The 70,327-nt window shown below is 44.6% G+C and overlaps 4 protein-coding genes and 1 pseudogene across 17 annotated transcripts in view; 3 read left to right on the top strand and 2 right to left on the bottom strand.

Annotated features, from left to right (window-relative positions):
• The window catches only part of LOC120680301, a 4,513-nt gene extending 305 nt beyond the window's left edge, over nucleotides 1–4,208 (top strand). The window contains exons 1-2 of the mRNA XM_039961913.1: nucleotides 1–29; nucleotides 1,787–4,208. The exon at nucleotides 1–29 is cut by the window's left edge and continues 305 nt beyond it. Of these exons, the coding sequence (XP_039817847.1) occupies nucleotides 2,032–4,149 (2,118 nt within the window). The 5' untranslated portion in view covers nucleotides 1–29; nucleotides 1,787–2,031 and the 3' untranslated portion in view covers nucleotides 4,150–4,208. The remainder of the gene's footprint in view (nucleotides 30–1,786) is intronic.
• A 16,679-nt stretch (nucleotides 4,209–20,887) lies between these two features.
• LOC120679943 (uncharacterized protein YciO-like) lies at nucleotides 20,888–24,067 on the bottom strand. Its single transcript, XM_039961602.1, has 9 exons — nucleotides 23,805–24,067; nucleotides 23,569–23,690; nucleotides 23,161–23,214; nucleotides 23,012–23,036; nucleotides 22,764–22,886; nucleotides 22,516–22,679; nucleotides 21,989–22,058; nucleotides 21,387–21,485; nucleotides 20,888–21,187 (listed from the first exon to the last, which is right to left on the bottom strand). The coding sequence occupies exons 1-9, from the start codon at nucleotides 23,997–23,999 to the stop codon at nucleotides 21,110–21,112; spliced, it is 930 nt and encodes a 309-aa protein (XP_039817536.1). The 5' UTR covers nucleotides 24,000–24,067; the 3' UTR covers nucleotides 20,888–21,109.
• Nucleotides 24,068–39,551: 15,484 nt separating this feature from the next.
• LOC120680228 lies at nucleotides 39,552–46,407 on the top strand (annotated as a pseudogene). Its single transcript, XR_005677544.1, has 8 exons — nucleotides 39,552–41,653; nucleotides 42,061–42,599; nucleotides 43,318–44,040; nucleotides 44,862–44,941; nucleotides 45,031–45,121; nucleotides 45,199–45,308; nucleotides 45,437–45,511; nucleotides 45,711–46,407. The product of XR_005677544.1 is annotated as a serine/threonine-protein kinase rio1-like (transcript).
• Nucleotides 46,408–47,460: 1,053 nt separating this feature from the next.
• LOC120680226 lies at nucleotides 47,461–67,066 on the top strand. Of its 13 annotated transcripts, none has more exons than XR_005677542.1 (25): nucleotides 47,509–47,944; nucleotides 48,428–48,676; nucleotides 48,791–48,896; nucleotides 48,969–49,098; nucleotides 49,175–49,464; nucleotides 50,131–50,352; nucleotides 50,469–50,596; nucleotides 51,765–51,839; nucleotides 52,059–52,130; nucleotides 57,666–57,731; nucleotides 57,820–57,931; nucleotides 58,451–58,547; nucleotides 59,428–59,587; nucleotides 59,662–59,710; nucleotides 59,797–59,879; nucleotides 60,075–60,283; nucleotides 61,517–61,603; nucleotides 61,699–61,774; nucleotides 61,861–61,917; nucleotides 62,326–62,438; nucleotides 62,828–62,961; nucleotides 63,453–63,497; nucleotides 64,051–64,115; nucleotides 64,408–64,503; nucleotides 65,965–67,054. XR_005677542.1 is itself a non-coding variant. In XM_039961836.1 (21 exons), the coding sequence occupies exons 1-20, from the start codon at nucleotides 47,585–47,587 to the stop codon at nucleotides 62,398–62,400; spliced, it is 2,703 nt and encodes a 900-aa protein (XP_039817770.1). In that variant the 5' UTR covers nucleotides 47,509–47,584; the 3' UTR covers nucleotides 62,401–62,438; nucleotides 62,828–63,418. The 13 variants fall into 13 exon arrangements, 2 of the variants coding, with proteins under 2 accessions (XP_039817771.1, XP_039817770.1); XR_005677539.1 differs by having other exon boundaries at nucleotides 64,253–64,503; XR_005677537.1 differs by having other exon boundaries at nucleotides 64,182–64,503.
• Nucleotides 62,495–67,677, bottom strand: LOC120680227 (65-kDa microtubule-associated protein 8-like). The gene is made up of 11 exons (XM_039961838.1): nucleotides 67,398–67,677; nucleotides 67,110–67,313; nucleotides 66,778–67,023; nucleotides 66,474–66,692; nucleotides 65,984–66,139; nucleotides 65,716–65,875; nucleotides 65,486–65,637; nucleotides 65,311–65,398; nucleotides 65,167–65,240; nucleotides 63,220–63,294; nucleotides 62,495–63,008 (listed from the first exon to the last, which is right to left on the bottom strand). The coding sequence occupies exons 1-11, from the start codon at nucleotides 67,479–67,481 to the stop codon at nucleotides 62,691–62,693; spliced, it is 1,776 nt and encodes a 591-aa protein (XP_039817772.1). The 5' UTR covers nucleotides 67,482–67,677; the 3' UTR covers nucleotides 62,495–62,690.
• Between the last annotated feature and the right edge of the window lie 2,650 nt (nucleotides 67,678–70,327).

Raw genomic sequence — 70,327 nt, 5'->3', positions numbered from 1 at the left:
GGCAGCGAAAGTCTGGTGAACAGCCAAAGGTAATGATGTATACTAGCTTATTGTGTTCACTTTTATTATTACAGAAAAGAATGATGTATACTCATGAGCGCCGCTTTCAACCGGTGTAATTCGATACCTTTTCTAGTTTAGATAGGCATTTCTCTAGAAAATATAAGACCGTTTAGAACAGTGGTTGTCATTTTGACTACTAAGAGTTTGTGTGAAATATTTTTTTAGATAATGAAAACGAGTTCCGGCCTCTACAAAGTGTACACAGCCCAAAGATTATTACAAAATATAGTCGTCTATTGGCTAGCTTGGGGAATGAGCAAAGGGAAAATCATCTAAACCAATTCTAAGGTTATGCTTCCACCCATAATTGGCTATCTCCAAGGCGACGACCTCCAATGCAAGACTTGCCTTTCGGAACATCATCTTTATCATATCTTTATGTTGCAGTTGCGCCCATAAGTGCAACCAGTAGGTTCCCTTGAAAACAACCTGCATAAATGATGAATACTTGGTTTTGTTAAAAATAATATCATTACGGCACCTCCAAATAGCCCAACACAATGCAGCTGCCCCCACCAAAACGACACGCCTCTCGTTGTTATCAAAATTTGAGAGCCAATTTCCTAGCATATGGGAAATCGATCTTGGCGGGGTTAACCCTGTAGCTAAATAGACTATCTTCCAAATCTCCTTTGCATGGTGACAGTCAAAGAGGAGATGTGTAATTGATTCATTACAATTACAGAAGCAACACTTCAAACTCCCCTTCCAATTCTTTCTCGCTAGATTATCTTTTGTTAGGATAACTCCTTTTTGGAAAAACCAAAGGAAAATCTTTATCTTAAGAGGAATTTTTAGTTTCCAAATCAATTTGTGGCGAAAGGGAGCATTTTGGTTCATCTTGTGGAGGTACATAGATCTAACTGTAAAGACCCCGAATTTATGTAAATTCCATCTAAAGTGATCACTCCCTTCAACTAAATTGATGTTGGTTATCTTAGCTACCAAATCAAGCCATTCTAAGAGTTTTTCATCAACCAATGCCCTTCTAAATGAAATGTTTAGGGGTTCTGAACTTAACACACTCGCTACTGATGTATGTGGTTGGCGAGCTATGTTGTAAATTGATAGATACTGTTCTCTAAATGGCTTTTGGCCCACCCAAGTATCCTCCCAAAATCTCGACTGTATTAGTAGCGAAATATGGTGTATCGAACTAAAAAAATATAAAAGCATTTTACATGATGAATCTAATAAAAACATCAGTCTAAGATTGTCAATCTATGTTATTATTTACATATTTATTATTAGGGAAAAATCCGGTTTACACCCTCCAAATATCGCAAAAGTCCGATTTTCAACCTTTAACTTACGAAACCGGACAACATAGGCCATCCAACTGTCAAAACCGGGCAAATTTGGCCCCTGTGGTGGTTTTGCAAATTTGGTACTGTGTAAAATTCCGTTGAATTTTATGATTTTGCATATGTTTGTCTCCAATGTAGCAGGGTGTTATTCTACCGCAACGTGAAGTATTATGAAACATACGAGAGCAATAATGCTAGCATTTGTAACATGAGAAAATCTGTCATATATATTTCGTCCACTAAAATCATGAAATGATTAGAAGCATCAAAGAATAATGTTTGCAACATCAAACAATTAGATGGTTTTTTTCTCAGAAAAGAATCTGTGCACAGATAAACAGCAAACTGGAATGAAATCTGAAAAATATATGAATCATGGCTTTGTTGCTTATATATATATTATATAATATTATCAGTGCACTCAAGAGTCTGGCGTCTGTGGAACAACTGTGGGACGAATGGGAGATCCACTGCCTGGTCCTCCTAAGCTTGGCCTTGCAAGTCTTCCTCTTCCTCGCAGCGGGCATCCGGAGCGCGCAGCGCGTCGCGCGTACTCCACTCGCTCCTGTGGCTTGCCTACGTGTCGGCCGACCTTGTGGCCGTCTTCGTGCTCGGCCATCTAGCGGTGTCCGGCTGCACGAGCAGGCCGCGGCACGAGCTGATGCCGTTCTGGGCTCCGTTCGTGCTGGTCCACCTGGGCGGGCAGAGCAGCATCACGGCCTTCTCCATGCAGGACAACGAGCTGTGGGGGCGCCACCTGCTGGGCCTCGTCACCCAGGTGGCGCTGGCCGGCTACGTCGTCTCCAAGTCGTCCTTGTCGGACGGGCGGCTGCTTGCAGCCATGGTGCTCATGTTCCTCAGCGGCTGCGTCAAGTACGCCGAGCGCACCCTCTGCCTCTACCTTGCGAGCCCGGCGAAGCGCAGGGACCACTCCCTCGGCAGCATGTCGTTCGTGCTACAGCAGCACCGTAGCAGCAGAGTTGAGCGGCGTAGTAGTAGTAGAAACCCAGGCGCAGCAGGCGTCGATCGCCGCGGCTATAGCTCGGACTTAACAGAACTTGCAGGGGAGCGGCTGAGAAGAAGGTTCGATCGCATGCTCAATGCCCACTCTGGGTCCGGTCCGGAGGAAAAGGGCAGCCTGCTGGACATCGGCTCCGATGTCCACCCCGTCATGTCCGTGGACGCTCCACTCAACGACCTGTCAACTGTGGTATGCGCGGAGTCGGACATCATCCCACAGTTGCACGAGCAGTACAGGCGCAGGGAAGGCCGCAGCTCCAAGGCCTACGGCTACGTCGCCGAACGCTTGGTACCCTTCTACCAAGACCTCTACACCAAAAAGCCTCTCAGCCACCTCCGCCAGCGGTTTCTGCTCGACTACGCATGCTCGTGCAGTCCTGACGCTGAAGACCATGGGTGTATGCTCAACAATGTCCGGTGTCTTGTCACCCTGACACTAGTAGCGCTCCTCGTACCCGTCCTGTATTTCTCAACCTTGCCCACTCCGATCGCTCTGGCGCTCTTCGTGGCCACCGACAAGGGCGGCGGGCTGCGAGCCTACAGCAGAGCTGATGTCGTGGTGTCCTACATCCTGCTGGCAGGAGCCGTCGCCCTGGATGTGTCGTCTGCCTTCATCTCGTTTTCTGACTGTATGAGAGAAACCACGGATGGTGATGTAAATTTGCATTTGGCTAGCAGGGCCGAGTGGTCCGAGAAGCTAGCTCAGTATAACATGTTCGGGCAACATGCTGCCGCGGAAGACGATGCTTCTGCTGCTCAAGGAACGGCGGGGTCCGTGCTACGAAGATGGATAGAGAAGCCCCTCAAAGCCTGTGGTGTCCAGGCACTCGATGTGACGCGCATCGCCCTCCCCGGGGATCTCAAGGAGTTGGTTCTAGACAAGCTGTTAGACTTGGGAGCAGGCGGGCAGCAAGATTGGAACTTTGCCAGCACCGGTGGTCTGCTGGCCCTCCAGAAGTGGGCGGGCAACCATAGAGACTCGGCCTCTGCTCGTCCAGGGACGGCGGCGCTACACCGGAGCATCGACGCCGCCATGGATTTCCAGACGAGCGTGCTCATCTGGCACATGGCAACAGATATCTGCTACTATGAAGGATGCACCCAGTCCAGCAGCAGTCCTGATATGAAGGGGAAGAAGAGGATGTGCAGAGAGGTGTCGAATTATATCATGTACCTCGTCTTCAAGTGCGGGGTGATGCTCAAGACCAATTCACAGCTCTTACATCGCAAAGCTCACGGCGAACTGGAGGAAGCAAAAAAGGTCCGTAACCTATCAGGTGTGGCCCATGAGGGGAACCCTGCCCGGATGGTATTCCAGGTCTGGAAACAGACAGGCAGTGGAATGGACCCGTTGCTCGCCTTTAATCATCTTATGGATGGACTTGGGGGAAGAGTGGTAATGGAGAACGAGGAACTCCTCAAAGCAGGGAAAAATGTCCATGGCGGTGGACCAGCCGAAGCGGTGGCTCTTCCCCAGGGCAGCAGCGGCCAACAACCGACAGCTCATATGCAACTTCTGCAAAGCACATACGAGGATCTGGATTCTGCAGTGACCAATCGCGCGTGTGAGGTAGCCCAAGAGCTCATCGCTATCCAGGAAGATGAATGCTGGGAGCTCATCACCGCTGTGTGGCTGGAGATGCTTTTCTTCGTCGCGCCTCGCTGCGGTGGTGCTTTCCACAGCCAGCATCTCAGCACTGGCGGTGAATTCATCACCCATGTCCTGCTGCTAATGTATGTTGGGATCTTTGCTTTGTAGATGCCCAAACAGGGAGCATGAACAATAAGAAAGGTGGCAATGAAAGTAAATACCGAGCTCTCTAATAATAGTCAGAAAATTGAACCCCTCACACTGTGGAGAGAGGGGGCTATTTATACCCCTAGCCCTCGGCCAGGTTTTACTAAATTGCTCCCTCCCAACTCATTTACAGCTCACTCTTGGCCGGTTCCGGGGTAAAATTACAAGATGAGAGGTTTACAAATCCGACCTCCTCACGCATTTGGAGGGTGCACAACTCCGACCCTCTTACATACTCACGTTTTACTCACGCGTCTTCAGTCGACGAAGGTCACCAAAACCTTCGGGTACCTCCGGGAGCTTGGGTCTTGAAGGTCCCATCAACCATTCAGTTGTCACCGTTCCCGGTCGCGGGCTCTTCTCCCGAAGGTCTCAAACTTCGAGTTTACGCTTCCGGGTGGACGTTCGTCACCTTCGGCGCGGTGGAGACTAAATCCTTCGGACCGAAGGTCTTGGAGCTTGTGCTTTCGCTTCAGGGTAGCTATCCGTTACCTTTGGACTTCGGAAGGTGATATCCTTCGGACCGAAGGTTATGGTCTTCAAGCTTGCGCCTCTCAGCGTTCATCCGATACTTTCGGGTGCGCTTAGCTCTATTTCGTTATAGCCCTACAAACAGGTTAGGGAGCATTTCCGAGGGTGAGGGCTTCACCCGAAGGTCCAATCCCCAACAGTAGCCCCTCGAGGGCGAGGTCCGAAGCCGACGGTCTGAACCCTTGTTAATGAAGAAGATTGCGTGTAACCTTCGGGAAGCTCCCGAGGAAAAACGTCTCCCGAACCGTCGGCTGCAACCGTTGGTTTTTGTTGTGTACGTGTCGTTGCCTGATTGCGCCGTTTGGGCTGGGGTCTCCTCGTTTTTACCGCTGGAACTGTTCCTTTTCACCATCTATATAAGCGGAGGAGAGGGGGGGTAGAACCTGTGCCCTTTCGAGCTTTGCTATCCTTCGTCGCTTTTTGCTATAAAGCGTTTTGTCCGAAGGTTCTTGTGCGTGGTGAATCTGCTTGTTTTCCTCGGTGTAAGTAACTACAGCTCATGGCTCGTACTAAACAGACAGCGAGGCTGATCGAAGGTTCGCTTTTTTGTTTGTGATTTGACTGTTTTTTTTTTGTTTACTTTTGTAGTTATGGCATTTATTAAGAGGGCAGTTCTCCGTACAGACTCTGGTGCAGCTTCCGAAGGAGAGGCGGGTGGTTCGCAGCCTTCTCAGCAGCAGCGGTCCAGCGAAAGCCTCTCGGCTGTTTCTGCGAACGTGTCGGATGTAAGCATCTAGGCCCTCAAGGTATGTTTCGGTGATTAATGACAACCATTATTGTGACTAATGAGTTTGTGTAGCTTAATAGATCATTATCGCTCATTTGGTCATATGTCAAAAGAGGCCCCTCAATTTCGGTTATTCTAAAAGGCGATCTCGGTTTTCAACTTATATATATGTCAAGGCTAAGGATCTTTCTAGTCCTAAGTGTCACAAGGTTGAGAAGGACACTTAGGTTAGTATAGGTTTTATAGTTTTGTAGTGATCGCACTATTAAGAGGGGTTAAGGCTTAGTAACTTGAGCATGGACATGGTCATTTGAAAATGGATGCACACTATGGTCACTCAGGTTTCTAGAAGTTCAAATAAGTGGTTCTCAAACTATATCTCAAGAATATTTGGATTTCACTCAAGACTCAAATCAGAAAAGACAAAATCAGAAAAAGTCTATACACCGGTTTAACCGACGCTCTCAATTTTCTATACGTTGGTTAAACGAAGTCAGCAGAGTCTGGACAAATTCAATACACCGGTTAAACCGACGTGTTTGAATTTAACGTCGGTGCATTGGTCCAGAGTTGGTTTTTCCAGGGAAATTCAAGTTCTATTCACCGGATTAACCGACGCTGTTTGAATCAAGACGTCGGTGCAATTGACCAGTGAGATGGTTTTTCAGAGGAATTTAAAAGTTGTACTCACCGGTTAAACCGACGATAGGTTTGAGTTAACGTCGGTGCAGTTGTCCAGAGACTTGGTTTTTCAATGGTTCAGTGGACAACTACACTCACCGGTTAAACCGATGGAACGTCGGTTAATCTGCCCCAGTTGTAACGGCTAGTTTTCAGAAGAGGCAGTTTACATTCACCGGTTAAACCGACGATGACAATGGGGGGAACGTCGGATTAACCGGCGATACGCAGTTTTCTGGCAGCTTTTCTCCAACGGCTCTATTTGTGTGAGCTGCCTATATATACCCCTCCAATGGGTCATTTCGCCCACTCTTGACACCAGGCAACATCCAAACACTCATACCATAGTCAAGAGCCACCTTGAGCTTCATCATTCACATACTTGTGCATTCAATCAATCAAGAAGCAAGATTAAGGACTTGAGTAGAGAGAAGCTAGTGTGCATCCGTTCTTGGTGATCGGTTCTTGCTCAAGTGAAGGCCTTAGCTTGTTACTCTTGGTGATTGGCATCACCTAGGCGATCTTGGTGATCGAGGTGTTTTCTCGCGGAGCTTGCCAAGGATTGTGGGAGCCCGGAGAAGAAGATTGTACGTGGCTTGATCTCCACCACGCCGGGATGGTGAACGGAGACTCTTAGTGAGCGCCCTCGTCTCGGTGACTTGGGAGGTGACAAGACTCTTTGAGAGTGTCACAACGTGGATTAGGGGTGTGTGCCAACACATCGATACCACGGAAAAAATCCGGTTGTCTCTTGTCCACTCTTTATATTCAAGCATTTTCTTTCATGCAATTTATTCATGAGCTTGACTTAGAGATCATAACTTAGCTCTACCTTGCTAGGCTTTACTTTGTTTTTATCTCTCTTAGCTTGTGTAGGTAGCTTAGTTATCCGGTTGGTGAATTGGTGCCCTACTAGCTTTGCATAGGTTAAGGTTGCCTTACTTTGTTTTAGAAATTGAAAAAGGCCCAATTCACCCCCCCCTCTTGGTCCATCGATCCTTACAATTGGTATCAGAGCCTCGTTGCTCATTTGGATCATTAGGCTTCACCGCCTAGAGCTATGGCCAAGATGGGTGGTTCGCCGCCCCACTTCGAGGGCAAGAACTTTGCTTATTGGAAAGTTCGCATGGCCGCATATCTTGATGCGATTGCCCCCGAAGTGTGGTTGGCCACTAAGACCGGATTCACCGGAACTCCCACCGCCGAACAATTAAAATGGAATGCCAAGGCTAGAAATGCAATTTTCGAAGCCATTAGTGAGGAAGTCTTTGCTAGAGTTAATGGCATGGACTTAGCAAGTGATATTTGGAAGGAGCTCATTGAAATTCATGAAGGCTCCACTAAAGTTCGTGAGCAAAAATATCACTTGTTTAGAGCTAAGTATGATTCTTTTAAAATGCTAGCTCATGAAAATTGCAATGATATGTACTCTCGCTTGAATGTCATTGTCAAGGACATTAATGCACTTGAAATATCCAAAATTGACAGTGCCTCCATCAATCGCAAGATTCTCATGCTCCTCCCGAAGCCCAAGTATAACATTATCAATGCTATGCTTCAAAAGGAGAATCTTGACACAATGGAAGTAGGAGAACTTGTGGGCGAAATTCGTGCTCATGAGATAAGTATCCTTGGTATGTCCGAAGAGCCAACTTCAAGCAAATCAATTGCTCTAAAGACCAAGGCAAACAAAGCCCGCAAGCTCAAGATGATCAAGCAAGATTCAAGCTCAAGCAATGAAGAAGATGATCATCATGAAAGCTCATCCGATGTTGAAGATGATGGAGAGCTCGCTCTTATGATGAGAAAGTTCACCCGCTTGAATGACAAGATCAACAAGAAGGGGTTCAACTTTGACTCTAAAAAGGGAATGTTCCGGCCAATGGATGTCAAGAACAAAATTTGCTACAATTGTGGAGAAAAAGGTCACATCCGTCCAAATTGCCCCAAGCCGGACAAAAGAAACAAGGATCACAAGAGCAAGCATCGCCATGATTCAAGCGATGATGAAGAAGAAGAAAGGAAGAACAAAAACAAGAGACTTGGGAAGAAAAAGAGCCATGACAAGAAGACCAAGCTCTTCCCAAAGAAGAAAGGGCACACCAAGAGAAGCTTCTTGGTGGAAAAACAAGAGTGGGTGACGGATGTCTCATCAAGCGAAGATTCAAGTGATAAAGAAGACATAGTCACCATCGCCCTCACAAATGAAGAACCATCACTACCTCCACCTCCAATGTGCCTCATGGCCAAAGGTAACTCTAAGGTATGTGAGAGTGAAGATGATAGTGATGATGAGCTTGACCCTAATGAGTTTGCTAATCTTATTAATGAGTATACATCCGTCATCAAGAGGGAAAAGGGCAAAGTCAAGGTTCTTGAGAGCACTCGTGCCAAGTTAGAGCTTGCCCACTCCGATTTGCTTGGCAAGTACAATGACTTGCTCAAAAAGCACAATGAGTCACTTGTACTTGCTAAGCAAGTTGAAGAGAGCCACAAAAAGCTTAAACAAGAGCATAGGGAGTTGGCTCACAAGTATCAAGAACTTGAATTTGCCTATGAAGCAATTGACCCAAGTCTTGAGAACTTTGCTCATGAAACTATTGAGAAGGTCAATGCTTCTACTTCATGTGATGACCTACTCATTAATGCAAATGCTACTAATGCTTTGTCCGAGCTTGCACCTTCTAGGGAAAAGGAATTGATGGATCAAGTTGCAAGCCTCAAGAGTAGTGTGGAGAAGCTCTCAAGAGGAGAATACATCCACAAGGAGATTCTCTTCAACAATGCCCGTGACTATGGCAAGAGAGGTCTTGGTTCATTTCCGGAGCCAAACATAGCTACTACTCCTTCTCCGGAGATCAAGATTAGCTTCATCAAGGAAGTTGGATCATATTGCCAACATTGCCAAGTCACCGGGCACCACACTAGGGAGTGCACTTTACCATCATGTCCTCTTCCTAAATTACCCAAGAATTACTCTTCAATGTTTGAAAATAACCATTTTCTCTTGAGTAAAGTGAAGGGCAAGGTGAAGGCCAAATTCATTGGCAAACTCACTAAGGAGTCAAAGAAGAAGCTCCCCAAGCAACTTTGGGTCCCAAAAGCTCTTGTCACACATGTGCAAGGCCCAAAGCTTGTTTGGGTTCCTAAAACTCAAAAGTGAATTCTCATGTGTGTAGGTGAACTACAAAGCCGGTGGAAAACATTGGGTACTTGATAGCGGTTGCTCTCAACATATGACCGGCAATGATAGCATGTTCACCTCCCTTGAAGACCCCGGCGATCATGAACATGTCACCTATGGTGATAACTCAAGGGGAAAGGTTTTAGGTTTGGGTAGAATAGCTATCTCTAAAGATTTATCTATTTCTAATGTTTTGTTTGTAGAAGCACTTAGTTTTAATCTCATTTCTATTGCTCAATTGTGTGATCTTGGACTAACGTGTACCTTTGACAAGAATGGTGTTGTAGTAACTCATGAAAAAGACAAGTCTTTGGTGTTCACGGGGTTTAGGCATGGCAACATCTATTTAGTGGACTTCTCTTCAAAGCAAACAAGCACCATGACATGCCTCTTCACCAAGTCTTCTCTTGGATGGCTTTGGCATAGAAGAATTGCTCATATTGGCATGAGCAACCTCAAGAAAGCCCACAAGAGAGGGATGATCACCGGCTTGAAGGACGTCACCTTTGACAAGAACAAGCTATGTAAAGCATGTCAAGCCGGGAAGCAAGTTGCAACACATCATCCCATCAAGACGATGTTGTCTACCTCCAAGCCGCTCGAGCTACTACACATGGATCTCTTTGGTCCAACTACATACAAAAGCATTGGTGGTAACCTCTATTGCCTAGTAATCGTTGATGATTTTTCACGTTACACTTGGGTTATGTTTCTAGGCGATAAGGGAGAAACTCCGGAACTCTTCAAGACATTTGCAAGAAGAGCTCAAAGGGAGTACAACTCCCCAATTGTGAAGATCCGGAGTGACAACGGCACCGAGTTCAAGAACATGAAAATTGAAGAATGGTGCGATGAAGAGGGCATCAAGCATGAGTTTTCCGCCACCTACACGCCTCAACAAAATGGAGTGGTGGAAAGAAAGAACAAGACACTCATCACCCTAGCTAGAGCAATGTTGGATGATTATGGCACGTCCGAGAAGTTTTGGGCGGAAGCAATCAACACGGCGTGTCATGCATCCAACCGAGTGTATCCCCACCGACTCCTCAAGAAAACTCCATATGAGCTCATCACCGGGAAGAAACCAAATATATCCTACTTTCGAGTCTTTGGTTGCAAATGCTTCATCTATAAGAAGAAAAGGCTCGGTAAGTTTGAAAGTAGATGTGATGAAGGTTTCTTTCTTGGTTATGCATCAAACTCCAAAGCATATAGAGTATTCAATCAAACCTCCGGGTTAGTTGAAGAAACATGTGATGTGGAGTTTGATGAATCTAATGGCTCCCAAGAGGAGGTTGTTGGCTATGAAAATGTAGGTAATGAAGAGATTGATGAAGCCTTGAAGAATATGTCCATTGGGGATATCAAGCCGGAAGAGGTGCATGAAGACAATGATCAAGGGGGAGGACCTTCCTCATCTACTCCAAGCACCTCCACGGCGCCCCAAGTGGATGAAGATCAAGAGAAAGATGATACACAACCTCAAGAAGGTGTGCCAACGCCAACACCCCAAGTTCAAGAACAAGAAGAGCAAAGTGTACCACCACAAGCACAAGTCACCCATGATCCACCCCAACAAGCATCCACGCAAGTACCGCTAGTGAAGCATGGTCGCATCTCCAAGGATCATCCAATTGGTCAAATCATTGGTAGTCCATCAAAGGGAGTAAGAACTCGCTCTAAACATGCTTCATTTTGCGAATATCACTCGTTTGTTTCTTGTATTGAACCCACTAGCGTAGAGGAAGCGCTTGAGGACTCGGATTGGGTGATGGCCATGCAAGATGAGTTGAACAACTTCACCCGCAATGAAGTTTGGGTCCTCGAAGCTCCTCCGAAAGACAAGAACATCATCGGCACCAAGTGGGTCTTTCGAAACAAGCAAGATGAACATGGGGTGGTGATACGCAACAAAGCAAGACTTGTGGCAAAAGGGTTCTCTCAAGTCGAAGGTTTGGATTTTGGTGAAACTTTTGCTCCGGTCGCAAGACTTGAAGCTATCCGTATCCTTCTTGCTTACTCTTCACATCATAACATTAAGTTGTATCAAATGGATGTGAAAAGTGCATTCTTAAATGGCGTTATTAACGAACTTGTTTAGGTTGAGCAACCTCCCGGGTTTGAAGATCCGAGGAATCCTAACCATGTTTATAGGTTGCACAAGGCACTCTATGGGCTCAAACAAGCTCCAAGGGCTTGGTATGAGAGGCTTCGTGACTTCCTAATCATGCAAGGCTTCAAGATCGGGAGGGTGGACACCACGTTGTTCACAAAAGACGTCAACGGGGATCTTTTCATTTGTCAAATTTATGTTGACGATATTATCTTTGGCTCAACTAATGATTTACTAAGCCATGAGTTTGCTACCATGATGTCTAGGGAATTCGAGATGTCCATGATTGGCGAATTGACCTTCTTCCTTGGTTTTCAAGTCAAACAAATGAAGGAAGGGACATTCATCCATCAAGAAAAATATACTAAAGATATCTTGAAAAAGTTCAAGATGGATGAGTGCAAGCCAATCAAGACACCCATGGCAACCAATGGGCATCTCGACTTGGATGTGGACGGTAAACCAATTGATCAATCCCTCTATCGTTCTATGATAGGGTCTTTGCTTTACCTTACCGCATCTAGGCCCGATATAATGTTTAGTGTGTGCTTATGTGCCCGCTTTCAAGCTAACCCAAAGGAGTCACACCTTTCGGCTGTGAATAGGATCCTTCGGTATCTCAAGCACACTCCTAGCATAGGCTTGTGGTACCCCAAAGGCGCTAGTTTAGATCTCTTGGGATACTCGGATTCGGATTTTGCCGGAAGCCGTGTGGATCGCAAGAGTACCTCCGGGGGTTGCCACTTGCTTGGGTGTTCTCTAGTTTCTTGGTCAAGTAAGAAGCAAAATTCCGTGGCTTTGTCCACCGCGGAAGCGGAATATATAGCGGCCGGTGCATGTTGTGCCCAAATCCTATATATGAAGCAAACCCTTTTGGACTTTGGTGTGAAACTAGATAGGATCCCACTCCTTTGTGACAATGAAAGTGCCGTAAAAATTGCCAAGAATCCGGTTCAACACTCTCGCACTAAGCACATTGATATTCGCCATCACTTCTTACGTGATCACGAAGCCAAGGGGGACATTTCCCTTCAAGGTGTGAGATCCGAGGAGCAATTGGCGGATATATTCACAAAACCATTAGACGAGAGTACCTTTGTTAGGCTAAGGAATGAGCTTAATGTGTTAGATGCGGCAAATGTCATGTAAATTGCCATGTCATATAGAAAAATGCATACATATAGGACACTTGTCTAACCATGGTAAGATAGTGATGAGCAAGGGTTTAGCTAGAGGTGGTGGTCCACTTGTTTTCCTCTAGGCTTGTAGAAAGGCTCATCATGAAGAAGCTTCCCGTGGGTTCAAACTTGACAAGTAGATCTTAATTTCTTGTTATGCATTTCTTGTCATATAGATGTGCACTTCATGTTTACTTTACTTTCGCATGTGGTTGTAGTTTGCATCATCATTGCATGCGTAAGGGTCACAAAGGAGATCACTTGATGAAAATGAGACTTGTTTCATATACAAGATCTTAATTCATGAAAAGTGAAAAGAGCAAAGTGTTAGGTGCGTTATTGCCTAGTGAGCAATGTCATGATGAGTTTGAAGCTTTCTATCTTCAATATTCCTATGACATGGCTCATACATTTTATTTGGCGCTTTGTCTCTCTTGCGGCCTTTCCTTTTTGTTTGAAAAGAAAATTATTTAAGCAAGTGTGCTATCCTATTTATTTTGAGGGGTAAAGTCGCCTATGCAAGTCCATTAACTTGAGTTTATTTGAATCTTATAAGTTTATTGGACTTAGCATAGAAGAGTGAGCTGAGTGAGGGGTTTTTGGCTTCACCGGTTAAACCGACGTTCAAAGGATTTATACCCATCGGATTAACCGGCGTTACTAAAGTTTGTCTCAGCTCAGTCAAGTTTCAGGCGTTCAACCGGCGTATACAAAAGTCAAAGCATCGGATCAACCGGTGATCATAAATGCAAATCAGACCTAGCAATCAACCGGTGTTTTGATCAATCAACCGACGAGTTCATTTTTGACAGCATCGGTTCAACCGGCGTTCAAAAACGGATCTGGTAGAGTCTCGAGTGAACTACACCGACGCAATCAACCGGCGTTCAAACCCTACGCGTCGGATCAACCGGTGTTGAAGAAAATCGCGGGCCCACCTGTCATATATGTGTCTTGCCCGCTCAGCCGGTCTCTGCTTCTTTTTCTCCCTTCACGCCGCCGCCGCCCGACTCAAGCCTCCACGCGCCGCCGCTCGCGCCGCTGCCGCCGTCCCACTGCGCCGCCACCTGCGCATCGCCTCAACCGCCACATCTCGCCACCGCGCAGCAGCCCTTCTCCTCTGCGCCGCCCACGCAACAGCTCTGCGCCGCCCGCACAACAGCTCTGCGCCGCCGCCTGCACGCGTAGCCGCCGCCGCCGCCGCACCACGCCCTCACCGCCGCACGAGTCTCCCTCGCCAAGCGCCGCCGTACTCCACGCCATCCTCGTGCTCAGAGCCGCAGCCCCGCGCCGCAGCCACATCCGCAGCACCTTTTCACCCAGTGCTCGCCAGGTGCTCGACGTTTTGCCTGAGCCGTTGCTTTCGCGCCGCGTTCGTGTTCCGCACACCGTCAGTCAAGATGGGTCGCGAAAAGAGAAAGGGGAAGGAAGTCGTGGTCGAGAAGCCCGCTCGCAAGCGGACTCGCGCAGAAAAGGAGGCCGAGAGGGCCGAGATGGTGGCCAAGGCCGCCGAGGAGCAGGCATCAGGCCGTGCTCGTCCGTTCCAGATCAGGGAGGACCCCAGAGGCAGAGGCAGAAGCAGAGGCAGGGGTATGGGTAGAGTGAGAGGTGCCAGGGCCACCAGAGCCGCGACAGCAGCAGCAGCAGAGTCAGATCAGTCAGATACAGCTGCAGATTCAGATTCAGAGGCAGAGCAGTCTGAGCAGTCTCAGGGGCAGAGCACACAGGGGTCACCGACTCTACGACGGTCTGGCCGCACTCGGCAGACATCCCCAGCAGCAGAGACTTCACCAGCGACCGAGCGTCGCACTGGACCGAGGACGCGAGGAGGTCACCAGCCACAGGAGCCTCGCAGGTCCACAGCTGCAGCAGCAGCAGCTCGTAGAGCCGAGGCCCTAGAGGCCGAGCGCGCAGTGTTCCGTATGGACACTGTTGTGCGTCTGGAGCCAGGTGTGCTGCTCCAGAACTTGACCAAGGCCAATGTGGCGAAGGTCAAGAGGCTCAGGTGGAGTGTTCAGGAGGAGGACTGGTTCCCCGTGACCCGTGACAGCCGAGTTGACCGTAGGTTCTGGACGCTTCTTCAGGCCAGTTTCTACGAGACCTACCAGAGGCGGGGTCACAGGATCTTCAAGCACAGAGTGCTTGACTGGGTGTCTCTGAGGACAGCCGCAGGGGGAGCAGATGTCAGAGAGCACTTCGCTCACTTCAGGGGCCTGCCCAGGTTACTCCAGATTGAGCAGAACAGATATATTGAGGACTGGGTCAGAGTCTTCTATGCCACGGCCTGGATTGCTCCCGAGCGTCGAGCAGTACACTTTGTTTATGGAGGTCAGGTCTTTGGTTTGTCGAGAGCGACGATAGCAGGGATTCTCGGAGTTGACTTAGTTGACGTCTCCCTGCACGAGATGGTTTACGGAGATGCAGATCCACCGCGCAGAGCGATGATTGGCGGGATTGCACCCTCTCATGAGGCGATCTCTCAGTGTTTCCGCCAGCCGTTCCCTGCCTCCTATGCCAGAGTTCCCAGCCTGCTGACCCCAGAGGCATACGCAGTACACATGGCACTCCGGAGGACTTTGCTACCGAGGAGTGGCTACCCAGAGGGGTTTACAGGACTGCAGCAGCTCCTGCTTCTACACATCCTCACTCACGAGCCGTTTGACATAGTTGACTTTATTCTGGCTGAGATAGAGGATGTGATCACAGACGGGATGGGTGTGGTGCGACAGTTTCCCTTTGCACACTGGATCAGCTATATATGTTCTATGATTGTGCCAGCAGAGTCACCCATCAGCGCTCCCTACCGTCACGACGAGGCTCCCCGGTTCCCAGTTTACCGACCGACAGCTCCACAGGACCGGAGGAGGGGCAGACAGGCAGAGAGAGCTGCCATGGCACAGTTGTCACCAGAGGCACAGGCCCGTGTAGCACAGGAGGACGAGGCACTGCTTGCCGCCGAGGCACAGCTTCCCGGTGGAGAGGATGAGATACACTGGTCTGAGCTTGAGTCAGACTCCTCCGAGGACGTAGAGTACTTCCCTGCAGCAGCCCCAGCTAGTCACGACCACGAGGCAGGGGGGTCTAGAGAGCCAGCTCCAGAGTCACCAGCAGCTGCTACAGTCTCTGAGTCTCAGGTGACTCAGCCGTCCGAGCTCACTTCACTTCTACAGCAGCTCGTGACCCAGCAGAGGGAGGACAGACTTGCTCAGGAGGAGGCCAGGAGAGCCCATGAGGCTCAGATTGCTGCTATTCAGAGAGAGGCAGCCCGAGAGCGTGCAGCGACAGAGGAGCGTTTTGTCGGCCTCATTGACAGAGTTTCACAGAGGACAGACGCTCAGTTCCAGCAGATGCAGCAGGGCATGATGGCGATGTTCGGGATGATCTCACAGCTTTACTCTCACACCGGACTCGCCCCGCAGCAGCCAGGACAGCCAGGCCTTCAGGGTGTTGGAGCACCTCAGCTTGCCGTTACACCAGCTCCAGCCCCTACTGCAGCTCCAGCTACCTCAGCGACACCGGAGACCACGTTCTCGATGTCCGCATTACTTGGGTCTGCTGGTCGTCCACTGTTCTCTCCACTGCCAGCGACCACACTCTTTCAGGACTCACCGTCAGCGGTTCAGTCGGTCGCCCTCCCTTCCTCACTTCAGGCAGCACCTTCAGGGGGAGGAGCAGTAGAGGAGTCCCTGCTTCCACAGTCGACGCAGCCGGCAGCTTCAGCAGTCACTTCTTCGGATATTGATACTTCTTCCGCTGGCCCGGTTACGACTTCAACGGACCCTCTACCAGGCAGTGCCAGCACGAGAGCCTCCACGACAGTCACCCCCCCCCCCCCCCAGTGAGCTCAGACCCAGACCAGCAGCTTCCGTCTGTCACCGAGGGTGAGAGTTCTCCGTCCGACGACGACGACCCGGACCGCTTCGTCGCCATACCACGACAGCACGACCCGTAGCTCGCCTTTTGGTGCTTTGATGCCAAAGGGGGAGAGGTGTTAGGGGGAGCACCAGAGTTAGGGGGAGGGCAGAGCTAGAGAGAGCTCGTAGTTATCAGGACTTTGATTCTTTGTATCTCATTTGGTGTTAATTCATGGATATGTACATTTGTCGCTTGAGTATGCCGTTCTTTGAGACATATCTATGGATTTCGTTTGAGCCGTTGAGCTCTTTGGTCCTGCTTTCGAGTTTGCTTGTGTTTATCCTGCTTTATCTTTCTCGCTCTCTCGTTATTTATGTTTGTGTTGTCATCAATCACCAAAAAGGGGGAGATTGTAAGCATCTAGGCCCTCAAGGTATGTTTCGGTGATTAATGACAACCATTATTGTGACTAATGAGTTTGTGTAGCTTAATAGATCATTATCGCTCATTTGGTCATATGTCAAAAGAGGCCCCTCAATTTCGGTTATTCTAAAAGGCGATCTCGGTTTTCAACTTATATATATGTCAAGGCTAAGGATCTTTCTAGTCCTAAGTGTCACAAGGTTGAGAAGGACACTTAGGTTAGTATAGGTTTTATAGTTTTGTAGTGATCGCACTATTAAGAGGGGTTAAGGCTTAGTAACTTGAGCATGGACATGGTCATTTGAAAATGGATGCACACTATGGTCACTCAGGTTTCTAGAAGTTCAAATAAGTGGTTCTCAAACTATATCTCAAGAATATTTGGATTTCACTCAAGACTCAAATCAGAAAAGACAAAATCAGAAAAAGTCTATACACCGGTTTAACCGACGCTCTCAATTTTCTATACGTCGGTTAAACGAAGTCAGCAGAGTCTGGACAAATTCAATACACCGGTTAAACCGACGTGTTTGAATTTAACGTCGGTGCATTGGTCCAGAGTTGGTTTTTCCAGGGAAATTCAAGTTCTATTCACCGGATTAACCGACGCTGTTTGAATCAAGACGTCGGTGCAATTGACCAGTGAGATGGTTTTTCAGAGGAATTTAAAAGTTGTACTCACCGGTTAAACCGACGATAGGTTTGAGTTAACGTCGGTGCAGTTGTCCAGAGACTTGGTTTTTCAATGGTTCAGTGGACAACTACACTCACCGGTTAAACCGATGGAACGTCGGTTAATCTGCCCCAGTTGGAACGGCTAGTTTTCAGAAGAGGCAGTTTACATTCACCGGTTAAACCGACGATGACAATGGGGGGAACGTCGGATTAACCGGCGATACGCAGTTTTCTGGCAGCTTTTCTCCAACGGCTCTATTTGTGTGAGCTGCCTATATATACCCCTCCAATGGGTCATTTCGCCCACTCTTGACACCAGGCAACATCCAAACACTCATACCATAGTCAAGAGCCACCTTGAGCTTCATCATTCACATACTTGTGCATTCAATCAATCAAGAAGCAAGATTAAGGACTTGAGTAGAGAGAAGCTAGTGTGCATCCGTTCTTGGTGATCGGTTCTTGCTCAAGTGAAGGCCTTAGCTTGTTACTCTTGGTGATTGGCATCACCTAGGCGATCTTGGTGATCGAGGTGTTTTCTCGCGGAGCTTGCCAAGGATTGTGGGAGCCCGGAGAAGAAGATTGTACGTGGCTTGATCTCCACCACGCCGGGATGGTGAACGGAGACTCTTAGTGAGCGCCCTCGTCTCGGTGACTTGGGAGGTGACAAGACTCTTTGAGAGTGTCACAACGTGGATTAGGGGTGTGTGCCAACACATCGATACCACGGAAAAAATCCGGTTGTCTCTTGTCCACTCTTTATATTCAAGCATTTTCTTTCATGCAATTTATTCATGAGCTTGACTTAGAGATCATAACTTAGCTCTACCTTGCTAGGCTTTACTTTGTTTTTATCTCTCTTAGCTTGTGTAGGTAGCTTAGTTATCCGGTTGGTGAATTGGTGCCCTACTAGCTTTGCATAGGTTAAGGTTGCCTTACTTTGTTTTAGAAATTGAAAAAGGCCCAATTCACCCCCCCTCTTGGTCCATCGATCCTTACATCGGATCTGATGGCTCCAGAGAAACGTAAGACTCTGCTTTTCGAGCCATCTGTCGTATCACAGAGCATGATAGACTTCTACGTTATGAAGGGCTACTTCGCCGAGGGGGTTTGCCGCCCTCCGGGGGCAGAATTGATTCCTGTACCGGAGACCGGCGAGGTTGTAGTATTTAAGGATTTTTTTACAGCGGGACTTAGGCTTCCGATGGATCCAATTGTGCCGAAGCTTTTGGAGCCATTCAACGCGAAGTTGCACCATTTCACTCCGAACGGGATTGTTATACTGTCCAAGTTTCTGTGGGTAGTGCGTAGTTTCGGAGGGGAGGTGTCTGTGGATGCGTTTTGCAGGCTCTTTCAGCTACACTGCCCGCCTCGGAAGGTCTATGTAGATGACGATGATGAGCTTAGCGAGGTTCAGAACGGCTGCTGCACCTTCGTTCCTCGCAAACCGAATAAAAGGACTGGCCTGTTGAAGGTTATGCTCTCGACAGCTTACAAGAACAAGTGGGAAGGGAACTGGTTGGAATACTGGTTTTACGCGAAGATTGGCTTCCCCGATCCCGAAGGTTCTAACGAGGAGAAGTACCTTCTTGCTTCGGACATTGAGATGTTCGATCACGTTTATCAGCCTGCCTTTAACAAACGAGGGCCAGGTTTCAAGTCGTGTCTGGAAGCTTTCATGACAGCTTGCCAAGTTTGTGGTGGTCGGGATGCTGTCGAGGAGTTTCTGGCTGCGAAGGTTTGGCCACTGGCTGCTGGCTGGTCTCCGGTGAGGTTCGAGCGCAAGAGTTTTGTTGGTTTGAAGTACGAAGTGACTTCTCCGTTTTTTGGGCTTCGAAGACCCGAAGGTGCCAGTGATGAAGTTATTGTTGACGAGCTAGAGCGTCGGGCTGCGGAGATTTTGGGGCCATGGAACAAAAAGGAGTACCGCTCTTTGGTTGAGGTGTGCGGAGGGAACCTTCGGTTGAACCGTTGCTTAGCTGAGATGGGCGTCGCTTACGAGCCTCGGCCGGTCCCGGCTAACGCCATTGCAAGGATGACACCGCCGGGGAACGTAGGCTCGGAGGTTCCTGAGGCGAAGTCCAAAGGAAAAGCTAAGGCGGAGGTGGCGGGGAGCTCCGGGTCTGCCGATGCGCGGGGGCGCGGTCGCGGTCGGAAACCTTCGGGCTCGAAGGTTTCAGTTGCGCGGGCAGAGAGTGCCAAGAGAAAGGCGCAAGATGAGGAGGTTTCTTCGGGCGACAGCGGTACGCCCTCATTTATGGAAGAGCTCATGGGGACGGTGGGCAGGGAGATTGTAGTTCCCGAAGGGAGGCTTTTTAGATCCCATTATGAACTTAGCGATGAGTATGGGACCATGCTTTTTGATTCCGGCCGTCGGGTTGAGGTGGCGAAAGCATTGATTAATCCCTTAAATGTATGCTCAATTACCCATCACATTAAGTATTAATTAATACAGTGGTAAATAACTCAAATACATATAATTATTAGCACTAAAAACAACTTGTTGCACTGCTACAGAAAATTTTTGGGAACTAAACAGGACCTAAACACCCTCTTATAAGCGATCTGATGGTTGCTTGTGACGTTGTAGCAGAACTGTCAGCCAGACACGGTTTTCCGTCTGAACTTTGCCATGTGTTTCCCACGGTTTCCGATGCTTGGAAGCTTCTGACAGCACTGCGGTTCATGCCGAATTCAATCAAGCCAGACACTCACATCGAGTAATTCCATAATACCGAGCCTCTGTTTAGTTCGCGAAATTCCATAATACTGCGGCCGCATGAATCTCTTCCGAGTTCAGATGATCGGATCAATTCTCTATTCTGTTCCGGCGTCTGCGCGGCGGCTCCCATGGATATACAATCCGTCACCGGCGTTAGTGATGACTGACGATGAGAACTTGGATAAGAGGCGCTCTAGCCCATGGCGTGATCGTTTCGTGGCCGCTGCAACGAAGCAACCACCTCCGCGTCAGCCAAGGTTGTCAGGGATGGTCGGATCGGATGGATGCGTGGGTTGACACAACGACAACTGCGACGGGATCCTTTCAGTTTAGGTTTAAACTGGTTCTTGATTAACTCATACGAAGAATGATAAATTTAAGGGTGCATTCCTGCAGCAAAAGTACATCTATGGATATAGATATGCAAAGTTTTAAATATTTTCCGGAACTTGTTTCACTGGTTTCCAGTCGTCTGCCCATTTTCATCGTTCCTTCACGAGTGAAGCTATGCCTCCCAAATTTGCGCGTTTTAGCAAGGACGAAGGATGGATTAGCATGTTTAAGCAAAGATCAAACCCCTTCTAGGATGGAAACATCGCTAGGCGCACATGGCATCAAGTTAAAGAGAATCAGCACCCAACTCTCCAATTCTGCAGCAAAGGTAGCTGCTGGGTAAATTCTGCCATCTCGCAGTTACATCGCCTTCATATTTACAGCACACTGTCCGTTCCGTACGAGTTCATACTAACTACTCACATCCTATGAAGTCAAAAGATGTTGCCTCGGTTGGGGCATTTGCGAACCCATACACTAGGTGAGGCGAAGCAAATTTTCAAACCGCTTTAAAAGCAAACTTTGATTGTGCATCCTCTTCTTCATCTTCTGCTACCATCCAATCCAGCTTTGGACCCTAAATCATGAGGGAAATGCGTCAAACAAATGTATGCACAGAAATGAGTTCACAGGATCACACTGATTGGCATGATCTCTGCGGTAGAATCAAATACAGAACAGAACGACACACATTATGGATGATATGGTTCAATATGCTAGATAAGTAGAGGGGTTAAACAATGCACAGTCAAAAGGCGAAGGTATAAAATGTCTACCTTTCCCTGACGAATTACAGTAGGGTTTGTTCCTGTCATATCTACCACAGTAGAAGGATCAGCAATTCTAGGACCACCATCAACAATGAAATCAAGGCCCTGAAAATTTGAAACATTGAAGCATATAATGCTTGCCAAGGCATCTTCCGGACCTGCTTTTGTCCATGCACGATTTGGGATACAACTGGACATCAAACCGTTCAACAATGGTTTAACTAGCCGCTTGCAGTGATCTGTTACCATTTTATGCATGTTTTAAAGAAAACTACTTCAATACACATTTATTTGCAGCTACAGTTACTGGAAATAGAATTTTTTTCTAGAATACACTCATATGACTGAGTGGCTGGTATCTCCAGGCAAGCAATTGTTTATAAATATAATTCATGGTATGGAAACTGATGGAAAGAGGAGACAGATGGAAACTTTTTTCAGCAATAATCTCTAACCAATCACCAATTCTTGTACATCATATAAGAGAATTGTAGATAACAACGATTCAGATACAAGCTAACTTGCCCTAAGAGAAGCGAAACTATGATGGTGGTACCAACAATTAGAATACAGAGTTTCATGTATAACGTTAAGACTGAAGAAGATACCAGTGGCTCATAGAGATCGGCAATGATTACTGGATCAAGTATCCATTCATCCTCTGATAGATATTTGACACTATAAATGAAGGAAATGAAGAATGATTATAGAACTTGGGAACAACAAGATGGCACCATGATACCAATTATTTTATATATAATAACCACTTCCTCACAAATACTAAGGGAACATATGATTATTATAAATACTAACAAAATCAATGATGAACAGCACGGAAATTGTTCTATAATTTCAAGTAAAATACTTTCTTCTTTTCTTAATGTAGTTAACCACAATATGGAGAGACAGAGAGCCATGTGGCATACATAGTGAAGTAAGAAGTATTGAGAATGCTCATACAAGCAAGCAAAGCATAAATTACTTCCTTCTAACGGGACATCCAGCAATATGGCAGACATACTACTTTGTTGCATTTTCAGTTCCAGATCCTATGATCTTATACACCATAATCCCACTAGACCACAGGTGGGAACAGGAAGCAAAAGTAAGAGAAGACTTGAGTTATAATACAAACCTTGTGCAGATCAAAGGTTCATCCAAATTTTGCAATATTGCCTGGCAGATGGGATCATCTGGAATTCGGACGCCAACCTGTCTCCTTTTTGCATACCTTGTGGAAGAACCATGCCTAATGCATTGTTTGGGAAATTGCTTGGTTGCAGGTAAAATAAAGGTGTACTGCAGATGATTAAAATAACCAAGTTACTTGTGTAGTAATCAAGTACAAAATGCAGTACAAGGTGAATAAGAACATATCCTTACAGGCCCAGGTATTACACGCTTGACAGCACGGAAAATGTTAGCTTGCCCTTGGTTGGTACCTCGAGGAAATCCTGTTGTGTAGGTATCGATATCACGTAATGAGCGACACAGGATGCTGAGAGGCTGCATAATTCAGAATTTGTATAAGAACACGGTGCATATGCAGACGGGAAACTACACTCTGCAAGTAATATTTCGTTGCAGAAAAATCTTGACTCAAATTGATTTCGTAGCTGTGATATTCATGCCTTTGAGTCTCCAATGCCTTTCACTCTGCATTGAGAACAAGCATATAATAGCAGTTAGAGATGAAATGCCTTGCTTCATGTCTAAGAGAGTGAGAAAAGATTGGATTTGATCACTCATACTACCAAACTGGTCAAAGAAATGAATTTACCTGCGAAGGCGCTCAATAGATTCATTGTTACTCAGATCACAGACGATGGAGTAGCTGTCAAAAGTATCACTCCATGTTATTTGTGTCCAACAGAGCATAGATCAAATAGAAAAGGAAAAAAAACTAGAATATGGTCAACAGAACCCACACAATCAAATAGGATAAATGCACTTATGCACATATGCAGGTCATCAATCTCACCGTGCTATTTTTCCTAGACTCTAATTCAGTGAAACTAAAGCTACCCCAAAACAAAGAACATGCAACAAAGCATGCGCATAGAAATTATTTGCAAATGTTGACATTGCTGCTGCTGCTACAGTGCCACTATTACATAAATTCGGTAGGTATGTGTGATTCTTCATACGAAACTAAAAAAAAACGGCCAAGTGAAGCGGAAGAGCGTACACGGTGTCAGTAGGGATCACCCCGAAGGCGCCGCGATTGATGAGGTCGATAACCGGGTCCAGCTTCCAGAAGTCCTCGCCGGAGGGCTCCACCTTCACCCGCAGCATCCCGGTGTCCTCTCTCTTCGTGTCGCGCATAGCAGTCAGCTCCAGAAAGGCAGAAAGCCCGCGAAAGGCGAGCGTGGTTGCGTGGGACTGGGAAAAGAAAGAGGAGGAGGCGCTGGAGGCAGAAAGTACCTTGAACTGGCGCTCGGCGGCGTACTTGAGCCGCTTGGGGTTGCGCTTGTGGAGAGCGACGACGGTGGAGGAGACGCGGAGGCGACCGGGCGGATGGGCCCGCGATAAGGGGAGCCGGAACGGGGAGGGGCGGACCGCGCCGCGGAAGGAGACCCGCGAGATGGAGGCCGTGGTGGCGGGGTCGGCAGTCGCCATGGAAGCCGGTGTGGTCTGGTCCGAGCTCGGAGCTCGGTGCCGTGGAATGTGCCGGAAGGAAGATGGATGATTCCTTCCTCCGCACTAGTAAAATGTACGTCGCACGTATTTTCAAAAAATCTTAGACTATCTTTCTATCATAATTTGATATTCATAAATTTCTATGCTTATTTTAGAAACATAAATAATACACTATTAACTTACAACGTCATTCACAACTGCCGGTCCTTCTGGAGGTCTGTTTCACAATAGGCCCATAGCATGATAACATACGGATCGCAATGGCCATAGAAGCCCGTCATGATACAAAAAGAAATTTAGATCTTTTTCCTCATGCTCATTATAGTGCTACTGCATCTTTCTCTCCACAACGTTGAGTCATCCCTACCCCAAATTTAGAGAAGACAGAAAACTGATGCAATTCCATAAGCACTGCCGTAGTATCATAAAGATCCTAAGAACATGCACTGCCGACCTAATGTAATGGCGACGATTGAGCTTGACACATCATATATCCCCATAAGATATGTAGAAACATTGGCACCATTGAGAGATATGCTTATATTGGGATCCAAAAGAAAAGAAAAAAAAGGTTGCTTGCGGTAGAAAAAGGTATAGTTGGCCAAACGGGCTGGCCCGGCACTACACGGCCTGGCACGGCACTAAACGGCACGGCACTAAGTGGCACGGTTGATTAACCGTGCCGTGCCTGTTAGTGCCGCCGTGCCACATGCCAGGCACTAGCACGACACGGCTATCAGCTAGCCGGGTCGTGCCGTGAAGGGGCACGTTAGTGCCCGGGCCAGCACTAGCACGGTAGTGCCAAAAATACTCATTCAACTCAGAATTTGTAGTAGATTCAAACAAGCACATAATTTAACTCAGAAAACTCAGCACAAGATCTAACAAAAGATAAATTTTATTAGGAGCTTGTGCAATGGCTGCCTCATTAAAAATCTCTCTAGATAAAACTCACCCTTGTGAGAAACTCTAGAGAGAGAAAAAGAGTACAGCCAAGCTCCAATAATGTTCATTACATCACAGTCCAATACTTAAAGTTCTAGAGTGTCCATAAGTCCTAAATATTACAGCCCATTACATGAATGATCACTAATCAAGATAAAGTTCTTCAAAAGCTTGTTCAAGCTCCTTGTCTTCCACATTCTGTTGCAGCCTTGCTTCTGCAGCCTCCCAGTCCTTGATGCAGGTCAGCATCTCCACCATTTCAGGCTTCAGATTCCTTCTTCGCTCCTCGATGATCCTGCCAGTCATACTAAAAGTGGATTCTGAAGATATGGTACAAACAGAAACAGTTAAGATATCTTTAGCCATGATTGAGAGTACTGGGTATGTAAGTTTGTGCTGATGCCACCGGTTCAAGATGTTGAAGTCATCAGTTAGGTGGTTGACAGTGTCACAGTCCAAGTAGGACACAAGTTCAGAAGCATTGGAAGCTGAAGCTGATGACCTTACCGCATGCAGCAGAGAGGTAGCAGATGTATCTCTAGACATGTTAAGAGTACCAGGCAAGCTACCAGAAACCAAACCAGCAGCACCATCATCATCATATATTTCATCCCAAGCAGATCTTGACTTACCAGACAGGACAAGAGGGTTAGTCCTCCTCAACCTAACAGCACCATATTTCTCTTCATACTTATTGTACACATCAGTAAGTCTAGCTCTAGTGCCAACCAAATAAGTAGAATAATCAGTACTGGTGAGACCACCTAACCTTCTAAGCACCCTAGTAAAACCTTTCATTTTAGCTCTGGGGTCCAAGATGAATGCAAAAGAGTACAGCAAAGGTATGTCCCTCCAGTACTTATTATATTTGTCTATCATAGGTTGCACCACAGATCTGATGTGTATATCATTAGCATAATTTTTTAGATGCAAAGCAATCTTAACAAGATAATGAATCATAAGTGGAGATGTAGGATAGTACACACCAGACAATGTAACTGTTGAATCATAAAACAGCTCAAGAAATGATAAAACTTTTTGTGCAATCATCCAGTGCTCATCAGTTAATAGAAATGGCTCACCTTCAGACCTAGGATACTGAGCTTGGATGAAAGTAGTGAAAGGGGACTTATGAGGAAACAAATGTTTAAGCATTAGGTAGGTAGAATTCCACCTAACCTCCATGTCCAGTTGAAACTTTCTAGACCTAACACCAGTTGCAATGCAGTAACTTTTATATGCAGCAATTCTTTGATTAGATGAATTTAAGAATGATATTGCAGTTCTAAATGTTTCTATCAAAGGCTTGAGAGTAGTTAAGGCCTCCTTGACAATCAGATTGAGAATATGACATGCACAACGCTGATGCAAGAACATAGAATTAACAGAAGATGATGCAATGTCATTACTTGATGCATACTCTGGTTCATCAGTAACATCAAAACCAAGGTAGTGAGACAGGATAGGTTTCAATTTTAGCATGGCTGAAGCATTAGATGATGCATTGTCTAAAGTAACAACAAACACTTTATCAGTCAAACCATAATAAGCAAGAACAGATGCTACACGGTCAGCAATATTTTGTCCATTGTGGGACACATCAATAAGAACTAGACCAAGAACCCTCTTCTCTAATTGCCAGTCAGAGTTTATGTAGTGAGCAACAACACTGAGGTAATCCTCTTTGGCATTACCAGACCAAATGTCAGAGGTTAGACACAGACAATTAACAGAAGTACCAAAAGTCTCAACAAGTTTAGCCTTGCAATCAGTGAAGTACTTCTGTATGTCTCTAGTGGTGGTTTGTCTAGACACTCTAGCATATTTAGGATTGTGAGCAGTTTTAATAAACTCTTCAAAAGCCTCAGATTCACCCATAGAGATAGGAACATCAAGTCTAGCAATCAATCTAACCAGTTGAGTACGAGCAACCAGAGGACAGTAGTCCCAAGTACGCATACTACCATCAGGATTAAAAGAGATTTGAGACTGAGACATGCGAGTTTTTTCACGCCTCTTAACACAAGAGGCAATGTGGCATGAAAGATGACCAGTGCCACCACTAGAAAAACCAGAGTAGATCTTAGAGCAATGTAGGCACCTAGCTCCATACCTGACGGTCTTACCATCAGCTGTGGTTTTGAACAGCTTCTCGAAATCATCCCAACACAGGAGAGGTAGAGGGACGTGAGTGCTTGGCGCTGTTACCATCTGGGGGAGGTGCACCGCCGCAGGCAGGTACAGCAGGGCCATCATCGTCGACGTTGATGGGATCATCAGCACCAGGGCCGAACAAGGCATCACGGTCCTCGCGCAAAGTCATCCTCGTCATCATCTCCGGCCATCCCGCACAATCGCCGCTCCTCGTTCTCGGTAACACCGAGCTCCATTGTCTCGTCGTCAAATCCGGCCATCGTCACTCGCCAGTTACCTGGTTCCTCAACAGCTGCACAGATCAAGACCTGGGTTAGGGAAAGAACATAGATCTAGTCATCTAAGGTTAGGGTAAGAGACTCACCTTTGTAGCCGGAGCACCAGGTACACCGGCGAGGTCGATGAAGCACGGATCTAGCCCCCCGGCCCTGGTTCCTCGACGGATCTTGTCTACATCTACAGAAAAAGGTGAGGAGAGTGAGAGATCGAGAGGCCGAGAGCGTCTGTGCTAGAGCGAGATGAAAGGATAGAGGTACTTACGCGAGATCCGGAGCACCAGAGTCCGGCGGCGGCGACGGCGAGGAGGATGACAACGAGAAGAGGATGCTACATCGTCTGTGCGAGATCGAGACGATGGGTCTAGATGGCCGTGCCATCTGCTAGTGCCGGCCCCGCACCCCGGCCTTCGCCCTCTGGGGCTCCGACCTACTCACCGGAGCTCGGGAAGAGGAGAGGAGAGGAGAGGAAGATCGAGGAGAGGATGAGAGGCGAGAGGGTGAGAGACTGAGAGGCGAGAGTGCGAGAGCGAGACGAGCGGCGGGCAGCGGAGGGAGAGAAATGATTAGGGTTAGGGTTGGGAGGGGGAACGGCCGGCGCCGGGCCTTATATAGCCCTCCCCCCCAAACGGTCAGATCGCCCCCCAACGGGCAGATCCAACGGTCGAGGGGGGCGCGGGGCGCCGGGCCGGACGGGCCGCCGTCGTACCAAACGGGCCGAGGCCGTGCCTCCCCGTGCTGGGCCCTTAGCCGGGCCGGGCCCGTGCTAGTGCCGCGGGCCGAGATCGCGGCCCAGGCACGGCCCGGCCTCTGGCACGGGCACGGCACGGGCCCGCGGGGTAACAGGCCGGGCCGGGTCAGTGCCGTGCTTTTCCGGACCGGGCCCGGCCCATTTGGCCAACTTTAGAAAAAGGAGGGGGCGCTGGCACTACCAACAAAATAAAAAATTCATCAACCATGTAAAAATAGTTTCGATATTCAGGTCGTTCAGGGGTTGTCGCTGCAAACCGCCGCCCCGCCCACAACATCCGCATCCTATCGCGTCCAGGGGTTAATTCGGGAGTATTTTGACGACGCCGCCAGACGTTCCTCACCCGCGGCCCCCAACCGCAAGGACCCCACCTGCAGTGGCTGTTGACTGTTGAGGGCGGTGAGCGCACGGGCGCGGTGAGCCCAGCAACCGCGCTGGCCTGCAGGAGGCCCCCACCTGCCGGACCCGGCCAGCTCAGCGGCCCGCATCCAGCCGCATACACCGCGCACCACCTGAATATGAACCCTCCCATGAAGAAAAAAACCCACACAAAAAATAAAAAAGATTCTCTCCCTCTCGATTTCTAGGGGTAGGGTTGGTTCTGGTTTTCGATCGCTGCTTGCTTGCAACCGACGAAGGGAGGGGAAGCAAAGCGGAGAAGCGCACCGCGCCGGGACCTCTTCCAACCCAAGGTGACATGACCTTCCGGTTCTTCTGATTAGAAAGTCTTTCACCTGTTTCAGAAAGGTTCGATATTTTCGATCCTTTTCCGTTACGAGCGCCAGGACGGGGAGGAGACCCTCGCGGCGTGCGGCACGGCGGGTACATGTGGAATCGGTGAGAAAAAACAATTAGTTTTGAACAGAATCATCCCCTAACTCGTGGTTTTTATGGGTCTCCACCCCCTCCCTCGGCCCTGACAGGTGGGTCCGGCGTGAGGGGTACGGTGGACCCAATATGGGTGAGAAAGGTTTTCAATTGTTTTCAATCTTTAAGTATAGAAAAAGATGATGATCAATCAATCCCCAGAGGACTAAAAATAGGCCCGGCCCAAGGACAAATCTGGCCTGGCGGAAATTGGACCTTAGATACTTTTATTCTGAACGGGCATTTGATACTTTCAAGATATTGGGCCTACATTCTACCTACAGGAGATTGCGGCCCAAAAGAAATAAGTACTCACGAGATTCTAGGGTTTCCCCAACAGTAAAGAAGGGAGATTCGCAGGCGATTTTCGATCCGGCGCCGAATCCGCCGGATCCTCTCCGCCTCCGGTGTCCTCGTTGGCGTCAGAGGTGGTGGGGACCGGTGGATTAGGCAGCCGTTGTATATACCCTACTCTACTAGGTGTGGTTTAGGTAGGTTAGGGTTAGGTTTGTCCGCGCCGGTGATGCGGCGTGGATTCGTCTCCCTGTGCTGCTGCAGCTCCAGCGTGCGACGGCGGAGGTGTGTTGAAGACGAGGACGTCTTCAACATCTTCGGCGGTTTCCCTGACACCGTGAGCAGCAGCAACATCAGGTTTTGTTTCCTCCCGAGCTCCTCTGCCGTTGCTTGTGTCGGTGGTGAGCGGGATTTGGTTGTGGCTGGGCTGTGCATGGTGCTCGGCGATGGCGTCCTCTGCGGAGGATTTGGTGCCGACGGGTACGTTAAGGTTGTTTTCCTATGCGTTGGTGACCGTTTCCTCTGGATGCTTCTCTATGCCGTCGGAGTCTATGGCAGCAATGGCGACGCTGACCTCGCAAGCTACTACAAGGTGGCGGTTGTGTGGAATCTTGGGAGGTGTTGTCCCTTCTTCGTCTCCGTCGTCGCCGGCGGTAGATCTGGGAGGTTTGCCTACCAGCTCGCTAAGAAGTCGGGTTGGAATCTGTGTCCCACCTTCTACGGTGGTTCTGCTTCCCCTTGGGATTCGTCGTCGTCCGGTGTTGTGGGAGCTCTGGTGCCTGTGGCGTCAGATTCCTCAGTATCCGACGATGATCAGCCGGGTCGTTCATTGGTTACAAAGCAAGTCGGGTTCGACGTTCTACACAAGACGGCGAAAAAAATCTGCGATGCTTCGCCGGAGAGGAGGTCGGCTTCAAGCAGTGCGCTCCGACCGCCGGTGACGAGGAAGACCGGGAGCTTACAAGAATTTGGTTGTAATTTTCTTTCTGCTCATAAGTGTTCTTGTAACTTTTGTGTTGTAATCGTCAAATCTTTATATGAAATATAAACCCGGTTTCTCAAAAAAAAAGATTCTAGGGTTTCCCCTGCCTCACCAGTCACCAGTCACCACCGGCGACGTCGCACCGGCCTTACTTCCACCGACGTCTTCCCTCGCCGATAGGCCACGCAGCTCACTGCTTCCCGGCCCTCTAGCTCTACGCCAATGGCCCACGTGAAGTCCGATGGTGAGGAGAAGTGGTCCGACTCCGACCTGGACATGCCTTGGACACCGAGGTCGGCGATGCCCTCGATTGGCTTGACGCAGTCGAGGGCCCCGACGGCTCGGCCGGGGCCTCCAGTGCCGGCGCATTCTCGGCCTCCGGAGGTGGGGGCCCGGCGCGCCGGCCGAACGCTCATGGCGGAGTGCTCTCCCGCGCACTGGCCACTCCAGCCGCTCTCCAACCGTGCCACCCAGAAGCTGGCCTCGCACATTCGTGCTGCCACCTTGGAGGTCTGGAGCTTCAACTCAATTCGGAGTTTGTCGTGTTGTACTTGTGAATGAGAAAGCAGGTCATTTACATGTGAGAGGGCTAGAAGCCTAGAAGCTGCGTCTACTGAAATATCGTAGCGTGACATGATAACCTATCAGTTCCTAGTTTAGATTCGATACATGTATCATTTTGGAGCATGTGCATGTCTAATATAATATGGTTATAGTTTCGCAAAAAAAAAAAGAACATTGTTCTAGGAAACATAATAGAGCACTTGATGTTATGGGAGGGTGCATTGCAGTGTTGCTGTAGTCCGTGTTGAATGTTTCACGTGATGTGTTTGGAATGATTCAGGAAGTGGGAAGGCAGGATGAACGTGGGGATGTCAAATTCAGTCACCACTGCAATCAGGGATAGCATAAGAGACACAGCAATTAGGAAGATACGGAACACAGAGAAGGCTGATCGTGCTACAGTGGGAACAGGTTTGTAAATGTTTCTCGTTTGGGTAATGTTTGTTTTGTCCTGTGCCTCTCCGAATTTAAGTTGTTCCACTTGCACTTGCATAATCCGGCTGTATCATTTATCTATACTCAACCTAGCTCGTTTTCATGTTAAGTTGGTACTGCATGGTTCCTGTTGGCGCAGAACTACGGCCAACATACGAAAACGCTTGAACGCACAGCGAGCGACGGCATAATGCAGCGCCGATGCTCAGACTGTTTGTCGCCGGGCAGGCCGGCGCCGAGACCAACGAACGTCGCCCGGGAAGGACCCGTCGGGGCAGGCGCACGCAGGGTTGCTCTAGGGTCGGCAGGCCACTTAGAACGCCCTCAATCGACGTAGAGACGAAGGAGTAACAGCAGATAGTAGATGAAAAAAAGTTAGGGCAAAAAAAAGTAAAAAGATAAAAGTTGTATTGATTTGATCGATTCGATATCCTAATCGGCCGTGACCCTTTATATTTATAGGGTGGGGTGGACTTATCCCGCAAGAAATCCTATTACAAGATCTAAATCTATTAAAATTCCTATTTGTACTCGGACTCCACTTGGACCGGTCAGACCGGTCGACCCTACCGGTCAGACCGGTCGGCTGCTGCCGGACCGACTACAGCGTCTGACCGGTCAGACCGCTAGGGCGTACCGGTCAGACCGGTCCGTATTGTTTAATGCCAATTTTGGTCGTCAACATATGCCCCCTTGTTCTTTGGCAAAATTTGCGTGCCAAAGAACACTCTTTTGGACCAAAATTGTCTAAGGGCGATGAATACATCGACCATTTTTTTGTGCTAAGGGCGATAATAATTTATCGGCCATATCTTGCTTTTTCTTCAACCTGACGACAAAACAACTTGCTTGGGCCTCCATATCGGCTTCATAGTCGCCGACTTTGCTGGTACAACCTTCGCTTGCTGTTCCATGGACTCTTTCTTGCGCATCCTTTGCAACCTCTTCTTTTGAGTGTGAGACAAACCTGAGGGACACCACCTCGGTTGTAGATATTTTGAATCTTGTTTTATATTCTTCTCACACTCCTTGCTGCAATCAATGTCTCTTTTGACCAGATTATCATTAATCGATCTTTGCGAAGCAAAACTTAGATATATAGAAGGATAATGAATATAATATGACTGTATGTGCATCCTACTATAATCCAAAGGCATATAACAAGGATACCAACAATACCAAGGAGCAATCGGCCCATTAAATAAATTACCTTCGCTCAAACTCAATTGCACTTGAGACGATGATGGCTTTGTATCCTTAACCTTATCTAGCCGTCCCTTCTGCTTCTGGACGACTCCTTTCTTCTCATATTTGGCCAAGAGTTTTTTAAAACTCGGCCTTTCTTTTTCCTTATTATTTCTGGAATTCTTTCCAGAACTCCCAGAGTGACCGGTCAGACCGGTTTCCTGACTAGTCAGACCAGTCTGAGCAGATCTGGCGCCCTTTTTCTGTTCTTGCCCCCCGAGCGTTAAATCCTTCAATAAATCTTCAGGAATCTTCTTTGCTGGAGCTTCCTGGTGTGATTTCGAGGGCTCAAATCTCTCTTCACCGATAATTACATTTTTCCCTCTTGTTGACTCGGCTTGATTCGGCCAAATTAACACTTTGGGATTACTCAAGCACATATGTATGTGCAGGAAAAGGATTCTGATCCACTTTCATTTGCGGAACAATTATTCGGCCTTCATTAACAGTCGATTGAATCTGTCTCCGAAGCACATTACAATCATTAGTTGCATGAGAAAACGTATTATGAAATTTGCAATAAACTCGCCGCTTTAATTCTTCAAGCGGCAGTATGACATGCGACATCTTGATGTATCCATTCTTATACAATTCATCAAATATTCTCTCGCATTTGGATATATCAAAAGTAAATCTTTCCTGCCGATCTTTGTGAATCGGCTTAAAAGAACCGCACACGCAAGGTTTATCATTGAAGGGCCAAACAAATTCAGCGGTATAAACATCTTTACCTTCATCGTCCGAACAATTGGAATCACACCCAAGCACATAAACAGGACGATTAGATTTTTCGTTGGACTTTTGAGAATCTCTAACTTCTTTAGCTCGGTTTCAGTAGCCAGATCTTTTTGTAGTACTTGACTAACATCTAGAAATTCTTGTCCCTCTAGCTTTGCTTTATGAAAATCAAGTAAACCAGTAAAAGCTAGATCAACCAAATCTCTATCAGAAATTGTCAAACTAAAGCATCGGTTTCTAGTATCTCTAAATCTTCTAATATACTCAGAAACATCTTCATGTATTTTTTGTTTAACCGATGAAAGATGTGACAATCTCAATTCAGTTTCACTAGTAAAGAAATAATCATGGAATTTCTGCTCTAGATCAGCAAAAGTAAAAACTGAATTGGGTGGCAATGAAATAAACCAAGTAAATGCAGCACCTGATAGAGATAAAGGAAATAATTTCAATTTGTAAATATCATTAGTGCTAGCTTCACCACATTGTATAATAAATTGACCAATATGCTCCAATATAGTTCTACTATCATCACCAATGAATTTAACAAATTCTGGAATTTTAAACCCTTGAGGATATGCAACATAATCGTAATTCTCATGGTATGGTCTTTGATAAGATCGGCATTTGACTTCAGGCTCTATACCAAAAATTTGCCGAAAAATCTTAATCACCTCCTCTTTAATACTACCTGATCCAACATCATCGGCGTTAAGCCGATTAGTGATCGGTGTATTATTAGGTTGAGCAAAATTCGGCGGTGTAGAATGTCGCAACGAACTTGATGCCCCATATGGCACATTGACGTTAGGTGATGTATAATAATTAATTCGGCTTCGCTGATTAGCCGAACTAGTCACAATAGCATTATTAGTTGGAATTGCCGAACCATACATTGTCTTATCGGTATTAGATGTAGATGCATCATTACCGATAGATTTCATACCAAGATGTATTTCAATTCGGCTAAAGCGATCGTCAAACATATCATGTATATTTTGGCCAATAAATTCCAACTTATTATTCACATGAGAAGAAACAACATCATCTATAGCATTAGCTATTTCGGAATTAAGGATAGGCTGTTCGTTCTCATCGAATTTTACCTCAAACTGTGAAGCGTCGAAGGCGTCATTCGTCGTGACCTTCCCTTGCCGGTCGATGGAGAAGTGCGAGATGTACTGGTGTGACAGAACCGCCCAAATTAAATCGGATTAAGTGTGCTAACTATCATCTTAATGGTTACTCAAGTTACTGTGCACTTAAAACGGTGTAATCCGGACATCTGTCGGTTTAAGGATCAAAAAACACTGGAAGTCTCGCACGAAGACGAGCACAGATGATTATAAGCAGATAAAAGTTCTCAAGGTTAATTTACAAAGCGGGGTTTTACAAACAAGTTTACGTAAAATATCAGAGTTCAAAATGCAGCGGGAACTAAATAGAAGTTGAGTTTAGAAAAAAAAAACAATTACTACGATAACGTGAGGACGTCACATCGAGCCCACCGATGTAAATCCTGGTTAGCTCCAGCCAGCTGCAGTTACCTGAAAACAGGGTGACAACAAACCCTGAGTATACTAATACTCAGCAAGGCTTACACGACTATGGGTATACTTAGCCCACTATCTAGACATGCACAGCTTTTTGGATCTGGAGTTTGTTTTGCTGAAAGGCTACTACTAATGAATCCTTACTTTCAATATTTTAGCTCAAATTAAGTTTATCAAGTACCAACTAGATTTGCCTGACATCTAGAGCAAGCATGGTTGATCACATCAATCTTTACAGAGTATCATCATCATACCATCATCATTCCATTCTTATTCCAATTTTTTTTACTACGATGTGACAAAGAGATCAAGGCTCTCATAACCGCGAGTCACGGCGAATCGATCCGATTTAACCTTGCAAGGTGAACCTAAACAACACGACACGTATATGCCCTGTCGGGCTATACACACCAACCCTTCACATATGCACACCGAATAGTCGAACTGCCCTGCGACCCGGGACTGCTAGCCCCACCGATACCAACGAAGGGTCAGCCATGAGTTTCTATACTAGCTCCACTGGTGAAGACAGTATCAAGTCCGCCTACCGGTGCGCATATGGTACTGAGCTTACCGGTTTCGACTACCTCCTACTTCTGGTATGTGGTTAGTACTGTTCAATCCTCGATCAACACTGCCAACAACGGTACGGTCCTCAATCGACACAGGCGGAGGCTTACTTTCCATCCATTCCATATCCATAACTAATTCATCTCCGCCCGGTCTCCAGTTTTCCTTTCTTTTCTCAATGATTCCTTCTTCAGTAACTTTTCCATAAGTAACAAGACCTATATCTCGCGAGTGACAGGAATCACTCGACTTCTACCGGGTCCCTAATTAGCAAAGCATTTCTAACGGTGCCTGTATACTAGTAGAGACTCATAGGTACTTAGGGAGAAACATGCATACTAGGGTTTCATTCAACTCCTAGAAAACTTAATGCACAATACTTAAACAATAACATTGAATACTAAAAATAGAGGTGATGCTCCGGGGCTTGCCTGGGATTAACATTAAATTAGTTAGTGTTGGTTAGATGATATTCGCTTGGCGGACATTTTCCTTTGGGTAATGCACATCGGGTCCATCCATCCATCTTCTGGGTGCGTCCACCGTTACACCACCTTCTGGCTCGGCTGCTACGGCTCCGAGATCGTATCAGCAACCAACTCGTAGACGGCTTCGCTCGCAGTGTCTACACGTATGAAAGGATGCCATGCTAGAGTCAGAACCACAGTAATGCATGGATGCTCATGATGCGACGCATTTCAATACAAAGCAATTGAAAGAACCGACAGAGCTGACATGCATCAACTGAGTAACCACCACAAAGAAAGTAACAACTAACGATTTGAGTACTTAGGTGCGGTTTCGAAATTCAACTCGTTTTAGCCTGAAGTGTTTCCTTCAAAACAATAGCTACTAAACTACTTAGGACGACTAATCGCCCAACTAGAGCACAAGGAAAACATAAAACTACGGACTAAGAATTTACTAACCACAAGAACCGGGGATAAAAACCAAAACTAAGAATTAAATAAAGATCAACACTTAACACGCCACAAGGATCTAGCAGCATAACTTTTCTATCATGAAAATCTACTGAGGAGGAGTGCATAGATAAAATACCAACATTTATTGATATAGAAAAGTATTTACTTTAACTCTAGGAAAGAAAATCAAACAACAATATATCCACAAACATGCACATAGGCCATGCACCGAATTTTTTTTCAGTTGACTACACATGCAAAGAGTAATCTACTGAATAAATTTCATAATTTTTAGAGCAACGGAACAACCTGGATTAATTAAACTAGCTTACACAACCCTAATATTTAGCAGGGGCAAAAGTGACATTTCCCAAGTACAAGTATTTTTCTTCTTAAGATCTCGATTTTATAAACTTAACAAAATTTATTTGGCATTTTTCGCATTTTTCTGTGAATTTCTATGCAATTATGAAATTTTCAGCCGAATAAAGAAATAAACACATAAAAGATAAAAGGGGAGGGGGCTGACAACCGGGCCCCACCCGTCAGGGAGCCCGGCCCAGCTCCCGTTCCCCCCCCCCCCTCCTCTGTTCTGCCCGCACGGGCGGCCGGCGCGCGGCCAGGCAGCCGCGGCGGTGGCGGCGCGTCCACGGCGGCGCGGGGCAAATCGGCGACGGTAGCCACGGAATCGAGCGGTAGAGATGTCGGGGAGGGTGATTAGGGCGTGGCCGAGCTCACCGTGGCTCGATTTGAGCGGAGGACGGCCGGAGGTGGGAGCTCGGCGCAGAGGGGCGGAGCTCGACGGAGACGACGATGGTGGCGGCGGTCTGGACGCCGATTTGGCCGGGGAGCGGCTTGAACGGCCACGGGATGGAGCGGAGGAGGCACGGGGCAAGGTGGAACGGCTTGGGGTGCAGGGAGCAAGGCACGGCGGTGATGGATGGCCGGAATCGGCACCGGCGCGGCGAGTGGCGGGGCTAGGGTTGCTCGACTCTGTGCTGCGCGAGGGAGGAGAAAGGGAGGAGAAAACGGACACGGCTCCGGGAGAGGGGATAAGGACGGGTGCGCGAGCGCGGCAGGCGAGGTTCCCCGACGTCCGACGTGTGGCGATGCGGACGTCGAGAAGCGGCGACAGCTTCGGCGGCGTGTCGAGCAGCGAAGGAGGAGGTGGAGTGAGGGCGATTTTGTAAATAGCTCGAAGTTTCAAATTCCAGTTTGTAAATTCAGTTTTTCTCCTTGTTCTTGGCCTCAAATGAAAAACTTTTGAATACGAAAGTTGTTCAAACTTTTGAGATCTTCAACTTTTGTTTCTGGCACTTTTTCATTTGAACAAAGGTTTGAAAGATAAAATTTAAAACTTGGGTGCATTTGAAAATGTCCTATTCAAAGCAAAATTAAAGATTTTCTTTAAATTTCGTGCTGAAACTTGAATTTTGGCCAAAATGAAAATTGTAGAGGAAGAACAGTTCTGCAACATTGATGTTGGACAAAAGTTGGTTTAGAACTCGGATTAGGGATAAAAACAAGAACGAACGTAGCTAAGTCGAAATTTACTATGCGAACTCGAGTAGCGCTAAAGACGATGATTAGCCTCAATTAGCGATTAAGCACAATGTTAGTGTCAAAATTAACACCGGGGTGTTACAACTGGTTCATGGCTTCTTCTTCCAGCTTCTTGATCTCTTTCTCCTTCTCTTCTCTAATTTTCTGGATCTCCTTCTCCTTATCTTCTCTGATCTTCTTCTGGACGCCATCAAGAATCTTTTGATGTTCGACCGAAAGTTATTGAACATTCAGCCTCCGGATATTGGCAAAATCAACCTCATCAGGTTTAGGAATACCGGCCATGGCAACCGATTTATTTCTTCTTTTCCCCAGCGGAGTCGCCAAAAATATGTTGACGCAGAACTAGGGCCAACACACGAAAACGCTTGAACGCGCAGCGAGCGACGGCACGATGCAGCGCCGATGCTCAGACCTGTCAGACCGGTTTTCGCCGGGCAGGCCGGCGGCGAGACCAACGAATATCGCCCGGGAAGAACCCGTCGGGGCAGGCGCACGCAGGGTTGCTCTAGGGTCGGTAGGCCACCTAGAACGCCCTCAATCGACGTAGAGACGAAGGAGGAACAACAGATAGTAGATGGGAAAAAGCTAGGGCAAAAAGAAAGTAAAAAGATAAAAGTTGTATTGATTTGATCGATTCAATACCCTAATCGGCCGTGACCCTTTATATTTATAGGGTGGGGTGGACTTATTCCGCAAGAAATCCTATTACAAGATCTAAATATATTAAAATCCCTAGTTGTACTCGGATTCCACTGGGACCGGTCAGACCGGTCGACCCTACCGGTCAGACCGGTCGGCTGCTGCCGGACCGACTACAGCGTCTGACCGGTCAGACCGCTAGGGCGTACCGGTCAGACCGGTCTGTATTGTCTAATGCCAATTTTGGTCGTCAACAGTTCCTTTATCACTTATACATCTATGCTAGAAATTGAAATTTATTATACCAGTATGTTGTTTCTTGTTTCCCTTGGACGTACGCTATACAAAATAATAATTTGTATCAGCACATCTGAACTCATGTACTACCTTCCATGGCAACATTCTGAAAATCTGCTCCATTTAAGATTATGTACGTGTCTCAGATGGCACTAAGAGTCAAAAGAATCGTACAGAAAGGCGAAGTTTGACAAATTTCTCTAGCTGGAGTGATCTTTATTTATTCACTGTTGTATAGTTACGATCAAATCTAACTTTTTACTATTTGTTGCCTGCTATACACGTGCAACCGGGATGCAGAATTTTATTTCTCTTATAGAATTATTAAGTGTGGCCTTCTTGATGCTTGGTTATGTCTAATGAAGAATATTGTGCTGAAATAATTTTCTGAAACACTAAATGTTTTTTGTTTATGTTCAGGCTATTGACCCAAGAACACACATGGTTTTATTCAAGATGTTAAACCGTGGTACTTTTAGTAACATAAATGGCTGCATTTCTACAGAGAAAGAGGTAACTTAAGATACAGTGCATACTATTGCAACAATGTCTTTTATTTGCTTACCTATAGAAACATTATTGTGAGAATCTCATCTCAATATACGATTCTTGCACCAAAAGAGGCCTATCCAGCGTGGCCACGTCACGGTCAATTCCCGGCCGTTGGATCGGCCGGATGGACGGCTTATACCGTTTGAATCTCAATCATTTTGCACAAAAGCCCTCCATCTTTACTGAAATCAATACGCAGTCCCCTCCTCCTCTTCCTATTTCTCCTCCACAACATTGCCGCTGGTGCCCCCGCCCGCCGGCGCCGACGGGGCGGACCCCTGCGCGGGCCGCCGGATCCACATCCCGCACCTGCTTCCTCGCTTCAACACCGATTCCTCCGCCACTGCGGGTTCGACTTCTTGTTCCTGACGGGGAAGCCTCGGGGAAATCTATGCCAGAAGAGAATCGGAAGAGATTTCCCGCCTGCCCACTCCGGCGGCCGCCTGCGCCGGGATTTGTCCGGCCGTGCGCATTCCTGGCCCGCAACGAGCAGCTCCGGCAGAAGCAAGGGGTGTGGGCGAGCTCCTCCGGCCGACGGCGCTGCGCCCCTCCGCCTGGCCGCGCCCTCCGCCTCACCGTTTTCGGCGTCCGCCTGCGCCGCACGGCTCCGTACGGCCGCCCGCATGCCAGACCTGCAAAGAGCAGATCCAACAGGCGCAGGGTGTGGGCTGGCTCCGCCGGCCGACTGCGCCGATCCCCTCCGTCTGCTGACTGACTGCAGATGCTTGCGTATTTCATTCAGGTATCTCTTTGAACCTATGCTTGCGTACTGTAGTCATGAGCTTATCCAGACACTATTTTAGCATCAGTTGTCAGCTTCCTCCTCACTGCAAAACCATAAAATTTTCCATTGATGTTAATCGGTGAGAAACTATCTTGGAATTTGATTTGCGTTGGTCAAGATATCGGGGAATGGTGCTTGACCACACGCTGGTCCAACTGGCTCAGTTATGTCTGTGTTCTTTATCTTGCTTATGACTAAGAAGGGAAATGCTCATTGCGTTACCACAAGTGTATTCATGCTCAAGATATCAGACATGGCAGTCTCTAAATGCTTGGCAGTATGAACAGACACAGTTTTTTTATGGTTGGCGACTGATGTAACATCACGAATGCTCTCTGTATGGTACCGGGTTTTCAAACTTGTGATGAGGATCACCTTAGTAGCTTAACTTTTCCTTTTCTCATTATATTTTGACACAGTCATTCCTCAGTCGGAAGCTCTGAATCTACTTATCATTTCAGAAACTAGAATTGAAATAAAGAATTAGCAATGGCTGTGGATTGAAAAAAATGAATTGTCATTAACATTCTGTACCAGCAAAAAAGAACCAGTTTACCAGTTTGTGCATAAACATGAAACATCACGTATAAATTAGGAGATTGTGCAACATCATATGAGCCTGCTAATATTTTGAATTTAGAACTAAATTTAAGCTACGAATCTATTTGACTTCTGCCATTCAGTGTATTCATAGCATGGCTAAAAAAACATGCACTAGCTTCATAAGTTTTGCTGGTAAAATTAGCTCTCTTTGCTGGAAGTGTGCCGTGGATATGTTGAACTAATCTTCAGTCAAGGTTTGTAACATTTTCTTGATTTTTCATAAAAAGTTCAACTGCATCTGAAACATCAATGACTGACTGCCGTCTCAATTTTTGACACTTCCAGAGTACTTGGCTAATGCAACAATGTAATAATTCATGTGTTCTTTTTCCCCATATTTGGTACAGCCAGGCTGTATTATCCTTATGACTTGACTTTACCTCTATTAATCATATTGAAAGACCAAACAATATACCTTATCATCAATGCATTTAGTTACATTCTCATTTCACTTTCACGTTACTTACATATAAACCTGAAGTACTTAGATATGGAGTTTTGCTCGGTATTCTGATAGGTTGATCAGCAAAATATTTGAGAGCAATCAAATTACTAACTTATCCCTTTCTATACATTGAAAGGATGCCAGTGCAGATAACTTATCCACCTACATTGTTGTTTATACTACTGTCTGAATTCAACAGATAATAACAATCTGCAGTAACCAAATTACAAACACCAAGCCACGCTTAGGGATATGCAGATTGAACTGATGGTACCCTTGAGGAAGAGTGCGTTGATTTGGCCAGCGCCTCAAACAGATGGTGATGGCCGAGACCAGCGAGGCTGCTGCAACGGTGGTTTTGGGCAGGCACCATTGCCTCCAGGATGAGATGGTTGGTGGCAAAGAGGAGAATCCACGGCCAGGCTACAATACAGTCAGTAGTTCCACCAAGGTGAGTGCTGATGGGTCTGCTGGTGGCTTCTTGGTTGTCAATTTTGTGGCTCAATTTGTTGGATAGGAGCTTGCACCTCCATAGCTTAGTGGTTACTTCTGAACATAGGTAATCAATGGTGATGAGGTAAATCTGAAGCTCATAGTGCATTGATTTTGTGAACCGTAGCTACTGTCAAAGTTTCTAAAGAATTGCTTGTGTCAAATTGAGATAGCTCTTTGAATTATTGTTGGGTTTTTGCAGTTATATATTTTTTTCATTTTTTGTTAGCAGCTGATTACCATTATCAAATAGAATGGGTCATTATCAAATAGAATTGAGTTAATACACATATTCAGTAATTCAATTATCTAGCTGCTTTGACCCTTTCCTCACTTGACCCTTTGTGTTTGTTTTTCAATGCTTAGGTGGCCACCATAAGCAGGAGATATTAGTGGACTTGACCACAGTGATACTAAGATCATTCAATATTCTTTGAATTATTAGTTGTTCCGAAATGAAATGTTCGCTCAATCTGGACTAATTTGTTTAAGTTCGGTATGGTGAGATTCCAAAAGCTATTTTTAGATGTACTCCAGGTATGATACATCTACATTTTTCTATTAGATAAAAATAAATATACATTGAATGATGTTCAATTATACAAAAGATAACATCAACCTTCTCAGCAGTATATGTGTATGTTGTTATCACTTCAAGGCTAATTTTGCATACCTCATAATCTAATCCTTTCAATGAAGGGATCATCCTGCTGAATAAAGCCAAGTGGTACAACCCTTATTTTCTAGGCCCAAAATATACGATAATTATTATATGCATGAACTAAAGTCTGCATGAACTACAAATCTGCGATGCGAAGCTGCTCGCATTTGAGGTCTCTAGCAGACCGACTACACCTCTACAGAGCTTCATGCAATCATGCTGGACGACGCTTACAACAACAAAGGTATGTCTCTAGACATCCTCAACATGCTCGGTGAATTTTAGCAAGTTATATTTGTGAGATTATTCTTCTACTAATTCTTATCTTAATAAGTATATTCTCTGGTGCAAATCGTCTTTAATAACCAACCTATTGCTGGATACTGGAATTTTATCTATGCCAATAGTACTGAACGAAGCTGTCTATCTATCATTATATGTTGCTTCAGAAGATATGTTATCTGAATAAAAGCATAAAGACACAGCAGCAACTTCCTGCCAAATTTGAAACAATATTATTTCGAACATTCACTATACATAGAACTGTAGAACAGAAACAATATCATAGGCCTGTAGATGAAACTAGACAAAAAGTACACTACAGCATCTCTGGTCATATCCTACACTATTCTTAAGATAATTTATTAAAGATTAAAGAAGATCAACACATCAGTGCTAATCATCAAAGGTATGGTTACCACAAGAGAAACCCCCAAGCCTTTATAGTTATAAGGACCATGTGTAAGTTGAAATTTAACTCTTGTGGTTTGAACAAAGTTACACATTCACTATATCGCAAAAAAAAAATTGAGATCTGCATCGTCCAATGAAGTATATCAATTAACTATGTTATACAAAGTCTGGCGCTGCCAAGGAAGAATTTTAATGCTATTTCCTTTGCACAAGACCCTTACGGCTACATGTTTGAACTCATTCAGAGTGCATTTTCTTTCCTTTTGTAGGGGTTGGGTAATTCCAAAGGATAGAGTTTCTTAGTATCTTCAGAGAAGCAAGCTCTTTGGATTAAGTTCCTCAGGAAGAAGGATGTACCTGATTACCTTTGTATATGCAGTTTATGAGACACGAATAATGTTGTTACATTCATACAGAAATGCCATGCAACTTTTATTCAATTATTCGAGAAAGATTTATGCGTATCATCTTTTGTTTGCATGGCATATCATAGAGGAATATATAAAGGAAACCAAGTAAGAAAATGTGAAATTTCTCTGCTGACAAAGTGCCCCCATATTAGCATCTAATTCTCTCATTCTACAAGAAATTACTGCCTGCAAAGCCAGCTTAAGAGATACAGCATAAGCTTAAGGGGCGGCTAGGTAGCTGCTGCTCTGCCTCGGCTCCCTAGACCGGGATTTTGAGATCACAGCTGCCAACTTAGCAATGCTTCTACTCTTACTGTCCTACCTCATTTTATTTTAAATGTAAAAATTATTTCTTCCCTATCATTGTTGCTCTTTTCATCATTATTCTGAATTGCTATTTTTATTGGCATCTTCTATCTACTATTACTCTTTTCATTAATTCAGACAGTGACATCAATATTCAATAGGCTGGCCCACTCCAAGGAGGACGCGGCAAGGCCGCGTCAGTGTTTCTAGTAATCAATGGAATATGAATGCACCTTGACCCGCTACTGCTAGTTACCTCTTTCTACTGGGAAAGAGGTACCTTAAGACATAGTCTTCTATTTGCTTGCTTAGAAACATTATGCAAAAAATCAATGAAATTTTCATGTTTAATAGAAGATGAAGAATGCATCTCAACCTGCTAGTTGCAGATCTCTGTTTCCCTGATTCCTGGTTGAGTATTATTATTATTATTACATATTAGCATAAACAACATTAACCTTGTCAATGTGCAGGGAATTCCTAGACAGCCTTACCCAGACCTCCAGGCCACAAGGGAATTTGAGCTAAATGCTAGTTAAATACCTCAAAGGAGTAACAATCTGAACCATTAAAGTATTGATCCATCTTACCATATTGATCATAATATTGGTCTTGAATATTGCTTGTTATTTGGGAATGATGATGTTATTGTGGACAATATTGTGCTTTGATATGTTCCATTACTTACATATCAAGTAGAGCACACAAATTAAAATACATGAGGTAGTTATTCTTGTTTTTATGGCCATTGAGCCCACCACAATTTGCTTGGGACAAAGGCTTCTTTGTCGTTGTTTGTGTAAAATGTAAGTTTTGTGTGGATTATAGTTTGAACCTAATTATAATGAGATTGTAAATTTTTACTAGTTGTCATGCAAAATCTTTGAGAAAACCTTGGCAGCATGCTATTAGCTATCTCCTTGTGTTCCGTTGCTGATGTGTATTACTGTTAAATATTTTCTAAGCATTGTCTTATACTAAATTGGGGTGAAAAGAATCACGAGTCAATACAGACAGAATTTCTCATTATTATATTTCAGTGTATGTGTATTATTTTCAGCTTCCCCGTATTACTCACGACACCTTTTTTTAGATAGTTACAATAATGCGAACTCTTTACCAAAAGTGCAAACAAGTCCATGCCGATTTGAGTGAGTACAACATTCTTTATTTCGAGGTAATTAAACACTTATTATATTTTTTTTCAATCATCATTTTAATGTCAACAGATCCGTATCTCCATACTCCTTTTTGCCTATTGTTCAGAGCCACTAGTATATTATTGATGTTTCACAATCTGTTGATCTTGATCATCCTTCAGCATTGGACTTTTTGAAGAAAGATTGCCGGCACATTTATGTAAGTGGTAGTTAAATTGATCACCGCATGTATACTCGTATGTTGCTGTGATTGACATGTTCAACATTGCGCGCGGTGATTTCTTTAAAACATGAGGTGTTGCGGTCATGCCAGTAATGGATTTATTTAATTTTGTTGTTAACCAAAATATTTCTGATGAAGATGTTGATGCTTACCTCGAAAAGGTATCTTGTATGTTTGAGTATAAGACAATACATGTCAATCTTTCATAATAACCATCACTTTTTGAAGTTCCCGTGCTGCATGATTTGACAGAAATCTAATTGTTTAACATTATTGTTTTCAATCACAGATTCATCAAAAGATTTTGGAGAATGGAGGTATAGTTCCAAACGATTATGAAATCACTCCCACAGTCATGGTGCAGGCAAGCAGCTATGCCATGAATTTTGCTGCAATTATTAACATCTCAAGTAGCAGATCCTTCCGATAAAGCACAATCGCACTATGTGGTGGCACATAATGTGATCTCTTTCAGATGTCGCACAATAGTTTGCAGCTATCTTATTTCTTCCTTCTAATGTTTCTACTAATGTACAACTAATGCACTTGATTTCTTTGCATAGACGTTGGATTACGTGAAGCAATGTGAGGCAGATATTGTCAACATGTCAATGATGCAGCGTTCATCCTCTGGTTACGAGCCACCAGCATATAAGTTTTATGGTCAGCCACTATTAGGATTTGTGCGGACTAAAAACATGGACAATGAAAAGCATCAAGATCAATTACCACAAAATACAACGGAAGCAACCTTGGATCTGCAAAACTACTGCTCATTGGAGGGCAACACGGAAGTGGGAGAAGATGATAGTGAATTCGTCTCCACTTATGATGAAGATGGTTCATGGCATGAGGCTGATCCCAAACTGGGACCTGATGAAAGAGATGGTTCATGGCATCAGACTCATCTCAAGCTAGGACCTGAGGAAAGAAAAGCTGCTAGGAAGGAACACAAAAAGAAAGTGAAGGAAGAGAAGAGGGAAGCTCGCAAGACCAAGAAATCGCAGGCTAAGAAAAAGAGGAGGAAGAAAATGGCGAAAGCATAGTGCAAGCGGTCGCGAATCTTTGGGTAGTCAGTATTAGTTCACGTTGAATCTAATTGACAGATAGCCAGAGGGAGTGATGTCACAAGTTTTCACATTGTTGCAAATTTTTCTCGATCGTTTCTAATGCATTAGTCGGAAACCTACCAATGTGTAGGAGTAATATCCTCGATTTGAAGCTCTATCTATATCACGAATGAAACTGCTAGTCATCCAAGTCTTGACGGAGTGCAAATGGGGTTTCTGCTTTTATGCCACTGGATTCTTTGTCCTGTGCAACTTGCCCCTTCGTTCCAAATGTTCTGATTTTTTTGATCGACTCTAAAGCGGACATAAGAGCATTCCGTATGAAAACATCATAACCAAGATTTGAATAGCATATATACGAATCTTTTTGAGTCTTCAGATTTTCAGAATTACTAGATTCCAGAACGCACTACACCCTTCATTTTTGAGGTTTGAATACTTCCAACCGACAACCCACCAAAAGAATTATAGATCCAAAATTTGAGTACCGTGCTATCAATTTCTTACCGCCTTTGTTTTGCATAAAAGAATAATTGGATCCAAGATTCAATCGTTCTGTTCGGCTAGCTGTGGCTGGTAGCTGGTGCTGATTTGTTGTAAAAGAAAAGTAATACTGTCTGGCTGATGACTGATGCTGATTTAGTGTGAGAGAAAAACATTGCTGGCTGACAAGCCAGCTGAACAGATTGAATTTCTGACACGCCTTTATTTTTGCGTAAAAGAATAATTGGATCGAAGATTCAAGTACATGCACACTCATTTTGCCAAATTTCATATTATTTTTCTTTGGGTAAAAACTCGTGCAAACCACGGCAAAAAGATCGTCTAAATTCACCAAAAAATCACACATGTAGATGATATGATAATAAATAATCTTGTAAAATATCTTGTCCAAACTCAACTTCGTTTGTGAGATATAAAAATAACAAATTTGATCTCACAAACGAAGTCGAGTTTGAACAAAATATTTTACAAGGTTGTGTATCATCATATCATCTATATATGTGATTTTTTGATGAATTTAGATGATTTTTTGCCATAATTTATACAAATTTTCATGAAAACTATGGTTTACACTAAATACATTCCCTTTTTTCTTTAATTATCGTTCGGCAAACTCCCCCGCTCCCCGAGACCTACACGTTCCCCATCCCTCCTCCGCATTCACGGACCGTGCCACTCCCTGCGTCGCGGACCGATCCGGCCATCCCACAGGCCAGACCCCGACGAGCGGTCATTTCCTAGTTTCCTACTATTTCACCGTGCCATCGAGCACACCACAAGCAAACCCCCCAAAACCCACCACACCAGGAACCGTCGCGTCTCCCGGACTCCCTCTCCGTCCCCGGCCGCCGGCGCCGCCTCGAATGCCGGAGCCGCAGGCCATCCTCCCGCTCCGCGCGCTCCCGCCGGACGCGCCGCTGCCCCTCCCCGTCCCCGCGCCGTTCCACCCCCAAACCCCTGCCCCCGCGTCGGCCGCCCCGGCCACGCCCCCGAACCCGACCCCTCCCCAACCCCAAACCCCCGCCGCGCCGCCTTCTTCCTCCTCGACGCGGCCGCCGCACCCATGGGAGATCTCCGCGTGCGCCTGGCTCGAGTCCTTCCCCGACGGCCGCCCGCCCACCGAGCCCGAGGTCGACGCCTACATCGACGCCCACCGCCCCGAGCTCCCCTCTCTGCCCCGCTCTCAGCTACACCAGCGCCTCCTCGCCCTCCGCGGCGACCAGGTAACCCAACCCCACCACACCCGATCTGTTTGCGATTCATTACGTGACTCCCCTGTTGCCCAGTTGATGGGATTGATAGGTTTGCGCGCTTCATTTGTGCCTTTTTTTGGGGGGGGGGGGCGTCGAGTCTGATCTGTTTTATTTCTGAATCAATCCAAAGACCACTGATTTTGGTTTACTCTTTTTTTTACACTATTTTGGTTTACTCTTTTGCTCTGTCGTAGAGGTTGCAGAGTTTCTATGAATGGTTGAACTACAGTGGCAATTAATTCAGTTCGGAGCTCTTTGAGCACATTGGTCCCTTAACTGAAATGTGTTATCAACTCTCCGTACTTCATGTAGCCTGCTGCTTCTGCGTTATAGCTCTGATGGAACTGTCCTTCTCCATATCTGTTAGACACATATACCTGCCTTCTAGATTCCCCCATACTTGTTCAACACAACTGAGTCGCAGTTCACTTTTATTTTGTCCTTAAACGTCAGGTTTTAGATGCGGACCAGAGCGCATTCCCCTACAGGTTCCAGCGAACTGATCTATGGAAGCCTGTGTACCAGTGGTTGGAATCTCTTGATATGGACTCACTAGTTGCCACACAGCAAATATCAGACTGGCTTGCATCGAACCCTAAGATAATGGACAAGCTGGTTGAGAAACATTCAAAATATCATTTGATTCACTATACCCAGAGGATGCACTTGAAGATGCTAAAAAAGAAGGGGAAGCTGCCAAAGGTACATTTGGATTTCTTAACCTTTTGATCGGTTTCTGCAAGAAATGTTTTTCTCCCTATTCTTTGTAAGTGCTAAACTGGTAAAGGAGTATAAAAGCTGATTCTTGATTTGCAGACTCTACAGCTTTCTGCGGCTAGAGCCACAGTTCAACCGAGTGCTGCTCCAGTGGCTCCAGAAGAAAACATAGCACCATTGCGGAAAACTATACCTCCAGTAACAGGTTTACGTTTGATATTTTTGCATATTTTCTTGAAGCGTTTCCATAAGAGGTTAGCATTCTGGCAAATTGCAGGTAGGTTCCCCAGTGGCAGTGCAGGCAAACAACAGAGTGCAGCAGGCAGATTTCAAGGTGGAAATGCAACTCCTAGGGACAAGAAGACGTCATTGTCCAAAAAGAAGGAAGCTTTGCTCAAATATGAACTGTAGGCAGCTAACTCTGAATTTTTTTCTGTTAATTTGTAAATAGTTGTCACTAACATATTCTTTGATGTATTCCAGTTTGACAGATTTGCAGAACCAATTGACTGCTGTGCTGTTAAATCAATGTCGCACCGTTGCCACTAAAGAAGCAGATTCATCGTATGTGGAACCTCAAAATCCAGATACTAACATGAATATACGAGAAGGTAATACTGCTGCAAGCGCATCAGCCCCTTCAGAGGCAACTAAGGTTTTCGTCAGTGAAAAGTCAATCCCAGCTGCAGCCACAGAAAGTGAACTTGGGCAAAACAGGAAAAGAAACCCTATCATTGTTACACCTGCATGGTGTTATAGTGAAGCGTCGACAGGTTTGTCATTTTGCCTGATTTAGGATTAATCATCTGTTGGTATAACCGGTACTAGTTGATCTTAGATACATCCTTTTTGGTTTGCCTCATGTATGCTATTTCTGTTCCAAAATAGTTGTTTTATATACGCAAGCCTTTTAGCAGTACCTTTTCAACTTCCTACTATTTTTTGGAAGTACTTTTGGTGACAAATCTACTAACATCATTGATCAACAACAACAACAACAACATAGCCTTTTTTCCCAAGCAAGTTGGGGTAGGCTAGAGATGAAACCCGAAAGAAATAAGTTCAAGGTTCAGGCACATTGATAGCTAGTCTCCAAGCGCTCCTATAAATGAAAATCTTTGTTTATGTTAGTCTCAATTTTTTGCAAGTTGGACTGCTCACATTACAAAATGACATCGATTTTGTAACATAGTTATGATTCCTGTCAACCTTGGATATTTTAAATTTACTCTGAAGATTAGGCTACAATGTCCTTTGCATGCTGAGATCACCCAGGAATGTTGGTGTGCAAGTGTGTTACAACTTTTTTTTTAATCTTGAATACTACTGTTAATCTATAATTACCTGATTTTTAATGAAATATTAACTTTTAAGCTATTATATAACTGCCAATATGTTTCGACAGGTACAGACTGACCAATTGTGGTGACACCATGCAGGAACTGCGCGGAATGAACAAAATTCTAATTCAAGTAGTGATGCTACAAGAAATTTCAACATTTGGAAAGGACATGCTAATCCACTGTTCCGACCTAGAGATATTAAGAAAAATATATCGTTCTGTCTCGACGGACGTGAAACTGGTGCCAGTTGGTCTCAAGCTTCTTCTTATGGAGGTTATGCTGGACGAAATTCTGAAAGATGGACTCCATTTCTTGAAGGCATGTTTGTTCTCTAAAGATTAGTGCTGAGTTGCTTTCTTCCCTTTCAAACAGTTCTGTATACCTTTTCATTTTCTTCTGAAATTATAATGAGTTATTCTTTGATTTTCAATTAGGATGGAATTCACCTGCAGTCCAGTTTGAAGGGCCTGCAGTACCTCTTGTGAGAAAAGGCTACCTGTCTTGGTGTCCAACTTCGTGTGCTTATACGTCAAGTGCTCCTTCTGCACAGCCTCATGATAGGGTATGGATCTCTCACGCATTTGGCATTGGAATCTTGTGCAAGTTCAAAATTTTGATATCTGATGGTTTGCTTTGACTATCTTCTCTTTATGCAATGTTAAGCACTCTTCTGGTGTATATTTTTTTTATTAAATGCATACTTGTTTCTGCTTGTCACTAAACAATATATATTTGGTTCCCGTGTCAAGTAAATTATCCTGTGTAGCTTCAATCAAGAAAGGTGAGATGGATATAATCTAGCTTACTATTTAGTGTTTACTCACAATGATGTAGTATGGCCATAAGTCTCACATAGGAAGATGACCTGTTTTCTAATGGAGGCATGGAGCAGCAGGGAGGCACCTACTGAGTTTTATTTTTTCAACAGAACAAAGACCCCCCATCTAACTATGTTTGTCCATAGCCTCGGGATAGTATATTTTATAATATTTGTCCATTGAGGACATTAAGAGCGTAATTATTGCATCCCCTCCTCCCTGACACACCCCACACCCCAAAATAAAATGCTTTGAAAAAGAGAATTGGTTGTTTTCATGTTATTTAACTGGGGTATGAATGAACAATCACTATAACTTTTTCTTGGAATCATACTTCCTTGGTCAGTGCGCATGGTGTGCCATGGACCAAACAGCGAAACAGAGGGATTATCTACAATTTGTTACATCAGCTGTAAGCCAAAATAAAACCCTACCCTATTCCACTGTTAAAAATTAACAACCACTTTTCTAACAACACCCTTAGCGTAGGTTTTTCTCTATGCAATATTAGAGCCAAATCCTCTCTTAATATACCTTTCCATGTGGCTAAAGAAAGAACTCTAGATTCAAAAATGTTGGACCTGCAGTGACACCAGATGGTCCAACAGGCAACCATAACAATTCTCTATAACTTTTTATCCAAAAATTCTTCTGGACATGGAGCATGTCAATCAGCAAGAGGGGTGACTGGATGGGCAAATTGTTAATAGGGGTCTTATAGGACAAAACTAATGTTTCCAGAAATGTTATTATTATTGATGCCTTTTATATTTTTATATAAATTTCCCCCAGTCTTGTTGGTGGCTTAGTGTATACGCAATTTGCTTGGAACAAAAAGGTTTTGTCGTCATCTTTTTTGTTGTTGTATATCTAAGCATTCCTATCTGATGGATTTACTGTTGTGTTGCCCAGCAAGGTGTCCGCAAAGTTCTTGATGTAAAATTTCATCCAGAAGGGTTGCCTCAGCTTGTTTCTAGCTCTAATGAGGTTAGTGCTGTTTTGTTTTCAATAATACTCCTGTCCTGTTACTGTAAAAAATATCACTGCAATGTCTTAAAGTTCCTTATCTTTGGTGGGAGCTTTGATCTACTTATTTTAATCTATTGATATATTATACCTTGCTGGGTGCTTTGAGTACTGGGTACATTTTTTTTTCTTTTGGTTTATTTTAATAAGTTAATATTACATAATATTTCATTAATTCAGGCACCCAACGAGTTATTGCTTTTCAATCTTCTTTCCGGAAGGGCAATTCAGCTTAGAGGCCACAATACCAAGGTATGCTGAATAAGTTTTCATGTTGCATCTACCCCTGTTGTCCCTTTCCTTCCTAGCTGGATAAAATCCTCACGATCATGTGGCAGTAATCATGTGTGATGTACTGATGTGACATGCTCGAGCCTTTCTATCGCAATATTTAGGTTTCATGCTTCACGCTCGGATCTTTGTCACATTGCCTCTACATTCTATGCCCTATACAATGAGAAACTGACTGCTTCCATCAGCATATTTGATAATATTTTGAATTATGTTACTGCCAGCTAAGAGTCTTTGTTGCACAAATACTAATCAATCTGAATTTCACATTATATTAGAATTTTGTGATTTTTGGATATTATTCTTTGTTTTCTATTATTTGGCATGCTTACTGTTAGATATATAGAGTTGTATATGGTCTTGTATTGTATTTGTACCCTAACTTGTACTCCAAGCCTATACGGCCTATATAATGAAAGGTCACCCCCCTCATTAGGGTGTGTGGTGTTTGCCCAACTCTCTACATGGTATAGAGCCTAAACCCTAGGCCTGCCTCTCTCCCTCCCTCCCTGCCCTAGCGCGCGCCGCCCCCCTCCCTAGCCACGTGTGCCTCCTCTCTTCCGCTGCCCTTCGCGCCGCCGCCTCCCTGGCTGCGCGCGACCTCTCCACCACACCAGATCCCATCTGTTAATGTCCACCATCACCCACGTGGACTCCGGTGACAGCGATTCCGATTGCTCCATCGGGTTTTCTCTTCTCTTCGGCGACGACCCTGCTGCACAGATTGATTCTCCCATGGCGCTCCCCTACGCCGCGATCAACGTGCACTCCTACGTCCCGATGAAGCTTGACTTCCGCGCCGACAACTTCTCCAAGTGGAAGGCGTGCTTCGAGGCTATGTGCGGCACTTTCGCCCTGATGTCGCACATCGACGGAACAGCACCTCCCAATCCCCTCACCCCTCTGTGGATTCAGGAGGACTGCTGCGTCCGTTCCTGGATCTACATCACCATCTCCGACGCCGTTCACGACTTCATCATGGAGGCGGACCCGACGGCACACAAGCTTTGGGCCGGCATCGCTGCCCGCTTCCGGGCGAATCGGGCACCCCGTGCTATCTTCCTGAGTCAGGCCTTCATGACCCTGACTCAGGGGGATTTGTCCGTCGAAGCCTACGGCCAGGAGATGAAGAAGGCTGCTGATCGCCTTCGTGACGTCGGCAGACCCGTCGATGACACGATGATGGTGCTCAACCTGCTTCGAGGCGCCAATCCTCGCTTCAGCTCCACCTGCGACATCATCGCTGATGACCCCGACATCACCTTCTCCAGCGCCCTTGATCGCCTTGCCCTCAAGGAGTTGCGCCTGGCCGAGGAGGCCAAGCTGGTCACCTCCACCGCTCTCAACGCCTCCACGCCCTCCGGCTGCGGCTCCTCTGGTTGCGGGTCCTCCTGCCGCTCCTCCATGCCGCCTCCTCCTCAGCAACTCCTGGCGCAGCAACAACAGCAGGGCGGCGGTGGCGGCGGTGGCCAGCAGAGGCGGAAGAGGAACAACAACCGCAAGGGCGGCGGCGGCGGCCAACAGCCGCAACAGCCACACGCGCCCAACCCTAATGGACCCTGGATTTGCATCAATCCATGGGGTCAGCAGGGTCTGGCGGGCGGCTTCGGCGGCGGCGGCCAGGGCTCGCGTGGCGGTGGACAACAGCGCGGTGGCCCTGGACTTCTTGGGTCTGCTCCCCAGGCCCACACTGCGGTTGCTGCGCAGCAATCCGGCGGCCAGGCGCAGTGGGACATGGCTGGCCTTGTGGCTGCTCTGCAGCAGATGTCGCTGCAAGGTGACACCTGGGTGATGGACACCGGCGCTTCCACTCACATGCATTCATCTGAAGGTATACTCCACTCTCGTCTTCCAGCTGTTGATTCTTCAATTCTAGTAGGCAATGGTGCACGTATCCCTGTCACGACCCGCGGCTCCTCGATTCTAGACACCAATTCCGCTAAATTCCTCCTAAACAACATCCTTATCGCTCCCTCCATTGTTCGCAATTTACTTTCTGTTCGCCAGTTTACCCGCGATAATGGTGGTTCTATAGAATTTGACGCTTTTGGTTTCTCTGTTAAGGAACCCAAGACAGGATGCGTGATTCTTCGCTGCAATAGCTCAGGCGATCTCTACACCATCTCGCCTGCTGCCCAGCCCACTGCTACCGCCCTCCTTGCAGCATCTTCCTCGGTGTGGCACCGTCGCCTCGGTCATCCTGCTCCAGCCGCCATAGCTAGTCTCAGGAAACACAATCTACTTTCATGTAATAAAATAGACCGCACCCTTTGCCACGCCTGTCAACTTGGCAAACATGCGCGTCTCCCTTTTAGTTCATCTCGTTCACAGATTGTTTCCCCTTTCGAGATAGTTCATTGTGATGTTTGGACATCACCAGTTCCTAGTATTTCTGGCTATTCTTATTATTTGGTTTTGCTGGATGATTTCACTCATTTTTGCTGGACGTTTCCACTTAAGCACAAGTCTGAGGTCCGTCAGCACCTTGCTGATTTTATCCCATACGTTCGCACACAGTTCGGTTCTACCGTTAGATGCTTCCAAGCTGATAACGGGACGGAGTTTGTTAACCATGCCATGCACGACTTGCTTGCTGCCCACGGCATCGTCTTCCATCTCTCATGTCCCTACACTTCCCCACAAAATGGCAAAGCTGAACGTGTGCTTCGTACCCTCAATAACTCTATGCGCACCATGCTCATCCATGCGTCCATGCCCCCCAAGTACTGGGCTGAGGCCCTTGCAGCCGCCACATACTTGCTTAACCGGCGCCTCTCCTCTTCCATTCGCAACGAAGTCCCGTACACTCGTTTGTACCAATCTCCTCCCTCCTATGAGCATTTACGTGTCTTTGGATGCCTTTGTTACCCCAATCTACAGGCCACATCCCCGCATAAGCTTGCGCCGCGTTCCACTGCCTGTGTGTTTTTGGGGTACCCCTCTGCTCACAAGGGATATCGTTGTTTGGATCTCTCCACGCGCCGGATCATCATCTCTCGTCATGTTGTATTTGATGAGCTCTCTTTTCCGTTTGCGCGTGACTCTAGCACTCCCACCAGCTCCTTTGATTTTCTTCTCGGTCACGACTTGGATATTGCACCTTGTTTTACTGATCATGCAGCTGGTGGCAGATTGCTTGGTGGGCGTGGTTTCGTACCCCCACCAAGCCCCGACGTTTCCCAGTCTGGTGGGTGTGGTCTAGTGCCCCTACCTGGCGCTCTGGGTGTCTCCACGTCTGGTGGGTGTGGTTCCGTACCCCCATCTGGCACTTCGGTTTCTGGCAGTCCGGGCGGGTGTGGTCTCGTGCCCCTGTCAGGGCCTCTCGACGACGCTGCAGCTACTGGCAGTCCGGGCGGGTGTGGTCTCGTGCCCTCGTCAGGATCTGTTTCGACTACGGGCGGGTGTCTTCCTCTTGGCGGGACAGACTCCGTGGAGATTGTTCCTGCGCCTTCTCCAGCCGCTGCTCCACCAGCGCCTGCTGTTCCTGTCGTCCCCGCTGCTCCACCAATGCCTACCGGACCTGCTGCTCCGGCTGGGCGTTTCGGCAACGTCTACCATCGTCACCCCGTCAATGGTCCTCTTCCTGTTCGACGGTATGGTGCTACAGCGCGTGATCTTCGGCCGCCTAAGCCTCCTTTCCGGCCGATGCGCGGCCCCTCACCGCCGCCTACTCTACGGCGGTTGACTCGTCTTCAGACTGGTACCATAAACCCTGTCGATTACCGGAATTTATCTGCTGATCATAAGGTTGCTTCTCCTGTTCCGAGCAATTATCGTAGTGCGCTTGCTGATCCCAATTGGCGCACAGCTATGGCAGATGAGTTTCAGGCCCTGATTGACAATGATACTTGGCGTCTTGTTCCTCGGCCTCCTGGTGCTAATGTTGTGACAGGGAAGTGGATTTACAAGCTTAAGTATAGTTCAGATGGCTCTCTGTCTCGTCACAAGGCTCGTTGGGTCGCCCGCGGATTCACTCAACAGCCTGGTCTTGACTTTGATGAGACATTCAGTCCGGTTGTTAAGCCAGAGACCATTCGGACGGTTCTGAGCATTGCAGCTTCTCGACAGTGGCCGATTCACCAGCTTGATGTGAAGAATGCTTTTCTTCACGGTCGTCTTGATGAGACAGTTTACTGTCAACAGCCTCCTGGTTTTGTTGATCCTGCATATCCTGATTATGTCTGCCTTCTCCAGAAGTCTCTTTATGGTCTGAAGCAGGCTCCTCGTGCTTGGCATCAGCGGTTTGCCACATACTTACGACAGTTGGGTTTTGTTCCTTCAGAGTCTGACCACTCATTGTTTGTCTACAAGACTAGTGCTGACACTGCCTACCTTCTGTTATATGTGGATGACATCGTTCTTACTGCCTCGTCCTCTGTCCTGCTTCAGCACATTACTGATCGACTTCATGCTGAGTTTGCTATGACAGATCTTGGAGCACTTCATCACTTTCTGGGAGTTACTGTTACTCGCTCTTCAGATGGGTTATCTCTGTCTCAGCGACAGTATGCCTTGGACCTTCTTCAGCGTGCTGGTATGAGTGATTGCCATCTTGTATTGACGCCAGTGGATTCCAAGTCCAAGTTGTCTGCCACAGATGGTGCACCTGTGGCCAATGCTTCTGAGTACATGAGTCTTGCTGGAGCTTTGCAGTACCTCACCTTGACTCGTCCTGATCTTGCATATGCTGTTCAGCAGGTCTGTTTGTTCATGCATGATCCTCGGGAGCCACATCTTGGGCTTGTCAAGTGCATCTTGCGCTATGTGAAGGGCACACTGTCTTTTGTCCTACACATTGGTACAGGTCCTGTTGATACCCTCACAGCCTATTCTGATGCCGACTGGGCTGGTTGTCCTGATTCGAGGCGTTCTACTTCGGGTTATTGTGTTTATCTTGGTGATACTCTGGTATCTTGGAAGTCCAAGCGGCAGCACACAGTTTCTCGTTCGAGTGCCGAGGCCGAGTACAGGGCAGTTGCTCACGTTGTGGCTGAGTGTTGTTGGCTGCGTCAGCTTCTTCAGGAACTTCATCTTCCTCTCAAGAAGGCTACGGTTGTCTTTTGTGACAATGTTAGTGCTGTCTATATGACAGCTAACCCAATTCACCATCGACGAACGAAGCACATTGAGATTGACATCCACTTTGTCCGTGAGAAGGTCGCTTTGGGGGAAGTCCGGGTCCTCCATGCTCCTTCATCACATCAGTATGCTGATATCATGACTAAGGGTCTTCCTGTACAATTGTTTACTGATTTTAGGTCCAGTCTTGGTGTTCGTGATGCTTCCCCTGCGACTGCGGGCGGGTGTTAGATATATAGAGTTGTATATGGTCTTGTATTGTATTTGTACCCTAACTTGTACTCCAAGCCTATACGGCCTATATAATGAAAGGTCACCCCCCCTCATTAGGGTGTGTGGTGTTTGCCCAACTCTCTACACTTACACTTACTTTTACAATGCTGATCGGTATTGTTACTTGGTTCTACTTGTTCTCAGGTTCAGTCTGTCGCATTTGCAGTCAAAGGAGCAAGTATCGTATCTTGTGCTTCTAATTTATTGAAGGTAGTTAGATTTTGTTCCATGCCAATTATTGCAATTATTGTGAGAAATAACACTTTTTGTTGCTTCTGTTCCTGTAAATGGAGGATAGGTATGGGACTGCATCACAGGGTCTTGCCTCTATACGCTGGGTGGTGATGACCGAAATTCGGTGGGGCATACTCAAAAAATTAATGCTATGGCAGTGAATAAATGGCAATCCTGTACGTGTGCTCTCCATTGACCTTATCTCTTTATGCCCAACAAATTCCTACATCTGTTGCATTTATAGATGCCTTTTTTTTAACCTTTTTTGAGCTCCAAGCTTTCCTTTTTTTCTTGCTATGCTAGTAGTTTTCTTAGACAATTGATGCTGAAGAAGGCAGATTTTCCAGTGGAAAGAATAGACAACAACCTCATGATCATTTCTGTTTTTGTGCTTGTCGCTCGTTAGAATAGTGATTTTGTTGGATGACGTGCGGAACCTCTATAGAAGTTTAGGATATACTAATTGCTGATAATGGGGATCACTTTCTGTGTTTTGACACATCATTACAGTGGATGGCCAGTGAATATTTTTTTTATTCATCCATTTATTACTTTTTTTATATTGTAACTGTGTTGACTCTATCGGTTTGTACATTTCTGTAGTCTTCAACTTCTCTTAAATCAATAATATATTACCTCTATTTTTACTTCATTTTTCTTTGTTATTTTGATCGCAACATAGTGTTCATTTACAGGTCTTGTTGTCACTAGCGGGGCAAAAGGTGATGGGAAGCTTCTACTATGGAATGCTTTAAGAGGTGAACTTGCTTCTGATCTGAATTCGAACTTGAGGTAACACAAATATTTCCTTTTCCATCCCGCTTTTGTTTTTAAGCTAATGCATTATAGTGAAATATTGAACCTCCCCCTCATTTTTTAAACTGAAATCCTATTGTTACAACGGTGTTTAGTTTTTTCTTATGCAATAAAAAAATGGACTGCATCATGCAATCTAGACCTTACATGTCTAATATTTTGGTGTGCTATGTGCATCTTCATATAATTGTGTACTTCCTCCGGTCACAAATATAAGTCTTTAGTGCATTGACACGGTCTCCAGTGTGTCACTTTGACTGCGAATATCAATAAAATTATATTATCTTTAGAAAAATGTTATGATTTTCTAAGAAATGCTGAAAAAAAAATGCTCATTCACTTGTTATGTTGATATGGTTGTGTAGAAAGTGGAAACTTAAGGTTCCGTTTTGCAACCTTTTCCCTTCAAGACAGAGATAATTAGAAAGTGAAAAGCTTTCTAAAGTAAGGACTAAAGATGAATGCTTTATGTGGCCTGAGCTTCTAGAGAGGATAAATGGAAATGGAAATGCCATCTTTGTGATATTTTTTCCTCTTGTTGAAGTGATGAAGCTGGTAAAAAACTAATAGAAATGAATTCAATGATGGCTTATCATGCTTAAGATATATTTTTTCATATTACTTCTACAGTTATTTACTATTCTGATGAAAGTGTCACCTATCATCCTATTGTGACCCATTTGTTTTGTCAGTCTATGTTTAAAACTCTGTCAACTATGCAATCTGTTGATTTGTATGATATACGGTGCAAGCTTATCAGTGCCTGGTTGACATCTATTTTGTATCGCCACGTAAGCCTGCAAAATCCCAATATTCTTAAACCATCCCCATACCCTGTGAATCCGTCTTAATGTAGGTCCCAGGATATGGTCTATCCTTCAGTTGATACAATGGAGTTCTATAGTGAAAATCATCTGGCATGCGGAAGTGACTGTGATTATGGTGGCTCAGCTGTGGTACAATTATGGGATATTGATTCTCCAGAGTCATACTTATCTTTCTCTGCAAGTGATTCTGTATGTACCTTTTCCATTTGTTTCTATGTGAGACTTTTAGAGGTCAACAGAGCACTAACATATCTCTTTCACAGTATATTACTTCCCTTAAAGCCAACCCTGCTGGGAACACTATCATTACAGGTTATTTACCCTTCCTGTTGCATGGAATCCTTTGCAATTGCAGCTGCAGTAAAGACTTTATAGTTATTGTTCCCTCCAATATGCAGGTTCTGGTGATGGGACTATCGGCTTATTTGACGTCCGTACTTGTTCTGCAATTAACCATTTGTCAGTGGGAACTGGTTGTGAGGTATTGTTTTTCCATAGATGTTGGGATTAAGGGCTGTAGTTTCAATTGATATTGTTATGTGATTCTTTGTGTTGATTCCCATCTAAGTATGAGGCTTGCATGCACTTTCTGATAGTGAAACTTTTTGTATTACCTCTTAGTTACTAACATATCCGTTCTCTGAGAACTGATAGTAGATATGTTGTTTCTCGACAGGTTACATCTGTTTCATTTAGCAACTGCGGCACCTATTTTTCTGCTTCTAGCACATCAAATAATACTTTGGTTTGGGATACAAGACTAGTCCCAATTAATCAAAGCAAGGACGTTTCGCAAAGCAGAGACATGCGGTTTTTTCGGCCTTTACATTGCTTGAGCCATGGAAATCAGATGCCTACTGCAGAATATACTAGTCAACTGCCAGGGTAATGTAAATGTGTCACTAATCAATATTGCATCTATTAATTAGTTCAATGCCTGAAACTTCGGTGTCACTTTATGAACTTTAGTGGTCAACCTAGTGTAAGTCATTTATGTTATAAATTGAAATTTAGTTTTCCAATGGATTGATGTGCTGTTTCTAGTTATCTGACATAGATGGTTGTCATTTGTTTTATTAGTCTACTGAAGTATAATCTTCACAAGTAGAAAACATAAGGCAGAGTTTTATACTTGTGCATTCAAACTTCTCCTTTTAGGAAGAACTTCATGCTATGCTAGTCATTTCTGAAGTTGCAAAATTATGAAAATACAAGAAATATTTACTACCGCATTATGATGTAGGCTGATGATGTTCCATTATGTTAGTTGTTCCTCATTCCTGTGTTCAAGTTGTACTTCAATTATGTCATGTTTTTATAAAATCTAATGTACTTGTAATATTATGGAAGTACTTCTCAATACAAATCTTTTCATATTGTTTTTACATGTCAAACCTAAATATTCAAAAAAAATATCACTAGACAAAGTTTAGAAAGGTTGGATGCGCATGTCTCCTTTTACTATGATCACTATTGCTACTTTTACTATTACTAATACTCCCTCTGTTTTTATTTACATGTCATATTAGGTTTGCCCTAAGTCAAACTTAGCTAATTTTGACCAAGTCTATAGAAAAAAATATAGCAACAACTATACTACCGAGCATATGCACTATCAACATATATTTCATGGTGGATTCAATGACAAATTTGGTATTGTAAATGTTATTAATTTTTTTCTTATAAATTTGGTCAAACTTGGTTAAATTTGACTTAGGACAAACCTAATACATGTAAATTAAAACAGAGGGAGTAACTTTTACTTTTCTACCCTCTTTCTTGGTGGCTTTGTTGGGTTTCATCTCTATCCTACCCCACCCTGCTTGGGAGTAACTATGTTGTTTTGCCAGTTGCCACGAGACAACCCTTGCTAATACCCTGCTCGTGACTAAAAGACTTTGTTGTTGCTTACCCACAAGATAACCTCTGTTCATACAGTGATAGACATATCCTGCTTAACTTGAATCCTCGAATATCATAGGATTGGCAGATTAAGGCTGTAAATATTAAATAGTACTCTATGTTCGTTATCTTCCATGGTATCATTTAGGCATTAGCTTTTCATGTTTGTTTTGTTTCCCAACTTTGTATAGACTTTGAGTAGATTCTCTGTTCCAGTCATGTTGACGAGGGTGATCAGGGGGTAAATGCCACACAGTGGCTGCACGGTGAACCTGTACTTGTTACTGTAAGTGGAGATGGCAGGTGAGTAATTAACACAATGAGATACATATGCTGTCATTCATCAATCTGTCTTTAAGTTGCAAAAATGTGTAACTAGTAGTCTACTCTGCCTGTAGTGTTGGAATGTGGGATGTTACTCTAGGTCAACCTTGCGTCAGACATATTGTCACTCATACTCGATGTGCTAATGCGGTGAGCCTTTATTGTAATATTCTACTCTGTGGGTCCTTTACCTTAAGCCTTTTGATGCATTAATTTTTTCATGAAATAAATTCCAGGTTGCTGTTGCCCCTAATGACGAATACATCTCCACAGGAGGAAGTGATCAGAAAGTTGTGAGTTGCTTATTTGGCCTTTTAGTTTCTTATGTTGCTTTATGTTGCATAGGAAGAGTACTTATTGGATTCTTTTGTCATTTTTACAACAATAAAAATCAATAGAAAAGCAATACAATCATATTCTTGATATGGTATACTGAATAGGAACAATTATAAAAGTAAAATAACTTTGGTAGTATTTACATGAATTGAGCATGGTTTGAACATTCTATCGCTATATTTCTATTCATCGTAACTTGTGTATGAGTTTTCGCCTTGATGCACGTAGCTGACTGTGTGCTCCCTGAAGAGGGAATGATTGTGACCGATGTATGTTAAATTATTTCCTTTATGGCTTTGGGCAGTACCATGGTTCATTGCCTTGTCTTTATGTTTAGCTAGTCCTCTTGTTTATTATTTGGACAGGTTTTATACCATAATATAAGTGGGCGTACACATCTTAATTGGCGTCTCTCACATCCTCTGCAAGGAAATGATTGATATGCTGCCAGAAATCATAGAATTGATCCACCAATGTGGTAAGTCACATTTCTTGTGTGCTTCCATGCAATATGATCTCATGAAGTATCAGCAGTTCAGCATACAAAAAGTTAAAATAGCATACTTTCCTGAATGATACATCAATAAATATGTTAGTATGGTATAAGGTGCTTACAAACCTACTGATATTCATTTTTTTCTAATAGCTTAAGGCAGTAGTTGTAACTTCACATATTGGACGGACAACTTACTGTATAAAATTTGAAGGCAAAAAAAAAAACATGGAAAAATCAAATTGGTGAAAGGCCTTGTTTCACTGTGGAGACTGATGTTTTATCTTCATGAGAGGTTGAACAGCTTCTGTTTTTTCCCAGTGCGTTCTGCATAGCTCTGTTCCTAATTCTTTTTGCATGCATATCTTTTTCAGCTGGAGAGTTCTCTGAGTCAGGTAGTAGTAGAACTTTGGCAGAAACTTGGCTGCTCCGTATGGATGTGGAGCCAGGACTATTGAAGGCTCTGCTTGATGGACGACTGAAGCTTGTGTTGGGCCTTAACATTAATGTATTCTCATTCCTCTTTACAAGTAGAGTCTGTATCTTTTTATTCTCCTGTAAAGAAATGTTTATGAAACCAACATCATCCTGACTGGTAATAGGTGAAATTCGTAGATCCTGTTTGGATAAGAGGTGGTGCTGGAATCCAAACTTTTAGGGTCTAGCTCGAATTTAAACTGAATTCCTAGAGCAACATCCTTATCCAATCATTCCTGTATGAGCCAGGTTAGGTGATTCCCGTACCATCAACCATTTGAGAACTTACCCGTTGCCTGTATTTCTCTTCTTCTTTTTCTTTGAGTGTCAACATGTAGTCTTTCAGCATTGCCAGAAGCGGAAGCTGCAAAAGCTTATGTTAGCAGTTATGCTCAAGAAACTGTTAGCAGTTATGCTCAAGAAACTGTTAAGACTTTGTATGCATGGCTGTTTGTTTTTTTAATAATATATTTCACTTAATAGTTTAATACAAGGAATTTGTTGTTATTGCTATTTTTACAGGTAAGAGTTAACCATGCAAATACAGACAACAGTATTTTTTGCAAGGTTGTTTCTATAACATCTTCTGAACATAAACTGTACACCCTCTACTCCTAATTATAGGTCATTTTGGCTTTTCTAGATACTAGTTTTCCTATGTATCTAGACATAGTGTATATCTAGGTGCATAGCAAATGCTATGTATTTAGAAAAGCTAAACCAACCAATAATTTGGAATGGAGGGAGTATATATATTAATTTACCAATAGAATGATCATTTCCTGAATAACTTCTTGGTTTAAGGTAACATAAGGTCTTTTTTGTTGTGCAGTACTCCCTCTATCTATCAATGCACGGCATATTTTAAAAGAAGAAAGTCTTGAAATGTAGATGTTGACCATTGATTTCTTTTAAACTATATATTGTCATTGTAAGAATCAATATAATTCGGAAAATTAATTTGAATGTGAATCTATTGAATTATTGATGCAACCTTTGGTCAAAATTTTACTTTTAATACAAATATGTCTTAGATTTTATGGGTGGAGATTTTGCGCCTTTCCTATGAGAATCACCACTATTTTGTTTATATTGAATTTCTTTCTAAATATCTCTGTAGGCCTTGCCCTGGTATTGGTTGGTTTTCCATAGTTGAGTGCACAGTCTTATCCATCTTCACTCGCGGTGGGCACCTATATCCCTCATGCATTATCATCCGATAATTTCTAATTTTCTTTTACATCGTTGCAGATTGTAATGCTAAGGAATATGTTTCCCCAAGTTAACTGCCTTTTGCTTGTTTTAATGTTTTCTATGTACAGGCATGGCATATGTAGCCTTGCCTTGCCTGTTTGGATATGATGGATTTCCTTTCATGCCTTGCCGTCTGCACAATATACTTCGCACCAGCCTACACGTGCTTGCTTCAGTCATTTTTGGTTTCAAGACTAACTGGCTTATTCTTTATTGCACTGAGTTCCCCCAAATGGTGGTCTTGGAAGAATGCTCCCTTCACAGATGCTGTGACATAATCCAAACTATAAAAATTGAGCATAAAGTCCCCCTTCTTCAGGTACATCGCTCCCTATGTTTTTTTCTTTTGGGGAAAAAGCACTAGTGTTTTGCATACTAATTAACACTCTTGATTTATTTTGGGTGGTGTGCTGTGTTCTGAGTTTTTATTTTTACTTGGTTACATCTATTCAATGCCGGATGTATAACTTCTATTATCCTGCTGTTGCAAATAAGCATATTCACAAGGTTTCTTAAATAGGTGAGGGCTATTAGTTTACGTTAACATTTATTGCTGCTACCTTATTCAATGACTTCCAAATATACCTAGCCTCTGTTTACATAAATTCGAAAGGTGCCAATTCAAAATGCATCTATGTTGTGCAGCTGGCTACTACAATACCAACATTGTATAGTGCGATGTGAGAATGCCACATTTGTTCAGTATTTTGGCCTCTTTCAAGTATGAAAGTTTGACTCTGTATAAATCATGTTCATGATAGTTCAAAGATGGGCTAAAGCCATTAAAGAAGTTACTAGTACAGCAAAAGTAACGCACTGAACTATACATTTTGGCCATCTAGATCAGTGTAGGATAATTATCTTCTTAAATCCAAATGCTTTATGAACTATGAGAACTATGAGGGATTTTGTTCTAAAGTCCAAATTTTGAATTGATGAGTTTAAATGAGACAGTTCTGTTTTGGAGTATATGAGCTTGCACCTCATCATAGTAGAAGATCTTGTTTCTCTCCTGTTCCCAGAATTGTGTCTTGGCCATTAACTGTTCTACCAAGCCTGCACCATTTCTAGTAAATATATGTTGCATAGTTTCCATGTTACTCTGTAGCGTTATTAGCATACGTACCTGGGATTTTGTTTACTATGATTCTAGCACGCTCTGCCCGTTTCAGGTGCTTGTGGGCTCCTCTGCTTATTGAATACCTTCTCTCATCCTGTACAAAAAAAAATTATAATCAACTTGATAAAAATTTGACCTGAATAGAAGGCACATGTCTATGGTCATCAAGCAGCCATTGCACCCTGCTGTATTCTTCTAGCCATCGTTCCTCATCACATGAAGCCATCCATTTCTCGACCTTGTCCACTATATCTTTCCTGCTTGTGGCCTCCTCTTTCGCTTTGTATATATATTCATCCATAGTCTTTAATAGATCATCGTGTACAACATCTCCTGTTCATTTATTCCCCAAATAGCCATATTAGTCAATGCAGTGGAAACTGGAAAGTATACCCCAGTACTGAAACCCACCTGACATTATCAGATCCATTATTTTGTCCATTTCTGTTTGGTAAGGCATGTCCATGTGTGATGTCTTGCAAATTTCATCGACCTCTGCTCTCTTTTTTAGGAATAGCTCTTTCATTTTGCTTGCCTTCAGCTGATTCAATCTCTGGACTTCAGATTCAACCTATTTCATTCAATATGGTAAATTTTAAAACCTATCAGCTTCAAGAAGATATACTGACATACATCGTTTTTTTCTCTTTTGATTTGAAGTTTCATCTCTGGGGTTTACCTGTTGAATTGTCTCAAGTGTGAGGCTTCCAGGACCTAACATACCATTTACTGAAGTTATTGCAAGTATCTTCATTTGCCCATATGGTTGGCGTTCCTCCATGGTAGTATCCAGTGTATCCCATAAGTTTGTTAATGCTTTTACGAGGTTTTGGAGCTACAAAATAATACCTGCATTAGTAGGCAATAATGTATGTAGTTCCCAAGTTTCTTTATTATTCTTTCTTTAATTTTCACTATATATTTCCTATTGGAATAGCAGAAGCAATAACTTGTTACTCCTAAAATTATTAATAAGTTCGAAGGTGATATTTTGTAAGAGGACTAATGAAGTGTCTGGCAAATGCATTATGCCAGTTTGCTTTCTGCTATTCTTGATCTAATTACGCTAATTCTTTTCAATACGTATCACTCCGTGAGAGCTTGAATGTATTAACCTAACCAAGTGAAGCGTGGCTACAGTGGTGGGTACCAGACATATGACAAATCACCTTCTCCCTTCTATTGTTCTTCTCTTCTTTAAGCTGCTGAACAGTCATGTTGAGCTTTTTGAGGATTTCATCACTGATATTCTTTGTCTGTTGCTCGTTTGGTCCATCTAACAATCTTGGGTGAACATTAGCGAGTAGCTTTGAAGGATCCATTCCCATGACTTTTCCAAAATTCTGAATTAGAACTTTGTATTCTTCAACTTTGCAGAGGCGATCACTCTGGAGAAAACAAAATTCCAAAATCAGATCCAGGCCTGTTATTTATTATATTGCAGGTTTCTCATCAAGTCAAGGAGACGTGTACCTTCTCTCTTTTCATTATTTGCAATTCGCTTTGGAATTCCTCGAGTTTCTTCAGTGACAGATCTTCGTCATTTACAGTGACAGTTTCGGTCCCCAATCGTCCAGCAATTTCAGAAGCAATTCTTTGTATTTCAGTTTGAACCTCCATGAACTGTTTTACTCTGGCTTCTTTTCTCATCTGCATTTCTTGTAGGGCGGGTGTAATGGAATTCAGCTGCTCCTTTAGAGTGCCTGCCATTTTTTCAGGCTGCATAAAAGGAATACATGTTAGCTTCCAATGGTTTCTTGTTTGATATGGTTAAATGATGAGATGTGTAAGAAGCTGATGTTTACTCGGCCTGGGAATGATCTTTCTCCAAGGGATAGGAGCAGGTTGGTAAATTCAGCTTCAGATTCAGCTAATGCTTGATGCAGCTGAATCCTTGACATATTCGCACTATTAACTTTCCTTCTGTAAACTTCTTGGCACTCCTGCTCGAGCTCTTCCAGTATTCGTTCCCTCTCACTTTGGTCTTGCCCAACTTCATCCCATATCATCTAAGCACCATGCAGAGTTTAGTAAGCATTTCACCTAGAATGGAACTAGTATAGATGTGTTTGTTTTGAAAGAAATATGTGTACCTTCAGTTCTTGAAGCAAGTAGGCACATGAAGACTCTGGCAGCGCAGCACCGGGAGCTTTTTCAGTCATCTTGAGTGATCCCATCTCAAAGACCTGACAAACTCAGAGCTGGTATTGCTGGGATGAATTCAGTTGTGCGTGGTACATGTTTAGAGCTGGCCCTGGATCGCACAGATTTAGCAAATGCATGACAGAAAAGCTGTGAAACACAGTGGTGGCTGCTTTGAGTGGCTTTAGATGCTGGTTTTGCTTGCAAGATACGTAGCATATTTGTGGTGTGGTTGGTGTCGCCATGAGAGCTGCAAACGAGCCTGAAGCTTTGGGAACAAGGGTCCTCCTAGCTGATCTGGCGGCCTCTTAAAATTTTGATATTAGCCTTCTAATAATTTTCAAAAAGTTGTGGTGGTCTCGTCTATTCAGACGTTTCTCCTTTTCATGAGCTTCTAATGAAACAAAAAGATGAGCGTGTTATATCACGTTGATGGCTGCGCTGCATCTTTCGGTGGATTGAATTCTGGAGGCTTCAGATGCGAGCTGAGGCTGAGCTTACAGCTGAAGCCCCACATTAGTGGGTGCTGCTTTAACTTTGTTGGACATGTGCGCCCTTCGGAGAACGAAATGTCACTTTGTAGCCACTAGCTGGTAGATCTGAATGCAACAGAACAATTGCTTGCTTGCTTGTTTGTTGACGGTTAGCTGCAGACTTCAGTAACGTGAACTTAAAATTTTGCTGTCCTTGTTTGTTCCTAACCGCCATAAATCTTTTTTTTTTCTTTGCGGGCTAACCACAATAAATCTTAGCGACCTGTAATTCTGGTGAACTCAAGACAGGGTATTTTCATCTGGTTGTACTTTTTTGGGCTTCAAAGTTGTTTTAAGTGAAATCCAGATGGTAATTCGGATTTTGTTGGCATGTCACGTAGCGGAACTTGGTCAGCGAGAGGTATTGCTACCTCCCATCTTACGGCGATACCTTGCCCCCCGGATCGCAAGTTGCAAGAGAGATGAGACTAACCATCCGGAACGTCAAACAAGCAGGAAGAAGTTGTCGGTGCCGCATCAAGCATTGGGTCCAGATCTCCAGGACAAGGAACTTTTACCAACCTGATTGATCTCCAGTGCTAGTCCTGGTATCTTCTGGGTTTTTATTTTCAAGCATAAGCTCAGATGGAGTAGCGGGAGAAAAAAAAACGTCTGCTAGCAATCCTTGTGCATCGCAGCCGTGCCCCTCCCTTTCTGCTGGTGAAATTTTCGTCAGCTGACAAGTGACACCTAACTGAGTGCCCTACTGCCATGCCAATCAACAGGTCGAGACTTAGGGCCACCGGCGCTCACGATCATCAGTGATGAGTTTGGAGCCAAAATGCAGAGCAATTTCTCCCACCGAGGAACAAAACGCATGATGAAAACGTAGTGAGTGGTCTCCAATTTCCACTCAGAGCACGCCTCCAGTTACAGGGCGCAGGGACTGCACCACCACGGCCAGCCGACCACATCTCCTACCCCCCCCCCCCCCCCCCCCCCCCCCCCCCCCCCTGCGGCCGCCGCGGAGAGTCCCTCCCATCTCCTCCCAAGTAGGCCTTACCATTTGGTGACCTGAGATCAGCAGCGGCAAGTTGACAGAGAAAAGCCGGATTGCTTTGGTTGCAAATACGAATATGAATCCGAATTGCTCCGGTTACGAATACAAATAGACATGTTTTATTCGGATATAGAGTAAAAGTAACATTTATTCATATCACACATGTTTTAACACTCAAAAAATCATAATAAGACTCCAAATTTTAATTAAGTTATACTTAACAAAACAAATTAACAAATGACTTCTCTAACTATTACATAGATGGGAGAGATTCGATTACATGACATTCTAACTTGCCACATAGCTTAGATTGGAAATACTAAATTATATGATATTATAACTTATTACATTGATGATACTTGAAGCACTCGAATTGATTCATCTGTTTCGGAGGCTACATTTAAACTAAAATTGTGGTTGATTAACCAAATTAATAATAGATGACATACCATTTTAGGCACTCAATTACATGACAATGTCATTTCAATTTATTAAAACCATAAATATATAGGAGATATCGATTTATTGCTAGAGTTTGAACTATTATACCATATTGATTTTTTTATTAAAACGGAAGGTCTGGTCCACCTAACCTAAAAGGACAAGTCTTGCGGGCAAGTCGGTTGTCGCGCAGGGATCCAGGATAAGAGGGATCCAAGTCTATTTTTGACCATCGAATTATTGCTAAAGTTTGAGTTTAGTTCTTGAACTAGACTAAGAATAAATAAGAATCAACTTCAATTGAGTGGCAACAGGCAGATTATATTTTTACAAACTTTTTGGTGCTAATTTTATATTTCTCTAATTTGAAAAAAATTATTCATAATTTTTAGAAATAAATTAGATTTTTATTCAGGTATTCATTTGGTATTGTAAAACTAAAGTGGTGGCAATCGGTAAATTATATTTTTAGAAAAAATGGAACTAATTTTATATTTTCTGATTTGAAATGAATTAGTTATAAATTTTTAGAGATTAAATTAGTTTTTTATTAAGTATATATTTATATTATATAAAACTATCTAACTTTAGTATTCGAACTATCTATCTGGATTACCCGATCGGATATTCGATATCCGAAAGATATTACTCATTTTGTATCCGAATTCAATATATGAATAAAATATCTGAGTGCGTATCTGATATACGTAAAAATATCCGGATATCCGACCCTTCTCAGTCGGTTGGTCTGTTGGGAAATATCCGTACCATTTATATCCCTAATTCGAATGATTTCACTTACCCGTCCACCCATATCCATTTTTGAACTTTGATAAAGCGAGCTCCCTGCAATCTCATTATTACTCCTAATAACCAGGATAACACTCGGAGTAACTATCTGAAATAA

This window comes from Panicum virgatum, chromosome 6N (assembly GCF_016808335.1).
Source record: "Panicum virgatum strain AP13 chromosome 6N, P.virgatum_v5, whole genome shotgun sequence".
Classification (NCBI taxonomy): Eukaryota; Viridiplantae; Streptophyta; class Magnoliopsida; order Poales; family Poaceae; genus Panicum; species Panicum virgatum.
This window is presented reverse-complemented; position numbering and strand designations above follow the sequence as displayed.

What these genes read in the sequence shown, in the direction of transcription:
- LOC120680226 (XM_039961836.1), top strand. Translation starts at nt 47,585, where the DNA reads ATGCCGGAGCCGCAGGCCATCCTCCCGCTCCGCGCGCTCCCGCCGGAC. An exon ending in CTGCACAGCCTCATGATAGG is followed by an intron (nt 50,597 to 51,764) that starts GTATGGATCTCT and finishes TGTGTTGCCCAG; the next exon opens with CAAGGTGTCCGCAAAGTTCT. An exon ending in ATACTCGATGTGCTAATGCG is followed by an intron (nt 61,775 to 61,860) that starts GTGAGCCTTTAT and finishes AATAAATTCCAG; the next exon opens with GTTGCTGTTGCCCCTAATGA.
- LOC120680227 (XM_039961838.1), bottom strand. Translation starts at nt 67,481, where the DNA reads ATGGGATCACTCAAGATGACTGAAAAAGCTCCCGGTGCTGCGCTGCCA. An exon ending in ACTTGCTTCAAGAACTGAAG is followed by an intron (nt 67,314 to 67,397) that starts GTACACATATTT and finishes CATGGTGCTTAG; the next exon opens with ATGATATGGGATGAAGTTGG. An exon ending in CATAGTAAACAAAATCCCAG is followed by an intron (nt 65,241 to 65,310) that starts GTACGTATGCTA and finishes GAAATGGTGCAG; the next exon opens with GCTTGGTAGAACAGTTAATG.
- LOC120679943 (XM_039961602.1), bottom strand. Translation starts at nt 23,999, where the DNA reads ATGGCGACTGCCGACCCCGCCACCACGGCCTCCATCTCGCGGGTCTCC. An exon ending in CCGCCGAGCGCCAGTTCAAG is followed by an intron (nt 23,691 to 23,804) that starts GTACTTTCTGCC and finishes CGCGACACGAAG; the next exon opens with AGAGAGGACACCGGGATGCT. An exon ending in CTGTAATTCGTCAGGGAAAG is followed by an intron (nt 21,188 to 21,386) that starts GTAGACATTTTA and finishes CTCATGATTTAG; the next exon opens with GGTCCAAAGCTGGATTGGAT.